This window comes from Ptiloglossa arizonensis, chromosome 9, assembly GCF_051014685.1.
Source record: "Ptiloglossa arizonensis isolate GNS036 chromosome 9, iyPtiAriz1_principal, whole genome shotgun sequence".
NCBI lineage: Eukaryota > Metazoa > Arthropoda > Insecta > Hymenoptera > Colletidae > Ptiloglossa > Ptiloglossa arizonensis.
In genome coordinates, this window is record NC_135056.1 from 6,294,084 (window position 1) to 6,365,551 (window position 71,468).

A 71,468-nucleotide genomic window follows, 5' to 3' on the forward strand; every position below is an offset into this window, starting at 1 on the left:
CTAGCTTTTCCTAACTGGGGGAGGGCGCGACCTCTGAGAATGGAAAGCGTCTTACAATCGAAACGAGGCGCGAAAGAAAATGTTTGAACGTAGAAAAATGTGGATAATACAACAATAAATCTACCAGAGTGTCATTTGACCCATTTTGAATTTCTTTTTCAAGTTACTCAATTATTAACAGCGTTTTTACCTGCAATATTCGATGACAATTATTGAAAAAGAAAACTAATTATATTCGTAAATTAATTCGTCTTTTCCTCTTCTACTTTCTAGAAGATAGGAATACGTTCATCGTTGGTAGTTTCAGTGTTAAATATTTTTTGTAATTAACGCATCGATCATCGTGATTTAAAATTCAAGGTTTTCTTGGGTCACTTGAAATTTACCATTCACCTCGGGTACGAAGATTTTCTTTATTTTGTAAAGGGCGTATTGGAATCCAGAAACGTTTCGGATCCAATGGATTACATTATAAACTGGATCACTGAACGAATTTTATGGTGCATGAAATCATACATACGAGATTCAGCCTTGATTTCAGATATAAAATGCAGATTTTATGCATTTATTGGGTATATAGAATATATTTCTTAAACGAATAATATTAATACTTGATTTTTTACAACCCATACTGCACGGAACACTACAGGAATATTAGAATGTTATTATGTTGCAATCGAATTTGTAATATTATTTTACAAAGATTCCAGCAATATTGTAAAGCAATTATACCTTGGAAATATGTATTAATAATATATATTATAGACGTTATGTGTATATACGGTTTTTCTTATCAGCCTGTTCATATTTAATATATTTTTAATATAATAATCATATATAAATATAATGAGTACAAAAGTATGTATAAGTAAAATATAAATTCTGTTAAAGTGCTTGAATCGATTTGTACATCAAACAATTTTTAAATTAATAAATGCTTCAAATACAAATAGATCGATGAAAAGCAAGGGAGATATATAACTTAAAAAAGGTATTCTCAATAGAAAGAATATACTGAGGTGTACATAACATTTTATTGTATGGAAGATACATAATTAACGTCGTAACGTAGAATTGATTATTATTGTTTTTATTCTCATACTCCATAACTTGAGCAATCTTATAGAAAGTAGTCAAAAACCTACCTGTGTATCTTTGAAAACAAGAAAAATGTATAAAATTACAGATGGACAATATCTTTTATATAAATACTTTACATTTTTATTCTATATTACATTTTTGCTGTAACTACATTTAAAATACAAATAATAATTTTGTTTTTTAAATTAAAAGAATTATTTTTAGTATCCTTGTAATTAAAATGAAATGCTTCCGTTTGTAACATTTCACACTATTTTACTTTTTCACGTAAAGAAGCACATAAAAGATGTCCATTATTTAATATACTTTTATTAATCAACAATTTTAATATTTATTGAACAACAAGAGGAAGTAATATGTTTACGAATACAAAAGTGTTGCTAACAACACGGTATAAGAAAAATAAATAATCAATATAAACAGGAATATATTTTTTGAATATTTTAGAAATTTTCCTGCAACATTTCTCGATTTTCTCGATAATATTGGCGAAGTGATGCAAAAATATTTCTAATTTATATAAAAACGGACATGGACACGTTACAGCGACATCTCAGAAATATTCCATTAAATATTTTGAATCTTCCACAAAAATGTTACTGCAATATACATGTAATTTTCCATGGAAAGTTAAATATTTTTATCATTATTAACTATATTTATTCATTATAAATCTTTGTTCCCAAGAGTTCACCATTAATGTTTTGCGGTTTGTACGCTTCTATTCTGAACCGTTTCGATATATTAATATTCAGAATAATTTAATCTTTCTTTTTAAAATTATTAATGGTCTTATCTTCAGCGTTCATATTTCGAGTTCAATTCATTGAAGCATTATCTCTTTATTCTCTTAAATGTTGTTACACCGTTTTCTCTTTCTTTTGTCTTAACTTTTCCTTAGATTTATCATTTTCATCGATACTTTGTAATATTCGTTGCGTGAACACGAAAAATATTCCTATAAATAAGTCTATGAAAATTAAATCGAATAAAATTATTACTGTATCATCTCTATTACGCATATTAAGAAATAAGTGTACAAGTGTTGTTAAAAAATCGTGACAAACCAATTGCCTGAATGTCTCTAAATATGTCCACGATGTAAAGGGAATCTATCGTTTCGTTCATAAAATGCATTTTCATGGTAGTAATGAATTGTTACTCTACGCGATACGAAATGGAATGCTTTTAAACATAACCTCGCAGTTAAGACAGGAAGCGAAACAAAACCGAATGGCAGACTAGAAAAAGTTAGACGAGTGCCGATGGATAAAAGATCCGATGCCGCATTTAAATGTAGAGTAGGTCAAAGAGTATACATTTCGGTAGGAAAAGGATTGCGATAGTGAGAGAATACGTAAGGAAGCGAAGCCTCGAACGTAACCTTACGACGATAAGAAATAAAAAGAGACAATACGAGAGATCAGTATGGATCAGCCTGATAGGATAAAGAGACCGAACGCAAAGTATCTGAACAACAACGAATGTAAAAAAGATATTTTCACTTTCTATCGAGCAAAGCTGATCTTAGAGGATAAGAGATCTTGAGAAAAAAAGAAAACGAAAGAAATCGCTACCTTCCCCGTATAACTGAACAGCCCACGTGCCCGATTCTATATCAGTTATCTGAGCGATATCTCCTCTGAAACAAACTATCATCGATACGAGATAGTCGATCAGTTCGTGATCGGTTCTCGTTCGCTGTTCGAAAGATGAAATCACTTAAACTGCGAATCGTCCTTAATCTCGACGCATAATTTCCATCTATCGACGCTCCGACGAGGTCTCCGCTCCAAATCGGGCACGGTAAACTTGAAACTCCACCCGGCCGAAAACTTTCACGACCTCCCCCCACATCTTGCGTCATCTCGCTTTCACTGGCTCCATAAGTTGCCCGATGCCCCGAACGGAAGAACAAAGAATTACCGAAAGAAAGGGTCATATAGAAAAAAAAAAAAAGAAGAAGAAGAAGTGTAGGGAAACAAGGAGGGTCAGAAAGCTTTGCATACATTCCAGGAAAGAAATCCACAATTTGGTCTTGAGCCGGTGTCCCCGGCCCGTTCGAGCCGGCTCGGTTGTAATTCCGCCGCGTAACTTCATCGGCTTGGAATACTTCGGCCCTCGCGGGTGATAGATAATCAAAAATAAATAAGAAACGAAATCCCGTGGAACTCGTGTCCGAAAACGTGAGACGAAAAGAGTACGAGGTAAGGGGCCAACGAGACGAGTGAAAAAGGAAGGACGAAGAAAGAGAAAGGGAAGAGGGTAACGAACTACAAAACGGGGGTGAATGGGTCGGTGGGGTTTCGAGGGGAATAAAGAGAGGGAGGGACAGACACGTAAGCGGGATGATTCTTAGAAAGGGAAAGGGTTACGGAGACCTTAAGTGTAAAAGATTATCGGGAGGCAGAGGAGCAGCGGTATCAGCAGCAGCAACTACGACAACGACGAGTAGGACGACGACGTCGGCAGCCCACTTTTTCCTCAAAAGGGGGACGTCGAGCTGTAGAGAGGAGGGGGAGGGGGGGGCGAGAAAGAGGGAGGAGGGGGTGGATGGTTGGTGGAAGCTCGCTGGGTAAGAGTCGGGGGTACGGAGCACGAAATGAGGGTTCCTGAGTTTTTGCCAGGCGATCAATAAAAGTCTCTGTGCTCTCCTCTTATACTTGTCGTATAACGAAGTAGGCTGGCTGCCTGTAAGGGGTTTGGGTGCGTGGCCCGGTGCGTGCATTAATTCCACCTCCGCCACCTCCGTCTCTAACTCATTCCACTCTCCCGGCTCCGTTCCTTTTCTGCTCGCTGTCCCTGAGAACCACCCTCTCGCTCGCGCTCATTCTCTTCATGGTCGTTCCAACTCCTCCACATCTCCCCTAGCCCCCCTTATCCTACACGCCCTCGTTTCCTCTCCACGTCTTCCTGCCTCGACTCATCAACGCTCGGTGCCTATGAGAGCACGCAGCCGGATACGAAGGGTACGACGAAGAGAGTTCGGCGATCTGCTACCCTCTTGGTCTGAGGATGATTCGCCGGAGCTGGCGCGGGACGCGTTTTAAGAAAAGGTGACGCTCCTTCCACCGTCCTGTTTGTCCTTCCCTCGCGACGTCTTCGAGGCCGTCTTTGGTCCTGCTTCGTAACCTTTTGATTCTGGATCCTCTTCTTTGTGCCGAGGTTTCGCAGGAGATCCGTCTCTCCCTTGGTACGTCCTGGTCGCATCGAGAAGACACTGCCAGCAGCTGACAACCGGTTGAAATTTCAAAACATTGCGAAACGATCGGACGTAGAATTTGTTCACCTATCTCGATACTCACCCTGCTCGTGACGATTCGTCCGCCTTCGTATGCTTAAAGACTAATTCCTCGCGATACGTTATCGTTCGATTCAAATGATCGTGAACACTCGTCGTGTTTCCCGGTCGCGAAACGACTGTCCCTCGATATCGATTCCTTGTTGTGCGCGCTGTCGAGATTACCGATCGATCGGTCACGTGGGGATAAATCACTCGACCGTGGAAAAGAATTACATTGATATTGACGTTAATCCGTTTCCTCGATCGGCAATACGCACAAGTGAATACACGATTGAAGATACGAAATCAATTTGAACGATTCACTTTTCGATCGCGTGATCTTTTACTCTAATCGTGATACTTGAGTAATCATTTATGTGGATCGAAATGTACCCGATACGCCGCTGGAGGTCCATAGATAGAGTGTCCTATTTTAATCATTCCACACGATCGCTCCCCAAACTATTGATTGTTCGAACAAATGATTCGGATGAAATTTAGTCTCTTTCAAGGGGAACGTCTTGTTTTCCGCAGGATTTTGCGCAGATTTCAAGGTCGTCCTAGTTGTTTTAAACAAAATCACATATTATTTTGCGATTAAACATTCCATTCGTCTAACAAGAAGATCGTTTAATGTTAAGAAGCGTTAAATGGTCGAAAGACATCAAACTGTCTTTCACGTGGAAATTCTAAAGTGCGATCTTAAACGTTACTGTATTAATTAAATCAATTCCTGAATGATTTTTTCAGTGTACACCCAGTGTAGCGAACTCTTCTGTATAAATTTCATTCTTTCGGCATCCCATAAATAAAATCCGAGTCAGATTCAGTGACCTCGGTGAAGATGATGCATCGCTTTCTCTCCTCATCCAGCATCTATTTCTCCCTAAACAGCACATTTAACGTAGCTCGGACCCTATCGTTACGATCTTGATCCTAAATGATTTTGAACGATTGACATATTATAGGTTGTTCAATTTGTCGTTGTATAAACTGCGCGTCTAAAAGAAAATGACATATAGTTTCATTAAAAAAAAAAACTGACTTTGAAATCTCGAGAATCCCCTCATCCAGAACAAGATCATGCTACCATAAAAGAAATACTTGTTGTTTCTTTCTTTCTTTTAAAGATCAGAAGGAGATGCTCTGTACATGCATTCAAAATTTATAGTAACTTTTATACCGTGTAGTGCTTTTAAAAAATGTTTTCTTTTCTCACAATAATCTTTCGTTGTCGGTAAATTAAACATAATTGAAATGAAGATTAAGGACAAAATCGATACCGTGTTTTATCAGAGCGGTTTTTGATTTTGTTTAAACACACTACTCTTATGTTCGTTAATTCTATATTTGAATTCCCTTTGAGTTTGTCTCGTATAAAATTATTAACACCCTTTACAATTTAATCTATACTTTCCAGAAACAAGAACGTAATCGCTAATTTTAAACATGTCTGTAAGTTTTTTTCTATCTTCAAATACTATTATAATATTAAACTTTTGGAGAAGTCTACATTTTCTCCCGGAGTTATCGCTTTCCGATCTCCTCTCGTTTTTAATTAACATTCAAGGTGCGTAAGATCGACTTATTTGTTTGCTACGGTTAACTTTCAGGTATCTCATTGCTATATAAAACTTGACTCTAGGATGTAGGTTGATAGAAGTAAACGATGTTCGAATAAAACACTCTATCTTCCTCCTTTTACTGTTCCCAGTGATTTCTCGTTCACCTCGCTTCTCTTACAACCGCTTAGTAGTTTCTATTTTCCTGTTTACCCTCCGATTTTTCCCTTCTTACGCGTTCACACACCCCCTTTCTTTGAACGCTTCCCTCTCTACGTCTGTATATTTGTGTCACACAGCAAGTAATCCATGTGGACGTGGATTCCCTTTATCTAAACACGTCCCTCGCGAAAGGACGTACTATCAACAACCACACACGCAGCGTCAACAGCGAGCTACAATTATCCCCGACTACCGTATAGTCGTTTCCAGCGACTTTCCACGAGAGAAGTCACTCGATTGCACAACGGTTCTTCGGTTCTACTCGCTACCTCATCTTCCAACTTACAATTAGTCTGGTTCGCGCACCATTTCAACGTGACACAATAGTTAGTTTCACATGTGAAAGGTATGGATTCATATACGCGCACAGAGAAGGTAAGGTGACGAAAAGTATTCTTAGCGTTCAACCTTATCGATACTATTGGTCGTCTGGATGTGTTGCTACTGTATTAACATTGTACTAAAATTATTAATAATAAAGTCAATCGAATCAGCGAAATTATTGCGAAGATGTTCATAAATCGAAAAGATCTTCGAAACACTCGTAACATCGATTTAAAAATATTGCCAAGAGCGCTTCGATTAATGCTAAGATAACGTAATATGAAAAATCTCGTTAATATATTTTCTTCTTCTATTTGAATAATGTACGTACACGTTTTAATATTTCTTTCATGAGAAGGCTATTATAAAATCTATGTTTCTAACCTATTATACCTATTAATTTTTTAATATTTGTACACCCACTTTGTCGGGCCACATTATAAAACACGTTTTGTTTCCTAACTTAAAAGACGGGCTACGTTGACCAATGTCTGTGTGTGTTTTTTTTTCTTTTTATAATAAAACGATCGTATCTTTTTGATACGATTAACAACTAATTACTCGTCGGTTTTAAACGAGCTACTTTTATTATCAACGTTTCAATACGTGCGATTGTATAACTTATCGATACAATATTAAAATTACAAACTTTTGAAAAAAGTGGTAGGAGTGAAAATAATAATATAAAAATTTTAAAGAAACGAAAAACAATAAAATATTTTATATTCACGATGAAATTCGAATACTTCGATTAATCAATATTCGAGAAGAAAAAGAAACAATTCTTTTACAAAATTCACATCATGTTTATTTTATTTTATTGGCCTATTAAATAGTACACTGATATGTAATAATGAAAAAGTAAAAAATAATAGATAGATAATTACCTTTTCTCTTTCTTTCCCTACTTCCCACCATTTCTCTTAAAAATGTTCATAATTTTAATTTTATACTTACAAACTATATTTATTCTTATCCATAATGCCTATAATTCTTTTTATTCCGCAGACGATTTACAAATTTTGTTTACATTTTCTGTAAGTGCGTAGTGTCTAAAATATCCGTGTTAAATGTTATAACGAAATTCAAAATACGAACGAAGTTACCAAAGTTCGAAGTAGGCTAGCCGCAGGTAGAAAATGACCTGCCTTTGAAGCACATAAGTTAAATATTTATATACGTATGGAGTTCTTCTAACCGTAATATACTCGTAGTGCTACCATATAAATGACATTCTATATTTTTATGTATCTATTTGTATGTTTCTGTCTCTTAATCAAGGTACATTCGGTTAATTATATCTGTCATAACGTAGTAATAATAAGGGTCGCGTCGCGAATTAGGAAAAGTGCCAATAAAAGTATTGACTGTAATTATTATGGTTGGGCGGTTAAAAATATTTAAATTTTGTAGAAAACTGGAGGAATAATATATTGGCTACGCATTACCACGAAATTTGGTGTAAATGTCGGACTCGACATTCGGTGAATCTAAATGGCGTAAAGCGGAAGCGGAAGCAACACTGGAATCATTTAAAAGTGAACAACCATTCGAGAAAAATGTTTGATCGATAATTGAACAAATTTACGTTGGCGTGACATCCGATGAATTATTAGAATAGTGCTTCGTAGTAAACATAAAATAATAATGAAAACTTATATTCTATGATATTGGTTTCGGTTTTCACGCTTTTTCATTGTGGAAAGACCATGCGTGTACATATTTGTAATGCAGGATTTAATTCAATTTTGAATATGTTCGAAACTGTGAGGGTAACTATAGGTCAAGCGATTACGACATTCGTAAATAATAAAGGTTATGAGCGTGCGATCAATCCGAGATGCGAATGTCTAACGCAGAAAAAAGGTCAAAAGCAAAAGCGATCGTAGAAGCAATCAATCAGCTCGGCAAGAGTTATTTGAGAAAGAAAAAGGACTCTTATGTGGCCTTGGTGTCGACGATTAAATATACAAGTAACGAGGTTTTGTAATTATTAACCTAGAAACTATATGAAAAACTTGAACGTATTTTTCACGAAACTATGTATGTTATAAAATAACTTCCACGATATCTGAAACAGTAATCGATCGATTAACTTGAAATTTTGTACACATATTTTTCAAACATCCCTGCCTAGTTTACACTAAAATTATAAACGTATCTTTCATAGCTTTTTTACAATAACAGATTAAATTTGGTAAATGTTTTGCAAAATCGATATTCATTGTATTATACGCAGCCGTTATGTTGTGTCTCGCTTTTTTGCAATGTTTCCAGTGCAGGTTATAAAGATAAGTTATAAATTAAAAATCATTTTGAATTATTTATTTTTAACCAACACAATGGATGTTATCATGACACCTGTGGAGTAACGCAAATGTAAACACAGTTTATTGTCTATCGTATAATCTCTTAATTATTCGTTTTTTGGTTGTATAATAATTTGTACATCGTTTTCAAATATGAATAAATATGTTAATATAATTGTAGATTAAAATACTGTGTAATTTCTTGATTAAAAAATTACAATTATTTCTTATCTTTGTTTCGGAAAAATCGAATACGTAGCTATTTTTAAACGCATGAGATGAAACGTCAATAATAAAAATAGCACTTTAATTTAGTTAATATAATTATATACGTTATACAATATTATTATACTCTACTTAACTTGATTTTTTCTTTTTTTTTTTTTTTGAGAGGGTACAAATATTAGGATAAGCAAAAAATTTGTCACAAAGTCATATTTTTTTTAACGATACTACATATTATTATTATCGTAGCGTGATAGTCGAGACCGAATCAATGATCTATGATTGTGTATAATCTTTACGTGACATTACGTTTCTAGATTTTTCGTACTCAAAGTCACCTAAAGGTTACGTACAATCATAAATCATTGAAAATAGTTTTAACTTCGACTATACCATGATGATAAAAATATGTAGTACCGTTAGAAAAAATATCAATGACTTTGAGAAATATGACGTTGAAAGAAATTTGTTGCTCGTCCTAACAATGTTTGCTCTTTCCAAACATATTGTTATCCTCGGACGTATTGTCCTATCGTAAGAAACGAGTGGAATGTTCAAAGCTAGGATTTCCTACAAGTGTGAAACATGTGCGTTCGCGTATTACCATAAGAAGAACAGAAGTGAGAGCACATGTTTATCCTATCTGAAAGCGATAAATTAATTGGTTGCTCGGAATTAATTTTAAACAAATATATTCTTTATTTCCTATCGTGAGATACATATATACAGATATCTCGTAAGATCGACTTATCGAGTGCTCCATCTTCCACGTGTCGCTTGAGCTTGAGTTACAAGATTGTTCGAGAAGTTTTGTCATTTCCTCCATTGGAAACCAAATACTATGACACTTCAAATTTAAACATCTGTAAATATGAGTCGACAGAACTACATGAAAGTTCACACATGTTCATCGAACAGTTGTACCACATCTAAAAAAATAAAACGACGAATCGAATAACACCATTTCTCGTCGAACGATGAAACTTCTCGAGCAACCTACTAAAGGGAAAAAATATCCCGTTCGCTATACCTGCCACCTTATTTCACCAAGATTTTCACCCTAGTTCCCCGCTCTCCGCGCTCGTGTCGAACGCGGTGAATCCTGTTCGGGCAGAGATAGCGATATTTGCAGAAAGTTTGAAACGCGACTGAAATATAGTTCAACGATGGTGGAGGGTTTCGGGGACCAATGGTGGCTGAAACACGCCCGGTCCGCGTTTCTTGACACTGCTTAGAAATTCGCTCGGACACGCGAAGTCCCACAGCGAGCTCTGTATAAGCCTCGGCGGATGCTGCGATTTGATTTCGTTTTGTTTCTTCGTGCACTTCTTCTCCGCCTCTTCTTATCCCTCGGTATCTCCTTCTACGAACCTCTACCTCCAAGCGACCTCACCTCCACCCACGGGCACACTTCCCGTTACTTTACCACATCACGCGACGAGTGCTTCTTTTTCCCCGCCGATGAGTTCTCTATCCTGTATCGGGGCAAGACCGAGCAAGAAAATAAAACGTTCGCTCGTAAGTGTAGCCGGTCGAATCAAGGGAAGACCCTTTGATTTCCTATCGCTCGACTTCTTCGAGCACGATAGATAAACTCTCAATCGGGCCGCGTATCGCGGGCTCTGCTAAAATGGGTTACACAAGAGATGTTAAGTGATTACTGGGAACGTCTCGGATATCTCGTACGGTGCGAATGACCGTGTCTACTGGTTTCTCCCGATCGATCATAATTCATCGATCTTCCACGGACGGTTGTCGAAACCTACTCGACAAGGTACTAGGTTGTTCGATAAGTTTTGTCGTTGCAACAGTACTAGATTGTTCGATAAGTTTTGTCGTTGCAACAGTACTAGACTCTTCAATAAATATTGTCGTTCAATACCTCATTGAACAACTGAGCTGAACGGGCCTCAAATAATCCCAATCGTTAGTTGTATTTGCCTATGGACTAATTCAGAACGTCTATAAACATACATCTATTTCCATAATTTACGCGTAATATAAATAAAATTTGTAGATAAACATAATTAAATAATAAAAACTTGTATATGAATTCGTAATATTTACTTGATATAATTAATTTAAAAAAAATAAAAACAATTAATTAGATATTTTTATTAAAAGTATCTAATTAATGCAATTGGAAGAATATGTATTTAATTTTATTTTTAATAAAAACTTAGGTTATTAATTAGATATTTTTTTATATAGTAAAAAAATTTGCTACATAAAAAAATATCTAATTAATGAAAAATGTTATGTGAAATTATGTAAGTTATTCTATATATATATAAATACTTATATAACGTAATTAAATAAATAATAATAATTAAATTAATTATTTATATATATAATATATATGATATTTATATATAATATATATATATATATATATATATATATATATATATAAATAATTTATATACTATAATTGAATAAGTAATGATAGTATATAAATTATTTACATAATTATTGTTTTGATTTCAAAACTTATCGAACAACTTATTACACAGTCCTAGACACGTGTCGGGAAATTCTTGACAAACTCGTTGCTACGAATCAACAGAAATTGGTATATAATAATGTATTGTTCGTTAAGATTAATTATCTTCGAGGATCATTGCTCTTGGTGAATAAATTGCACGTGAAAAAATTTTAGGAGAAAAAGAACGAATAAAAAGATCTTGAACAGGATTCGTTTTCTTTCAAAATTCTTTTTCGCTTTATTGTAGGATATCAAACACCATAAAACTTTGAACGAAGCTCTTTTTAAATACTTTTACAGTTTCGTAAATATTCGCGATACCTAATATAACAATTTGCAATTTCTTTCAGGGGTTTTTACCCCTAGGATCGTCACATTGCCTAAGGAGAAATTAATTACATCATTTAATCGTTTATGTTACATTTTTGCCAAATTCAACGTTTCTTTGAATTTTCGAGTTTGCCGAACCTTTCTCGTAGGACACGTGTGCGATTATGTTCGAATGCATGTATCACGAAATGCACCAACCATTAACTGACACAGTAACTATTCCTTGTCTTTAATTTTATACTATATATGACAAATATATATTACATAGGACTTATACAATGGCTTCATAATTCGACAATCAGAAATATTCAAGTTCTGCCAAATTGTGCACGATACTTGTATTATTTACTTTCAATATTTTCTTCATTTTTCTTTACTATCGAGATCAACTCTTCACGTACCAATTCCGTACCTTGTATGAACTACACTTTCTTCATTTACGATTGGGAAGCATACGTCGTATAGACTTATTAGCTAACTTCTCGTAACGCGTTTGCAACTGTACAAATCTGTGAAAGATCTCATATTAAGAGTAGGTCCGCTGTGGATAAATATGTGTGAGAATATACGGAAGTAACACGATACATTTGAAATATCCAAGTGTGAACAGAAAACTGTTTACTCGGGCTTTACTCGGTATAAAATTATTGACAACACATTCGAATAGAACCTCAATTAAATTTAAAAAGATAATAGTAATAATAATAATAATAATAATATAAAAGATAATAATGATAATAATAATAATAATAATATAACAGATAATAATGATGTAATTTCATTTTTATGTAAATTAAATTAAAAACCTGTATAAAATTAATTCATATCAAAGTTGCCCATAAAGGATTCATTCAAATACGTATATATTTGGTTTCATTGTTATCATTGTGACAGTGATCAAATATTTGTTAAATAATCGTCCAAAAGAAACGTATGGCTACAAAGCCATCGTATCCTTATATTTTACTGATGTTGTAGACCTAGAAATGTAACATTGTCCTCGTCAGAACACAAACACTTGCATCACTTTCATAATGGACACTTTTCTCGTTTCGTTCAGCAATTGAACTTCAGTTAACGTTACAATAAGACCATTTACCTCATTGGCACTGAAACTTCTCTATTACAGAAACAACTTACATTTAAAAATGAATTTACGTCGCATTTTAAACGAAGTTCTCCATAATAATTTTCTTTGACAATTTAGTATTTTACTGCGAACGTATTATTATATTAGTACATAAAATTGTCGACCTTGAGCTTCGAATCTTCCACGGTAGATTTAATAGTACCCGAAAGAAAAGAATTTCATATTGTTATCTTGAAAAGTTTTTATTAGATAAGTGAATTTGTCTCGTTCTCGACGACGTTACACTGCTTCGAGTATACGACAAGTCACGAAGTGTCATTAGGTACACACTTCGATAAAATGATCGGTACCTATGCATCCGTTAACACACGTACGGTGCAACACACGTTACAGAAGCGAGTTAGAATTAATAAAACCGTGACTCTGTATTGTCGCGAACCGTGGAGTATATAGGAACCACCCCCTACAACGATTCTGGGTAATTAATTCACAATGGGGTGCTGCCGTTCGACCACTCCATAGCTGGCTCGTATTCTCATGGTTCCTCCGCATACCTAGCATATGAATCTTCGTCTTCGCCCTACTATCGATCCTGCATATGTTTAACTACCTTCCATCGCCAATTCGCGTATTTACATAATAGGTTTTAGCGAATCGAAGGATCACTACCACGAATTTTATGCGAGATTTCATTCGAATCACGAAACGATCCAGCATTTTTTAATTCAATCGTCGGATCTGTGCGTATTGGCAGTCGCATCGGCCGAAGGATGACACTGACATTTTAAGAAAAAGAATTTCACTGGTTGCGAGTATTTTATTGCGAACGTAATATTGTACTAGTATGTAAAATTTTCGACTCTAGGCTTCGAATCTTCCACGGTAGATTTAATAGTACCCGAAAGAAAAGAATTTCATATTGTTATCTAGAAAAGTTTTTATTAGATAAGTGAAAAAGAGTATAACATATATAGGTACGTAATAAAAGTTTTTCACTATAAGCAAAACAGAGGAGTACAATATTGTACAGATGGAAAAAGTTTTTGTATGTATACGTATACATACATATGCGTTTGACTCCTCTTTTCTAAACACGGTAGAAAAACTTCCTAAAATAGTACTATGAAATTCCTTTCATTAAATATCATTAAATGTACCGAGTACGATTTTAATTCTAGAGTAGGAAACGTTATACACGAACAATAAAATGCTTGAGTAGACTAAAATAACCAACGAAAGTAATTGGAATAATATTATATTATACATACCTATATATATGTATATATGAAATACATTACAATCTGTATGACAGATTGTACATCGAATAAATTCTCATCGATAATAAACTTTGCAACTATTTTTTCGTTGAAATAAAGACTATCGTTTATTTGGTTCGTTTCAACGAACATAGTCGTTACTGATTTATGAGTAAGCTTTACTCGGTATAAAATTATTGACAACACATTCGAATAGAACCTCAATTAAATTTAAAAAGATAATAGTAATAATAATAATAATAATATAGAAGATAATAATGGTAATAATAATAATAATAATATAACAGATAATAATGATGTAATTTCATTTTTATGTAAATTAAATTAAAAACCTGAACCAAATATCAATCTTCCATATTTCAAATAATTAATTCATACTAAAGTTATCTATTTCACCTAACGTAGGAACGTATACCCTCATGATTTTCTAGAATCTCTGCAAACTTCTGCTTCCCATTCCAATTAACATTATCGATCGCGAGTATCGTTGCATACCTCTTTACGCCTAATGTCACACTTCTGTTAGAATACCACACCAATTCCGTTAACTTTGTTCTGCATATGAAGGCATTGAATTGATAAATTAAAAAATAATAATGCTAATCTTTTTAACACGAATATTCTTGAGAAAAAAATAAACATTGATACATATATATAATATTTTTTTATTATCAGAACAATATATAGTGGAGAATTATAATTAGAAATATATTTAATACACATTAACGTTTTTATCTACATTGGAGACCCTGTTCAGAACAATATTCTTTCATATATACATATCTTGGTGAGAAATTCATTAATATTTAATATCTTTCGATGAGAATTTGATGTTTTTGCAACAGTAACGTTATTATTATTCCTTTTCAACCGAACCTTGCGAATGCATAATAAAATAGAAGATTGGAAAATTTTGAAATTTAATTTAATAAATTAAATAAAGATTCATAACATACGTTACTTTTTGTTGCTCTTACGTAAGATATAATAAAATTGAATGCAATCTTTTCCAAATACGTGTAGGTATATGTAAGGTGTATCATTGTGCTCACCTTCCCTTTGAATTATGAGCTCATATGTAAATATATCATTTTTACTTCTCACTTTAAACAAGCGATATAAATTACAATTATTCATTTCATTATTTTTACTTTTCATTTTTTTTTTAAATTTCTCTTTTCTTTATTTTCTACTACGTTACAAAAATATAATGTGCTATTTGATACTCCCTTGTTTTATTTCCATGGAAACAGACAGGTGCTTCTTATCGACAATTGCGTTTGACGAAACAAAGATTAATCAGCTTAATGTTTAGATACACACATGAATTAAGTAACTAAAGTACCCGTACCTCGTACGGGATTATAATTAATAGACAGTCGCGGAAGATGTTGCTAAACAAAAACTTTCCTTGCAGAAATGAGCTTATTTCGCATTATTATAGATTACCGTAAAATTTATCACACTTGGATAACACAAACCGTTTCAAGATATGGCGAGTCAATTAAATAATTATTTGGAGTCAAACGGAGAATTCATTAAGTCATATATCTTTCCTCGGACATTTAATCAATTACTCGAAAAGCAATTAGAATTTCGAAATCGAATCTCTATTAGAATCCGATCAGATCCTTTTCAAAAGTAACAGTAAAGTTTTATCGTTTCGTCTAGAATTGTTTTCAATTACTTCCGTTGCAGACAAATACATCAATTTCACACGCAAGAACTAAATATACTATAATAAACTAAATATAAAAACATGTGTAGGTACGTACATACCTACATTATATAAAAGAAAAGAGTTAACGTTTCTTAAACAACCATTAATGCGTTCCAACACGTTGCTCTGCACATTAATTTATCCAAATTTAGTTTGGTATAAATAACAAGTAATAACAATAACAAAAATATTTCTACCGATATCTCGAACAACATTGAATACGATAAGTATACGATAAAGTCAACTATACTTGAAGTAGCACGTTAATTCAAATACATGTCATTCGAATACATCGTATGAAAAATAAAATACATTTTTATAGTATAATAAACTACGATGGCCATTGTACAGAAGGAACATCCATAACTGTAACAACCAACTATCCAATGTAGGTATACAAGGATGTGTGGTCGAGTTTAATTTCCTCTTAATTAATAAGAAATGTTTTATATCGCACTTAGGGAGAAAAATTGTTTCGTCCATTTTGTCTTTTCTATTCTTCATCAAAAAATGAATAATGAAAGAAGTGTCCCCGACGCGAGCAAAGGAATTAAAAGTATTATTCGTGTAATATCTAATCTACATAATGTTTCATTGATTGTCATTTCTACTTAGAAATGTAAATCATTGAAGTACAGTCTCAGCTCACGAACACGGTGTTTATGCATTAACCTACTATTTTCGTTGGAGTTAGGAAACTGGAACGACGAACGATTCGAAACGTACACCGACGCCAGATATGATTATTCGCATTATTGTTATTTTACGTTCAGGCACATATTCGACCGCATTTCATTACTTCCTTACGAACCCGCACCCCGGTGTTACGGTACACAAAAACACAGGAAAACGCGCATGCGATCGTAAAATGCATTCTTTACACCGGAAGGTGTGAAATGAAGTTTCACCGGTGGTGTTTCACCGGTTTGTCCGATCAAAGAAACAATCGATGGAATTGAACATCGCAACGAGACAGGTATCGATTACCTGGTTTTGCACGAGGCCGTTCAATTGGCATCGTTCGGTACCGTTCTCGAAATAGCCCCACCTATGGTTACCGTGATGATTAGTTACCGGGGGAAATAACACGAATTTTCCAAAGATAAATTTATGGCTCGCAGAAGCGTCCGAGCCGATCGAAAATACCTTTTCAATAGCCGTTCCGGGAAAACGATAGTATATGTTGCACACGAGGACGTTGTGTGGTCAGGTGCACACGCAGGTAGAGACCATACCTGTATCGGGGTGCCCGCGCTAACATAAAGAATTACCGCAATTTAAGGAAGTAACTGGCAACACTCGTTTCCAGAAAAATATTCCAATGCGAACCATTGTCCAAGCGTCATTTTTATTGAGGTCTCTGAGTCATACATTTCTTACGGTACAATAACGCGCGAGCCAGAGGTCTGCCTGGATTCATTACAAAAACACACAAATACCTGAACTTTGACTATCTCGTTGTTACACAATTACTAGGAGTTGCAGTATCTACGTATTGAAATGCTGACAGTGGAGTTAGAAAGAAACTGTTGGATTTTATTTTTTTTTTTTTTTTAATGTTCATCGAGAAACTTATCGATAATTTTTTTCAACGGAATATCTGGTCTTGCGATAGTTTTACGAGAACTTTTTCAACAACTGTTCTCGTGGAACAGATATTTGAAAATTCGTATGGTAAAACTTTCATGGAAACATTTATTACGGAACTTTTATTGACAAAAGTTTCATTAAATAAATCAAACTACCGTATCATAGCTATCCATAGTAAGTAAATAATAATTTTGTTTAACAATATATTATCATATTGCACGCAATGTAAGGACGTATTATTAATATGTTTCTTTTGAACAATGTACATAGGTACAAATAATTAATAGTTTCATAAAATGATATAAATATAACAACTAAATCAATTTTTATGTTAAGTATAATATTAGACATATCATATAGCTACATATTCAGCTATGTTATAAAATATATACATTGAGTTAAAACAAATGATTCGTTAGATGTTATTTTTGTAGTATTTTATGAAATATACGTTGTGTACTATTTACACTGTGCTCTGAATGTTCATTAACGTAATATGTCACTGAATAGTATTCGGTATTTGTTATAATATAATGTAAAATTGTACGGATTAAAAACTATTTTAGTATCGATGAAGAAAAATCTGAATCTATTACACAAGAATTTCTATGTTTATTTTTCACGAATTCTATTGAAAATGAAATCTGTATTTTCAAATACTTTTGTTTATTCGTTCTCATCAAAATTTATAATGCGAGCACTTCTTTTTGGAGAAGTTAAACTGTTTAAACAGAATCTATTGAAAAACTTCTGTAATTATTTGGATCCCTGATTCAATTGTAAACATCGCTTTCATTGAAACGAAAATTATAAGTGCTTTCTAAAATTATAAGTGCAACTGAATCAGTAGTATAAAGGTTATAGCAATTTAGAATATTATTGGAGTGTTTCGTCTGGAAGTCGATACAAAATAATTTTTATCGCGAGTGACGTTCAATAACCTTTCATGACCTTATGTTAAACCATTATATTCGTGTTAAACTGCCGATATTGAAAAATAAATATTAAAATTTAACATTCCATCGAAAAAGAAGAAAGACGATCAACGTATCCCAGATATAACTTCACCTACATCAAAATTATTATCACTATGCAATGACACCTTCTCTACCGTTCAACTTTTGTTCAACATATGTTTCTTTATCTATTTTTTAAAATTTCGGAAATAAGTCAGACGCTTATAGCTACACACACATCGTATATAATATTATAGATTCACATGTACCATTGATTTTAGATACGAATTTATTTCCTGGATCTGTCACTAACGTATGTAATTTCCTCTGTATAAGACACTCGATTTTATTATCTATCTTGTCATTTGTGTAAATGCTTTACAATCGACATCGATTCTCAATTATTTTATTCCAGATCGCATCTTTTCTTCTTTTCCTTAATTCTTTTCTTTGCGATAACATCCGTTATCAGATATTATAACAACTTTCGAAATATATCGTTTATGTTCTTGTAAGTAACAGGATCAGTTTTCATAAACTGATTGTACTGCATTGAACATTAAGATGCGACTCCGTGTAACGGTTTTCCGGCCAGTTATATTTTTGTCTTGCTGTGAAGAGGAAAAACTGCGATGCTGAATTTTACGAAGTTAATATGAATCCGAAGTTCGATAAGAAGAGAAGACGGAATACGAATGAGAAATATTGTTTTCCTTTATGGGAATTTCATTTACAAACTTTTACATTTACAACACCAAAGCCCAACTATTAAACACTGCGAAAAGAACGTAATTATATACAGATATTGTAAGGAATATACTAAATTTCTCTTGGTCTGGTCGTTTATATAAAGTATAACGTATAACATTTTTAAATGAAATATCATGAGAATGTGTAGTTGTAGTAAACAATGTATTTAAAATCTTTGACTATCATGTTTTAGTCGTCTTTGAAATAGTAAAATTTAATCTAGAATAAAAATTATGTTAACATGGCGATAAATTATTTGGTTACAATTAAAATTTTAATTCATCATCACACTTAAAGTATTATCATATATGCAACGGTGAATCTAAAATTACAGGAACCCGAAACTAATTATTTCGAGTGACTTTTCCTTCTTTTAAAATTTTGAAAACAATAATAGAAAAGAGAAAATTGTATATAAATTGTATAAAGTGCAATGTATTTGGCAAATATTCCACTTTCTCTTTTTTGGCAAATCTATCTATACTATTAATAATAAATTGACAGATTTAAGTTTCAAGTAAAATTACAGAAGAAATAGGAAGTTGTTTGAACGAATCGCATCATTCTTCAAGAACCAAAACAAATTTACTTTTTTCGCAATTAACGAGTCAATAAATAAGGAGCTCTCGAGGGCCTGAAGCTTCGTATGTTTCAACGTAGATGCGTCCCTGAGTGTATACGATGCGAGTACTTTACTCAGGATAATATGTTTAGCGTCTTTAATCCTTTCGCACATAGGAAGAAAAACATGTGATTCAAGTGCACGTAACAATTTCGAGGTAAGCTTATCGATAATGTGGCTTGCCCTCACCACGTGCTAGGCTCGATTTTCAGGCGTCGTATGCACGTGCACCGAACGTGCACGCTAGGCTGCAGCGATGCACCCACGTGCAGTTCAAGAATGTAATTTAAGAGTTCCGTCTTAAACACCAACGCGTTTCAAATAGAGCTTCTTCGAACATTCTCAATTACTTTAAAAATACATTTCCCGTACCAGTGAGCTTTAATATCTTGAACGTCCATAATGGTAATGGTATTGTTGCATAATTTGTGAAATTATCAGTTCGAACGGAATGTTTTTACGTTTTCTGCGAGATAATGTTGGTGCAAATCAATTTGGAAATTAACGACGACATTCTTATTAATGAATTCTGTTCCACTGTCGTCGGTAGATTATTCTTTTTTTTTTTTTTTAATTAAGGAAAATATCGATCAATATATTGACAAGGAAAAAATGTTATTAATTTGATATAGATAATATTCTTATTCAAATTATCCTCGCGTGAGCCATGTTAATCGCGTTCTCGCTTTTCTATTGACAACCTAGTAATTGAACGAAAATACTTTAAACGCATTTTTCTAACATGATACTCTTCGAACCAGTGACACAGTTATCTTAAAAGCTACTGGGTCGATTGAGGTGTATTGTAGTTTCATACCTTCACGAAATAATTGTCTCGCTATATTCTACAGTCACGCTGAAAATCGAAAATCCTCGAACATTATGTTACGTTCTTTATTTCAGTGCGATCTATAAACACAATATTTTGAATAAATACGAACTCGAATCTTTTAGTTCGAATAACTAGAAAGGGTTCAGTCAATATCCTCGTTTGGGCAAAGGTTTCTTCACACGTCGTGCGTTGGGGTCTCCAGCTCGTAGAATATTGAAAATAATTGCATGAAATTTTCTTTAAAATAAAACACGAACATCCGAATGAAATCTAAACTTTTGAAATAGCTCGTTAAAAGAGATGAAGTGTACTTTCGTATATTCAAAATTTATAATTTCATAACAAAGACTCGACTAGAATATATGTTACACGTATTTTTTGTTGTTTATTGCCTTTTGTTTAATCAAGTATGCAGTTCTTATAGTTTAAAAAAGAGAGTTTTAGACAGTCTACGCCCATATCGCCACGAGCGTCTCCAGACTTATTAAACTGTTAATGGAGTTAATGGTTTTCTTTCAAATTTGCAAACATTACCTTGAAAATGATCTTCAAAATCTGAAAACTCCCTTAACGCACACATTATGAACTTATATCGCGTGTAGTGATGCGTCCGAAATGTCACATTTGTTTTTAGAACTCACTCTTAATGTACACTTTTATCGCACTCGATACTCGATCCTAAACACTAGTTTTATATTCACTATGTCGGATCAGAAATCCATATGCTCTGAACATTTGTTTCGAATCCTTTTTCGTATTAAGTAACGGTATGTATTAATATCAATCACTATTACGTTTTATAGCTACGTGCCATAACAGTTCATCTCGGGCATAAATGAACAAAATTTGTATCTGCATATAAATTTCAAACAACGAATAAAAAAGAAATAACTTTTTCTCCTTTATTCGTTGAACAATTATTCAAATTTGAATGATAAAATGAAATATTTCACAAAATAAAATATACAAAGAAATAAAATTGAACAGTATGTTAGGTTTATTCATCATTTCTTATTCGAATCAAATTTGATCTATCTTTGTATTTAATTAATTCTGCAACACATTTTTAGCCGAATTTTATTCAAAAGATTTAATTGTTCAAGTATTTCTCAATGATAAATTTAATTTTACAAGTACTTTAATATTTCATATTTCGTTGTCGTAACGTGATAGATTTGCAAGGGTAGTGAATATTTCATTAATTGGAACACAGTATCTTAATTGTATATTTATTACTCGTAACTTTATTACTATTATGACTAATTTCTAAACTGACAATTTTTAAATAGTATTTAGAAGCAATTGACTATTGAAAGGCAATTTGAAATATCTAACATTCTATACAATATCTGTCATTTGGCATTCGTATCTCCATAATTTATTTACAATTTAATTATTTCGCATTTTAAAGATTCTAAAGAATGCATTTTAATATAAATTTTTTATTACAAAAATACACCATCTCTCGTGGAATTGATTACACGCGATAACCCTTTAATTTATTTTACTTCCAAGTGCCCAATTACATCTGAATTAATTTATATATACGGTCAAAAAGAGTTAAAAAGAAATCCATGCGACGACCAATTGATCCTGATGGTTCGTCGATTATCTAAACTTCCACAGGTGAGGCACGCTTCGATCTTGGAAGCAAATTCCAGTACAGTAAATTTTGTCAAAATTATACAAAGCTGTCCATCCAAATACAAGTTAACGTCTTTTCAGAGACTCTTGAACTCTTGAACGATGCTTTAATATGCATTTTTCCTTCTGCGTTTAGTCTGTGCGTCAAATTCAATGAATATACATGCATATTATTAAAATAGACAGTAAATTGTTAACTGATTCGTGTGAGTCACCTTTTGCTCCAACGAGGACAGATGTCAATTTTTTATACATTTATTATATATTCATAAAGAAAAGTCAGAAAATGGGAATAATATAACTTTACATTTTCGTTTCTATTAATTCACATTGCTGAATAGATACGAACAGTTTCAGGATTGACGCGTTAGCTCGGTGTTTCGAAAAGAGGGGGACGCGACTCTTGCGAAGATAGGCATTTTAATAATCGAAGAGAGAAAGGAAGAGCAAGAAAGAAAATTTTCGATACAGAAAAACGAGTTTAACTTAAACATCTGTTTCTAGTAGTACATCGATCATTGGAGTTTATCAATTGTAGAAGTATATTTGTCTCGTGCGAAAGTCGTGATTGATTCTTTCATAAATGTTTTCGAACAAACACATCTTAGTTCTCACCGACAAGAACTGTTACACGATACGATAAATCTGTATACATTTCTCGCTCGAGACTGAACAGAAACATATATGCATATTTATATCGTGTACAACGATAACATGAATATTTTTGTAAACGTTGCACGAAGCTTGTACGTTTCGTGCACGTGATACTCTTATTCGCGAGAACTCCGATTAATTTATTTCAAATGTTATTTTAATCGTTCGCTCTTTATTTCATGTACAACGTACGTTTACCCCGTTCCGTTGCAATATCTTCTTCGATCGTTACAAATGGTAGATATTTTTGAAAAATTTAACATTTCTCGTGTACAATAATTAACACTGCACCGTCTCTTCGGAGCACGAGACGATCCCTTCGGCGATCGTTAGGACCGCGAGCTCCGCGGAGTTAAAACCTACCGATTATCTTGGACGCGCACGGTTTACAATTTACCACGTACGTGATTTACAACTTACCGCGTACGTGATCGACGATTTGCCACGTAAACGACCGACAACGTGTACAAAAAAGGCTCCCGGTCTCCGAACCGAACGATCGTTGACCCAAAACCGTGAGAAAAGGTATCGAAGTTCGCGCAACGATTTTCGCGACCGCGAGGAACCACTGGTCCCACGTTACGCGCAGGAAGTCGCCGAAGAGAAGCGGAAAAAAGAAAGGAGAAAAAAAAAAAAGAAAGGGAAAGAAGGAATTAGGAGGAAAATCAAGCGTGGAGGGAAAAAAATAGAGTGACGGTGAGGACCGGACGCGGACGGAGGAGGCGTAGGAAAATCGAGAAGAAAGCTCGACGGCCAGTGGAGGGGGTACAGCGCGACGAGGGGGGCATCGGGGAACGGTGTAGAGGGGGTAGAGCGTCGCGGCGTTGTCCTCACACGTAGCGGCGCTTTCTTAATCATCATCTGTCTATCTCTCGGCATTAGTCGAGAAGAAAAGGAGGAGGGCAGCGTCGCGGGGGTAACCTGCGAAGGATCCGCGAAGGCGTAGGGAATGGTAGGGGTTGGTGGGAGGGAGGGAGGGGGGACCGGGAGGGAGTGGAGCGTTCGGGTGGTACAAAGAGCGAGGAAACGGTAGAAAAGAGGTGAAAGAAAGAGGCAGAGGAAGAGAAAACGAAGGGGGAGAAGGAGAGAGGGAAAGGATGAAAAGACAGAAGGAAGGGGTGAGCGCGAGCGAACGCGTGCAGAAGCGAAAGAACAAGAGAGGAAAGAGTCCACGCAGGGAGCGCCGGACGAACGCTGAATAAAGACGGAAAGAGTACCCGGCGAAGAAGGATGAGGAGGACGAGGGTCGCGGAGGGAGGGGGAGAGACGCTTCTTACTCCGCCCAGCATCCAAGATGGCGTTGGCAGCGGCTCCCCTCGTCATTAAAATCAATAATTAAAAAATACATCCGTGGGCACCTTTGCTTTTCTAGCGCCTCGTGACGCGTGCTCAGCACCACCCGCCCCACCAGCCCTGTCCTCTATATATCTGTACAGGCTATATAGGTGGTATGCACGCCAACAGACCGGCTGAGAACCGCTGGGGCCGCTTCTTCCGCGGGTGGTGGGGCGACACGGGGGGTTGGCTCGGGAGTTGGAAGGACGCGGCAGTGGTAGTGGCAGCAACGATGCCGGCAGGGGGTGACTGAGCTTGGCTCGCTGGGGGGAGAGGGTGTAGTGGTACCAGGCTGCACTGGCGAGACCCTTAAACAGGGACACAAGGACGGGTGAATGGGTACGGGAAGTGGGTACTTCCTCCGACCACCTCAACCCCCTTCTCACCGTATTGCCCCACCTACGCCCGGTGGCCCCATGCGGAACAACCCCCCGCGGCCACCTGACTCCCCATACGACGTTCCAAACTCGCGGACCAACTCGATTTTCGGAGTCTTTTAATTAGGCCGATCATTAACGCGGTATGGGATACCAATTAATTTCAACGCGGATCGACCACTCTAGGCTGACAGAGGACACATCGGCTACTCGGGTTAGCGGGAATGGTTCGACCTAGGTGCGGGATCGGATTCGATCGGGGTTCGCTTTATCTTCGGATACACTTTCCTCGACGTGCAAACGCTCGTGAGAACGTCTACGATTATTTGCAACGCGATCTTTCGATGCGGGGTAAACGCCATAGCGTTGGCCGGTTTTTTCGATTATAAGTGGAGAACTTCCGGTGCCTCGAACACGAATCTCTACGATCGTTCGTAGCTCGTTTCGATGCTTTTTCTTCTTTTAGAAGCCTTCTCCTCTTGATTCGAGCGTAACGATCTTACTCGTGTCTATGATACATTATTACGAAAACGAGAAACGGAAATATTATATTTGCAAATAATAATCCGTTGAAGCGAATATCGTGTACTACTATATACCGCGTCAACAGTCACGCTCGACGATAGGTAACCCTAAGAGGATTTCTGGGAACTCGACCCCCTCTGCGAATTTCTTGATTATTTATTGTCCGTTTCGTTTCCTTCGATTATTACTCTTTATTTAACTCAATATCTTAACTCATAATTAACTCATAATCAAAACCATCTTCTCGGTGGACATTCTTTTACGCGTTGGTTTACAATATTATGTCACCAATTAGGAAATCGAGAGACGGAAATATTATAACGTATTGCTCGACGAATTGACGTTTGCAAATGATAATCCGTTACGATAAATATTTACTGTTCTGAAACGATGCTACGCAAAAGCAAATTTTTAATTAATTATATCGTTCGATGATATTTATTGTCCGTTTGTAAATATCATAAATTCGAATCTAATAGAATTAAACTTCGAGAAGGATCTCGAATGATCTCAGAAGTCGAACTTGGACGAAAATCGAGCCAGAGTCAATGTTTTCCCATAATTCCATAGGAAAATGATATTCATTTCTAAGCAAACAATATTTTCCGTAGATACATTTTACGAACAAATTTTTATCCCAACGTCGGATAAGGACTATCGTTTAAGTTTTAAATAAATTTACGCATATTCATCGATCTTTTCTTCGATCTCTCTCATTTCTACCCGATCTAAATCATTCCATTCCCGTTCATTGATACTGAAATCCGGATTTCGCGATAGTTGTCTTTCTGCGGATCAAATTGCGCCAAATTACCATGCGTCCTATAATTATCGAAGAACCGTTTCGTCGAACGAATCCGTAATACTTTCTTCGCAAGAACATATTTAATTCGTTACTAAAATCACTCCAAACTTTTATTAAATTCGATGTTATTTAGACTCGATCGAACTACGACGTTGCCGCTACGACGATTCCAAGAAATGGATTTAGTTTCGCTCGTACAAACTCTGTCATTCCTACAAAGGCTGTTATTCGTTTAACATGTACCCCGATCGAACGAAAATCGAAAAGTTTAATTTTAATGTTAAAACATCCACGTCTTGAACTCGAGTCGATACTTTTCAGTCTTTGACGCACAGTTGTGGGTAATGAATTGCACTCCGAGCGGATGTAAATTATTCAGAATAGTTTCGCATTAATTTATACATTTATACGCTCGTTTGCGTAACTCATGTAATTCGTGGTATACCAGGGAAACGTAAATATTCAATTTAACAATCAGCAACGTCATTGACTTATGGCGACTGTATGTTGTTCGGCATCTGGGTCTTTGGCTGCACGATTAAACAATTTCCAGTCTTACAATATGCACATTTTCGTCAGGTTTCGCGTTGTTCCCTCGTGTAATATGTAAATTGCGTTTAACGAGAAATCGACATTAACATTTTGCTAAATGAATGCATTATCCAAAAATAATAGGCAAACGATTGTCAGTCACCGAGCTGTCGCGTTAATCTCGGTGGAAAATAAAACCGGTAAGAACCAACATAAGGATTTTATCAATTTTGTTCCTTGAATGTAGTCCTCGTCTAATCGTCGACAAGTATAAAGTAAACGTTTTAAATTACGAAACGAAGCTGTTACATTGGGTTTCAATCGCAAGTATTGTATTTTGTAACGAATTCGATGTAATCTACAAATCGAGAAGAGTTTTAAAAAAATACTACGTATAAAATTTAAAGGACGATTGTAAAATTCTTTCGGCAAATTTTGTGATTTGAACGCCTCGCATGAATCAAGACGGAATGCTGTCGAATATATAAGTACGCGTATACGCGAGTGAGTATATTAAAATTTAATTTATCTCGTAATGCGAAACCACGATCTATGGTTTCGTTTCCTTCCTGCAAACTTAAACTGAACATAATTAATTATCATCGAACGAAGAAACGATCCGTAAACGTTATATCGGACTAGTCCTGGAATAATAATAAAATAGAAATAAAAAGTTCACTTTACTTAATGGAAGAAAGTGCACGATAGTAATGTATACATATATCTTTGTTTAAAAGTCATGGAACAACTACCCGTTTTAACAAATTCTGATTATTCAACGCAAATTACTGAAATTATTTTGCTTTACTCTTGCATACGTTTACAAATATATGTTTACTATTGGTTAAGTGCACAAAAGAATACTTAGTCGTTAAAATGTTTTAAATAACGAGAAACGTATTTTAACCGTTGAAAAAAAAATATTTTAAGTCACCAACGGACTGGTAAATCATTATACGGTATAAATGGAACGGTATTAAATTAAAAAATCATAAACAAACTAATCACTAAGACATCGAAATTAATGAAAGCTAGTATTTATAGCTCATGAAGGATATATAAACGAAACAACGATTTAATTATCATTAACGATGTTGGTGAGATTCTGTGCAAATTATTGCACATATTTTTCATTTCACACGTAGCTAATAGTGTAAACTATAAGAAGAGATCGTTCTTTGTTGCGACCATTTCAACCATTTCCATGATTTTTTTAGATTTTCTTAACATTTTAGTAGGTGTCCTATGACTTTTGAGCGCAAGTTTATGTATATTGAAAATTGTTATTAGTATCGTAAACGTTACTATGCTTTCAAACCATTCGCGTAGAATAATAGCGAACGAAGAAGATGCAATAATTAATTGATAAAATATACATCTGCGAAAACAATTCTACGGAAAGTAAACGATTCGATGTTTAAAATTTTCCGCTCTTACGTTCTCGAATGTGTTAGAAGTTTTAAACACGATTTTAATAGGAAAATAAATTGTATCTTGTCGTTCCGTGAACTACAAAATTATAGATCTGCAATTAAATTTTGACAAAGTATTATAAGTTAAGAATTCATTCGATAATTAGACCGCGATTTAGATTTTTAAATCCATTTCCTATAATATTTTTACGACATCGCGTAAATTTGACTGTGAATAAGATTAATGCGATTAGAAACTCGCTCGGCGGTCGACTTGTTAATCGATACGTCTATTGATAATAATTGGAAAAATACATTGCGTTAAAATTGCGAGAAATGTCACCGTTACAATTTCCATTCTTTTTTAATTCGAAATATTTCCGCGTATTTGAGCATTCCGTGTTTAAATTTATGAAATATTTCGTTCTCTTGTTCAGTGTTTCGCTACAATATTTAAAATAACTTTTAAATAAATAGCGTGGTAGCAATTTCAATGTTCCGTCATTTTACAATACTTATCGACGTTTCCAACAGTTTCAGGAAACAATAAATAGTGTACGATAAAAGTGTAATTTAGATGCCATATGGTTATTATCGCGCGACATTTTCCTTTGTTCGTGCATCGATGTTACATCGGTGCCTCGATGTCGACCATTTCAAGCGGAATAATTGTAGTTTAACACGCGATAACAATTGTTTAATTACTCCTATTTTATCGAGTAAGATTCTTATTATCGCTCGTAGTATATTCGCGTTGTCGCGCGACCGAGCAGCGTGTACGAAAAGATCCATTGCTTCCAAACATCGAAACAAGTTGCTCAATGCACATCAGCGATTATCGATATCAATTCCACGACGCAACGAGAAAATTATAGACCAAAGATACAAACGTTGATCCACAAAGTACGGTGTAGTCGTAACGAACTATTTATCGTCGTTCAATCTACTCGACCGTGTGTTTACAATCATCGGAACGCGAAAAAACACCATTACGATAAAAGATCAAACACTTCGATATCCATTAAAGAAACCAGCGAACGAAAATGTACAAACTAAGGGTAATAAAAAATATAAAAGAAAAGGAATTAGCCACTTGCAATACGATGAGAATAAACCTATCTTAAACGCAATACGTAAACACCGATTGGTCACGATTGCGTGGTTGCAGGTTTCGTCGTCGTAACTAACGAGAAATTTGAATTTTATTTCCGACTCGAGTTCAAAATACCCGCGGAACGTTCATTCCGAGAACTCCGAGCCGGAACGACAGTCTTCCCGACGAAGACTCGGTGAACGTTTACGCATACCTCGCGTTAGTTGCTATACCCTGGACGAAGAAAGATTCAACGTCGAGGGAAATCCTAAGGATAGAACCACCGCCTCGATTACAAATCCTCCGAGGGTGGGGGATGGTGACGCTGAGAGAAAACTCCCCCGCGTGCAAGCTGGCCAGTCGTTTCACGAAAGGTACGGGGCACAGGTTGGAGAGCAGGTGCAGCTCGTTCTCGAAGGCAGCGATATTTGGGGCACACGGGTCGAATCCATCCGTAGTAACCCGGTAGGACCCCCAGGTACGCGAGTGTCCCCTGCGAGAGATTGGTAAGCGGCGTCTAATCGGTCGCGACGACGGTAAACATTCCGACGACGAGCGTGGGTGCATGTAGAATCGGCGAAACGCGTTCGACGTGCCGCCGGAAGGACGGCGTGTGGCGGAGAGGCGAAAGATTGAACAGGACAAGAGAGGAGAAGGAGGGTCCGATGGGCTGGTACCCACCCAGTTGGAGGTGGCACAAGGAGGTGGGACTCTTCGCCTCGTTCTCCACTTTCAGTGGCAAGTCCGAAGAGGCAGTCACAACGCGACTGCTCTAAGAGCCGGGCCGCCCGCCGCCACTCGACCGCACACCTGTGCACAGGACCGTGCACCTACGGCCGCGCACACCTGTACGACCTGCACACAACGGAGCGGTGGTTGACAGTCGACGCGGCGCGTCCACCACCTGCGGAATTCCACGCGTGTCGCCGCGATATCGGCGCGCGTGTACGCCTCGGCTGTGATACGGAAACACGAAGGGAGAAAACAAACGAAAGAAACGAACGGTCAATGATCGGTCAAGCCTACGAGGGTCCACTTGTCGCGCGTTACGGAAGCGGTGGATCCGCACGCGGGACGCGGAACCTGTGCTGTGATACGTGTACCTCCTGCAACAGCTGTCGAGTTCCACGTGTTCCCGCAGAGAGGATGTGATCTGACAACGGACCGACCGAATCGAGGAACCACCACGGGATATTTTTACGTACGTTTCAAGGTACAAACGATTATCGATGCGTTTCCAACGGAAGTAAAACCTCGATCGGACGTGTCGTTTACTATTGGAACCGGTGACCGTATGATGTAACGGTGGTGTTTTCTGGTGCGGAAGTAGAATTTTCGGGATCGTGTCGCGTCGCCGTTAGACGCGCGAGAACACGCGTCACGAGAACGTATTCGTGGAGGTTAGTCGTCCTTAGGGGTAGGTTTCGATACTTGGACTCGGATTTACGGTTGTTCGTGTTGTTTCTTGTATATTAAGAGCGTGGATGAAGTTTCGATCGATTCACGTACGGTGAACGGTGCGTACTTCCCGATCCACGTTCTGCTTCACTTTCACGTGCGCGAGATCATCTTTGTATCGTTACACGGCGATAGCTAATTGGAACTCGCGCGAAATTATTGCGACGCGTTCGACTATTTATAGTTGGACGAAATAGAGAGCGACGCCGCGAGGTGCCAGCGTAATCGCGCGTTACGATAAATATAGTTTTCCTCGTTCCCGAAACTTTGTACAACCGGAAGTGTTCCAACGAATCCGCGACCTGAAGAAATTTCTAGATAGGATAAATGTCCCGTTTATGGACATATTTCTCCACGATCGCCGTTTTCGAATATCAATGAAAATTCTCGGTATTCTGTGTGTGTGTGTGTGTGTGTTTTTTTTTTCTTTTTTTTATTTTTGGCTACGTTACAACGCGAGTGAAGATTTTACCGGGTACGAGAGACATCGTTCGCTTTTTCCGTAAGAGTAGTCGGTTCTTCTATATTTAAATTCTCGAGAATCGAGGCAGAAACGTCCGAGTATTCGACCATAGATGACGCAGTCATTCCCGTATCGATATACCTGCGAGTGGTGTAACGAAAAGCATACTGATTTATTTCTAACATTTAGCTGTCGAATCGGGGCGAACAATTGTTTATAATTTACGTTGAATTCGTGTGCAAACTGTTCACTATGGTTGTGATTTTGCCGCGTCGTTTGTTTCAAATAATGAACACGGTGTTACCGGTATCGGTAAACTGAACTTATAGTTTATCAAAAATAGAGAACGTAATACTTTTACCGAACTGTTGGCAACTGAATCGACGAAACGAGTTGAAAGTGTCGACGACTAGATCAACGTTGAAATTACGCTCGTTTACGGTTAAATAACAAAATATCTATTCGTTTGGATATCTATCGATCTCCTTTAAATATCTACTCTCAAAGAATTAAGAAACGCGTGTGTTCTTGTGACACACTAGTACAGTTCGTTCGTCGACGATTTTAGTTATTACGATCTTATTAACGTTCGAAAAAAACCAGACGCGCAGTTTATCCGAAAAGTTCTTCATTACAATAGCGCGAATATATTAGAGTTTTCCATACAGAATGGTGAATTTCATGGACGCGTAAAATTGTTTACAATTTCATAATCGGTAATTCACGTATGACAATTTAAAAACCGATCGCGACAGGATAGATATTTGCTCGATTATTTTCTAGACAAAGTGGTAGATCACGCGCAACGGATCGAAGTGAAATTCGAGCACGTAAGTAAGTTTCTCGCGCGAATTTCAATTAATATTACGACTGCTGTTCGTAATGTTACGATACGTACTTCCGGTGAATAAATACGTGGCAAGGGATCGTCCCGGCGCGCCGTTGATTTTGAAAATTTCAGAGGACACGAATCTCCGATGTGAACCCCATAATCGACTCCAAAGAAACAAACGATCCGTAAACTATAGATTTGTTCGGTGAACGTACGAACGCGCTTACTTCGCGATCGGTGTACATCGTATCCACAAGATCGTATTTGGATCAATCTTTTCGAAATTGGCGATAATTTCACAATATACACCGTGGACCAAAGTTCGTGGTACGAATGGAGTCAGGGTAATTCCATGGCTCGAAATAAGACGAAAATATCGAATAATACAATTGCATGGAAAGCTTCGTATTCGAGCAAAATGTATTTGAAAATCGATCCAGTACGCGTACATCCGATCGATGACTAGTGTTACGGATTGCTGCAATTGTTTTTGTATAAGATACAATGTCGAGCACTGTTCAATATCAATACTATCGTTTGTGCTACCGAGAGTAACCGTTAGTTTCTACCGAACCAGCGACACGAAACGATACCCTAATGATTCTCGCATCGGGAATATTACATTCATTGTTTTCATTCGTGAACGTTAACAACGATTTAGTAGAGTCGAGTATCGGTAGTAAACAATACCAGACATTCTACCCTGTACAAAAACAATCACTATAGCCGTCTGTAGTGAAATCCGTAACGGTAATCATCGATCGAGTGCACGCGCACTAAATCGATTTCCAAATGCACTTTTCTCGAAAACGAAGCCTCCGATGCAATTTTCTTACTCTTTCTCTTCGTCTTGTCTCGAACCTTAGAGTCTCACCGTGACTCCGTTCGTAACACGAATTTTGGCTCACGATAAATAACGTACAAACCTGTACGAACGTAACGCTGTCTCGAAGCTTCGAATACTCGAGTAGTCGATCGAACAGTCGCTTATTCGTCGATGGAAATATAAACATTGATCGTCTTTCAATATAAACGGATATCAATAACGAAATAAAATAATATTGTACCGCGAACATGTACAAAATTAAATTCCATTACACGTATGATTTACGTATTCTAATATTTACGTTACATATTATACATAAACGTATGCTACCGAATGTATATATATATATATATATATATATATATATATATATATACACACACACACACACACACACACACACACCGCGTATTTACAATTTGTCTACAATCGTTTCGAAACTGTTAGTTAGCGAAACTCGACGAAAGCTACAGACGGCTATTGTGATTGTTTGTAGATTATTTAAAATCGATGATCGATACTTTCGATGATACAGCAACCGTTGAAAGTTTCGTTAAGAATTGGAACGTTTCGTAATAATTAGCCGGGCACGGTGTTCGATGGTAGCGGAAATCTCGTTCGCGGGTAAAGACCGCGCGAGACTTTCAGCCGGCGCTCGCAGTTTATCGCGTTGCGAAGTCGACAAGACGCAAGGGTATTCGGTGGCACTGTATAAACGCACACGAACACGGACACGGAAGCATAAGGGGCGCGCACGGATGCGAGCGGAGGAGGGAAACTATCTACAGTTCCTACCTTCCTATGGTGCCCCGTCGCGATCCGACATCCTTCGAACGGTCCTGAACTTGGAATTTCACCCTCTCGGTGCCACCTCCGTCGGCGGCCTTGACTCCTCGTCGTCCTCGAAATCTTTGCAACACCCGCTTTGTATTTATCTTCCCCGTTCCGCGATCGACCGACCGAGTTCGTCTTTTCGATTCGATCGTTCTCTTCGATCGTCACTCGCCCGCGAACGTTCGCCGCACGCTGCTCGGACGACCTAACCTCGAAAACGAAATGCACACGCGAGTCGAACGCGTAAATAAAAATAGAAACCGCCCGGAGTGTCTACGCGGTTCGGTAGACAATCGATACGAGGGTGGATTTGTTACGCGCGTGTATGTTATATATTCTCTCGTAACCGAACGAGATACAAGTCGGAACGTTAACGCGACACTTTTCATCGAAGTTTCCACGATATTTAAACATCGAAACGCTCGAATCGATTCGAGCGACAAGGAATTTTCCCCCCTCCGCGAGTACGAAATAATCGAGTAATGTACAATGGAAACGAACAAACGCGCACATTTTCGATCGAGATTTGCACATTGTTCGAAAATTGAAACGCTGGAATCGATTCGCGCGCCAAGGAATTCTTTTCCCTTCGAGTACAAGTAATGTACAATGGAAAAGAACAAACGCGCGCATTTTCGATCGAGATTTGCACATTGTTCGAAAATTGAAACGCTCGAATCGATTCGCGCGCCAAAGAGTTCTTTTCCCTTCGCGAGTACAAGTAATGTACAATGGAAACGAACAAACGCGCGCATTTTCGATCGAGATTTGTAGATTATTTGAAAATTGAAACGCTCGAATCGATTCGCGCGCCAAGGGACTTTTTCCCCTCCTCGAGTACGAAATAATCGAGTCGAAATAATTCGATCGAGATTTGTACATTATTTAAAAATTGAAACGCTCGAATCGACATTCTCCCCTCCGCGAGTACGAAATAGTGACGTCGAGTAAGATTACACGGAAAAGGATAAACTAGCAGGAAACGCGTCCACGCGCCCCCGAATCATCGCCGATGGGATCGAAAATCACGCGTACGAAACGCAGGAACTCCTTCCCGACAGAAAACAAAGAAAAGATGGATCCCGTTCGGCGCGTATTCGGCGGTGGTTTCCCGGTGAGAAGTCGCGCGATCGTTCTGGAACTGGAAAGAAAATATATCTCGGTCGTGGTTACGTTTCCAACGGTTCGAAAAGGAAACGGTCGACGATATCGGTGTAATCTTCGCGTGGAATCCCTCGTGTGCATGTCGAAGTTTTCTTATCGGTTGCATCGAGCCGCGGATGAGCGCGTGGATTCGTGGTGGCCGCGAGCGGCGCAAGCTGGGCACCCAAGGAAAATTCACCGAGCGAAAGGGGTGGGGGGTAGGGTAGGGTATACCGGGGGGAGTAGGAAACGCGAGTCAGGGCAACAAGAAGGAACGCGTCTCTCGCGGTACAGTAGGTTTCCCCGAAGTAGAAAGGAAGGAAAGGGGTAGTTGGCGGTCCGCGAATGTTGGTTGGAGCGGCAGGACACACGCCAGAGGTGGCGAGAGGTGGCGGTGGGTCTGCGCGCGGGGCGGTAAAGTGACGAAGAGGAGAAAGCACCGGCGGAGGGATAGGTGGAAGAAAGGGGGAGGCGGCCGAGTGCCGAGAGAGAGGGAGGCCGGTTAGTTAGCGCGCGAGCAAGCGAGCGGTGTGTATCGCGCTGGAAAAGAGACGAGCGTCGCCCGCGCGAGGGAGGGAGAGGTTTAAGGAGCGAGAGGGGCGGGGATCTTAGGAGGGGCGCCTAACGTCACGGCGCATTCACTCACCGGCCGTCGCCGACGCCGCTGTGCCGCACACGTAATCCACACGATACGGTCAGTTTTCTCGAAACATTTCCCATGGTGACGCACGACCTCACGTTGCTTTTCCTTTCCGTTCGTTTTCTTTGTTTCGCTGCGTTTCCTGATCGCCGTTCGCGCACCACGCGCCGCAATTCGATGCCAAAAGTGTCTGCGAGACGAAACGGGGCAATTATTGCGCGCGAGAAACCGAACCACCGAAGTGATCGAGAGTGCGATATACCGAGTACACGCGGGTGTCGGTTCGATCTGTGACCGCGTTTGTGCTTTTAACGAGAAGACGGTGGGTGACAGTGAGGAATCAGCTGATCGTTAGGGGCGCCACTCTCTCTCTCTCTCTCCTCTCTCCTCTCTTTCTCCTCTCTACCTCTTCCCCTACATACGTACAGCAACCACGCGGTCCGCTGTGTTTAGCTTTCCCGCCAACGAAACGTCTGCGCTCGTAGCACGCGTTTCCCTCGTCGAAGCAGTGTGTACGTTACCTTTCGTCACCATCGGATCTTCCCGTGTCGAGAGCGTTCCAACTACCGCGCGAGACAGTGCGAGGGAAAATTCGCCTCGAACCCAACAACCAGTGGAAAAAAACACCTTGTACGAAAACTTGCCGCGCGATGGTTCGTTCGACGATCTAGTGACACGTGTGTTTCCTATGGTTATCGTTCTTGTTACTTGTGAAAATGGACTGTGTTTATCCTTAGGTGAGATCTTCTTGAGAAGCATCGGGGAGCCCGATGCGATCGGTTATCGTTCGATCGGCGTATCATCGTTGTCGATTGGCAGGACATCGGTTCGACGAAACTCTCGAGCGTTTTCCTCGAGCCACGAGCGAAATAAACGCGCGAAGCAACGAATCTGCGATCGTTGGTGCGCTCGTCGGCAGGGTTGGTTCGTATTTTCGACGTTAAGAGGAAACGACCTCGCGTATCGGTAACGTTCATCGACGATCGCGTTTTCCCGTATCGTAGCCCAATCCGATGAATGAGTTCCTCGTTCGATCGATGCACGATAATTACCGCATAGTTGCGTTCGAACTCACCCCCGGTGTCTATCGCGATTCAACCCGAACGGTGGATCCGTACGAAAGGACGAGGGAAAAAAGTTCCAGTCAAGGGTACCCGGCTTCCCGTAAATTTGTACTTTCTTTTTTCCGTTCTTTATTTTTTTTCTTCTTCTTCTTCTTCTTCTTTTTTTCTCGGAACACGTGCGAGTTTGACAACAAACTTGCGGCGAGTTTTCGACAGGCGCACAGTGACGTAGCGCGGCTCCGCGAAACCTGAGAATCCAATTGACTACGGGCGAATTAAGCTCGGACGATTTTCTACTTTTCCACGTCGGGTACACGATTTGTTTTTTTCTTCTTCTTCGAAACTAGCGCTCGCCACGCACGAATAACCCACCGATCGAAATTTCGAGGAGGTTCGAGGTTTCGGGAGTGTTTGTACGCTCTTCGTGTTCACCGATGCCGCGACGCCAGTGATACGATCGGTGTGTCTTCCTCGTGTTCCTCCCCGCGCGACGATCGAGCGTGTTCGGGAACTTTGTACTCGATGGCCCGCGCCGCGAATCACGGAAATTTGTACCCCCTATTGGTTGATTAATTTTCCCTCGATGTGTTCGCGGTGGTGCACGACGGCCCTCGAATTCGACAAGGAATTTGTCGTGTTACAGGTCGCGTCGTATCGACGAATCGATGGAGAAAGAGGAGGAGGAGGAGGAGGAGGGGCGACGTGTACGCTTATTGTTTCGAAAGACAGTTGGCTCGAATTGTAAACATTCGGTACGACACACGCTGTTCCGGGGAAGTTTGCGGCGTTCGGAGGATCTCGTCGAAAAGTGTCACCGTATTCTTGCCGATCTGTGCGAAATTTACACGCGATATTTCAACCAAGACGAAACGCGTTTTTCCAAAAAAAAAAAAAAAAAGAAAGAAACCGTGTACCACTTTGTTCTATTGTACTCGCAGAAACTTCCGGTCGATGATCGAAATCGTAACACTTCGTGTTCGAGCGACCGTTGGATCGGAATTATTTCGTCCAATGGTGAAGTATTTTATTTCGTCGTCTATAAACAGTCTCTGTTTCGGTAAACGATGTAAACGCGAAAGTTAAACACAGTTTACCGAATTGCTTTAAAAAACATCTTTATCGATGCAACGCGATTTTCTTACACGCGAGTACGAACAACGTTCCCCGCGCCCGGACGTCTCTAAAATTGTAAACATCGATCGTTTTTATCCACGATCGATACAAATTGATCCAACCGTGTGAACGAATCACGAGTAATTGGAACAGATTTCTTGTTTCTTTCTTAAGGTAACAACGTTCGCGATACCGTGGAAGTAAAACTACGCGAACCTTCATGGAAAATTATACGCATCGCGGGTAAATCACCGTTCGACTCGACTTAATTCCTCGATAAATTAACGTTCCCTTTTCACGTTGCCCTGAAAATCTTTATTATTAGACGCAATTAACTCCGTATGCGGTGAACACTATCGATAACGTACGAGAACAATTTGCTGCACGATTCATGATTATTACGACGATGTAAATAGAGACCGATGGAGTCGTGCGGAAACTTTTCACCGTTTCTTAAGGTTTAATTTCTTTGAAAACTTCCTGGCAATTCGCGGGAACATCTTGACGAGATAATGTTTCGATAGGGTTCACGATAAAGCTCGTGCACGCGTTGTCGAATGTGCATTCCTTTTGTTTTTATTCGACCTCGAAACGTGATTTCGCGCGATAAGTATCGTAAGTGCGAAATAATTCCAGTACAATTGATCCGTGGTGTTTACGTTGCGTCGTTGACATTTTCAATATTTAAAAATCACGAATTCTTCGTGCAAAACGTGTGTAAATTGCTCGAAATTCGATATACGTCGATTCGTCGTCGAAAACGAAACTGTCTTTGAAAATCGAATGGAAAAAGAAGACGATCGAAGGAAACGTTTCGTCCGTAAATGCGCTAGATTTTCATTCTAGGTACGAAATTAAATATAATTTGCCTTATCGATTCGCTCGCGTATTGCGAACGTTAAGATTCAAATAAATTCTAAGTGCATCGATTATCAATAGATTTCTAATTAACAGTTATTAATATTATCGTTTCACGAAACCGCGAAATCGCGCAAACGGTGAGATATTCGGTGATATATTGCATAAATTTTACTTTATCTTTAAAAAAGTAAATCATTTTCTGATTAATTGCGCGTTCGTGCGTTAATTAATACTCGAATTGAACGATAAATGGCTAAACTAAAATATCGTCGAGAAATCTAACATTTTTTCAGAGTATTTTACCGGTAATTGATTTCGTTATATTCCAAACAAGACGTATTGTGCGATAGAAGGTTAATATTCTTTGCAAAATCGACGATGACGAACACGACGGTGTTTGAAACCATCGTACATCGTAAAATTTTTCGAATATTATTCATTATTTTCTTCTCTTTGCAATTGTCCACCGTGGATATTTAACCCTTCCGTAATAACCAATTTATATCTCGATGCAATGTGTGTAGGTATTAGATCGTTTCATCGTAGAAAGAAATGGTAGCGAATGTTTCGTATATAAACATGCATATTCCATGGATATTCGTTGGACATATTTCGTGTCTTACATAAATGAAAAAGTGAAATATTAAAATAAAAAATACTGGAAAGATTTTGAACCGACGTTAACTCGACACTGTTTTGTCTTTCAATGTTTGCGACAGCTTCCATGGTTCTCCAATGTTTTACAATTGTAAGTTTCGTCCTCTACACGCGCACTTTTCGAACGAACAGGTTTCCTCATTTTCTCGTAAAATCACTTGTCGCGATAGCCTTCCGATTCCCGTGTATACCAAAATTGTTTCTTATCGGTTTACGCGTGCCAGTTGCGCTCCTTCGTTTCGTTGGCATCCCTTCCTTTGGTTTGGACGAGATTCTCGAAACTCGACCGCTTCTGAACCTAATCGACCGTCTTCGTACATTTGAACAGAGATCCTAGAGGGACCGTAGACTAGTAACTATAATATTTAGCGTACGATGAGTTGTACGTCGAGTTGCAACGATAATCTAACGCCAGAGCAGTACTTATTACCATTCGATACAATCTCGTGCAGTTTACAATTATTATCAAAAGATACGAGACAAAAAGGTAAAACCGATAAATTGACAACAATAGTCCACGACAGACAACCACACCAATGTAGATTATTTGCAAGTTTCTGTCTCGGTCTTGGTTCCAAGATAAACGATATTAATCCGTATAAACGAATACAGTAAAGCATGCAAATAATTAATTTGTGCAGGATACAAAGATTCTAAAAATCTAAGAATTATAACGTTACAATGTACAGAGAATTTAAAATTGCTGTTCTCGTGTAATAATAAACTACTGTGAAAATTCCAAATGGAGGTGCAATTATTATTTGATAATATCCTATTAAGTTGAAATTATTATTCTACTTCGTTTCCATTTTGGAATTCCCACATTATACATTTTCGATATTTTTATCATACAAAGACTAGAATTTTAAGTTTAATACACATATATAAATCGAAATGTTCTAATTCTTAGAGCTCGTTGAATTTTGTATAAGTCAACTCGTTAATATTTCAATCTTTAGAATTTCCTTACCTGCCATAAATAAATTTTTTCCTATACTTTTTTCTATTTTTTATACCAATTGATATTATTCGTCGAAGAAGACTCGAAACCAAGATCGAATCGCATAAATAATCTACACGAAATATAGTTAAACAGTCGTTCAATATCGAACAATCGTTACGTCTATAACCCGTAATAGAGGTAACGTTTTATCGTACGATAACTTGTACAACAATATTTGATACGACTGTTCGTATAATAATTGTAAACTGTACGATGTTGCTATACAACCTGTCGTAGGGTGCGGTCGTGTTGAACGACAGTACGGCTGCCATAAGCCTGTCATAGCACAGATTTAACGAACGACAGGTTAGAACCTGTATGATCGTTCAACGACGAGTTGAAAAGATTCTCTGTACTATTTCAACCTCGAAAGAGGAACGTTGAAGGGTAAGTATGTCTTTTTAAAAGTGTTCTAATTAGAAATGTACCACTTCTCGGTAAGATTTTCTCCAACAACAGGTTGATACGTCTGTTCAACAAACGGCGGATCAAAGAATAGTTGCACTTTCTCGTATCTACACATCGTACGATCATTTGTACAACTTTGGTCGATACAACTATTGAACCATAATGTTTGTAATAATCGTATCGATTCAGTTTGTCGTATCGACACATCGTACGAAAATTTGTACAACTTTGGTCGATACAACTGTTGAACCATAATGTTTGTAATAATCGAGGTTGTAGAAGCGAAAGTGAATTAACTTAAAAATTGTCCATATACAAATTAATAAAACGAAATCGGCATATTTTCAAAACTTTCATATTCTTACACCTATTCTCGTTATATTCGAATTAATTTTTAGTATAAAGTTTACAATTGATCGATGCACAGGTTCGTGATGTTAGTTCGTTTCAAGTATCATGGTCGCCATTGCGGAGCGTACGGTGTTGTATACCTTGTTGCATGCCGCTACCATACGACTATCGTTGCAACTCAACGTGCACTAGGTTTAAACGATTCTATTTACACTAACACGGATGCAAGCAAGACGCGAGATGCCCGATTGGTGCAACGAGATTGGTGACATGCGTTCTACCAATCGGGAGTTGGATCACGTGCGATAATATACTTTTGCGATAATACGAAAATAATCGTTCGAACCGAGTGTATGTGAAACGAAACTGAGACTATTTCTCGAATTCTTCTGTATTCGAATACTGAAACGCTGCAGTGATTCAAATATTCGAGGAAAATAATTCGAATATTTTGCCCATTGATCGAGTGTCTCGGTATTCGTGATATGTATTCGAATAGAGCAATGTAGACTGTGAAATCAAGCTGGTTAAATTCATTGTTTCGTTTATTTCTCGAAGAACCAAGAATGCTCGAACCTTTGAATAACGAGTATTATTTAATAGTGAAATACTTGAACGTTTGAATAACGATATTCTAATCCTCGAACATTCGAACAATGATATATCATTCTAATACTCAAACACTCGGATAATGATACACGAACACACGAGTATTCGAACAACGATGCTCAAATATTTCAAGTTTATTAATAATCTATCAAGCATTCGAAAATAAAATCGTCCGAATAGTCTCATAGTCACCGTACAATTCATCGTACCATAAATCATGTTACTAGGTTATTCAATAAGTTTCGTCGTTCGATAAAACTTATTAAAGAGTATAGTAGCAGGTTGCTCGATAAGTTTCGTCGTTCGATAAAATTGATCGAACAGTGCTACATTGAACTGTTAAAAAAGTTTGACGATAAAAAAACGACAAAAGTTATCGAACAATCTATTAATTGTGTGGGCTTTGGTAGGAGAGAGCGGACGGACGGTTCGAGCGCCGCCGATCGTTTCGGTCGCGCATCACGATTGACGGTCTGGTTTGTTCGTATTTTAGGAGGACAACGCCGTTCAAGATAGTGTCGACGGGGAGGCATCGTTCACAGTACGTGCGTGGCCGCGTGCGTGCGTGCATGGAAAAAAAACACGACCGCGGGAGCTCGAGGTACGAAGGAGAACGAGGCGGAGCAAGGTGGCTCCGCTAACGGCACGAGCGGCGGTGAAAAAATGTCGAGCGCCGCGGACAGTCCTGATGGGATGGCTTTGCAGTCGCATTACTCTCTACGATGGAACAATCACCAGACGCACATACTCCAGGCCTTCGAGGCGCTACTGCACGCCGAGATACTCGTCGACGTGACCCTGGTCTGCGCCGAGACCAGCCTCAGGGCGCACAAGGTCGTCCTTAGTGCCTGCAGGTACGAAACGTTTATACTGTTTTCATATTTCGAAGGCTATCGGGGGTAATCGCGGTGAAGTAAACGATTCATTTCGGCGATCTTTACAAATATGCAAGAAATCACGCGATTCGCTTGTAAACGGACAAACGGAGAGAACTAAACTATGCTTGTCACGAGAGTTCTTCGCGTTTTTAAATCGCCCGCTCGAATGTCACACTTTCTGGACCAGTAGGTAACACGCAGGTTACACGGGACGCATTTTTACAGCAGACGACAGGGAATCCTTGGGTATACGAAAATTCATTTATTCGATGTATGCATTTCGTATTAACTCGGTTGATTGTTGGATTCTTCGTACCAAGGGGGATAACCACCGTGCACGATCAAAGAAATTGAACATATTTTTTTGTACTCTCTTGATAGATTTAATCATCGAAAGATGTTAACTTTAAAATTCGTAAAAGTAACGAGGTTGAAGAATATTCTCAAGTGCGTGTTAGGTAGTTGAAGCGCAGCGTTTGACAGATCGAAAAGGAATAACCACGGTAGGTATCTAGTCGAAAGAATTGGAAACTTCTTTTTATATTCTGCGAAATGAAGTCAGTTTCACTCGGTTAAAAGTATATTTTTAAAGTGTTATTTTTAAATTTGGAAAATCGATCGATTTATAGAATACTTTCAGGAGCGTGTCAAATTTTTATTTAAAACACCTATATTTCAAACTGATCGTTAAGAAATCTTAAATTGCAACGAACCTATTGACTTTAAGCTTCTACAGTAACCACATTTACAAGTACACTGATTACCGTTCGATCATGGATTTTCCTCATTTTTCAATTGGGTTTTATTTTATTTACAAAAAAAAACAAGAATTTTAGATGAAATATGCTACCTCCAACGGTTTCGAATCCTTTGAACACTACAAACTTGACAATCACGGAACAATATTTCTTTCGGTCAATTTCGACGACAAATAAAAGAATTAAAAGTACAAAAAATTGCCAAGCTCAAGTATCTACGACATTAATTTTCGATCCAACGCTCTGATTATTTCTTCATTAAGGGATTTACTCGTGCCTAGGGTCAAAGAATGACCAATATGTAGCATTTTTTAAGAACAAAGTACGCAACGAGTTACACTAAAAGTTTTTGTGCTTATTAATACATTTATGAAAATATTTCCTAAACAGGTGTACATTTACATTTTGAACAAACGTTTTGGGTTTATCTTCGAAACTAAACTAAAATCCACTCTCAAGTTTAAAACAAAGAAAACAAGTGAAAATCATTCTCTCGCGTATGACATAAAAACCGTATAATTAAATATATGTATGTATACACAAACATCATTAAACCACAGCTATTAATATTGAATTAGCATTAAATTGTTCGTTTTTGCTATGACAGTACTACACGTAACAGAAATTAGAAGCAAAAGATGTATAATTAACATCGATGATAAAACAATCTTGTTTTTATTACTATAAAAGATTAGTTTCAGAAATAATAACCTCAAAACATTTTCACCTCTTTTCAAATTTCCCGCTACAAGTAATACGAAATAGAAAATCTGAAGAACTTTACGGAACCTAATTTTTTCTAAGATGAAATCGAAAACAAAAGATTGGGAATGGCCAAAGTCACTATATTATATGTGCACATGGTACACGTCTCGCGTTTGTTACACTTGAACCATAAATCACGTCGCAAATGTAGTAACGTGTTACCGTTCGTGTTCTCCAATATGGCGATGATCTGTCGACGCGCTGCTGACACGTTTCACCTAACTCTTGATACTTTATCAATTTCATTGTCCTTATGGCAGAATGGGATACATTATAAATGCTTCACCTAAACAATCACGCGAGCTTCGATTTTCATATTTAGTGATATTTCTAGGAATTTAAAATTCGAAGGATTTATTCACCGACATTTCAATTTGAACGTGTATTTATCTGCTTAAAAGAGAAACATCAAATACAAAGTAAAATACAACTCTCATATTTGCTACGTTTATTGTGTTTAAATAAATTTCTCGTATACCCTTAACGAATTTTCCAAAGAATCTTTTGATAACGAAAAATCAGCAAGAAATTTATAAGTATGGCAATTTTAAAAAATGGAAAAATAATATCTGGTCCATTTTCTCCAGAAAATATTATTCAATTAAAACTTGAAGCCATAAGATATTCATTTGTCGATAATCACAAATGTGAAGTCTATTTTATGAATATAATTTTTCAAAAATTCTAAGGAAAAAGTTTGGTAAAATCTTTCGAAGAATATCGATTACGGAGGTAGAAGCCTATTGGGTCTACTTATCTTGGCTGATATTTATGAATCGTACGAAGAAGCGATAGAAAGCTTACGGGGTAAGAATGGAGGGAAGCAATCATGTATCAGAACCACACTGTCTCTTCAAACGCTTCGAGAAGTTTCTAAAAGAATCAGGTTCGATGATAAAACATTGCGATTTACTAAACTCCAAACTGGTAAATTAGTAGTTTGTCTGCTTAACCTATTTTGTTTTTGTCTTTTTCGTATTTTTTATTCATTTGTGTATGTTCAATTTAATTATTACATTCGTACACATTGCAATCATAAAATCATTTTATTCTAATTCATCTTACAGAAGTATATATCTATTCTTCTGCTCCAAATATAACTAGACAGTATTTATGAACACAATAGAAAGGTTAATAAAAATAAAAATGTTCATATTTTATATTATATTTTCAATCAATAGATTGGGGAGATTTTCCCCAATAAAAATGAGTCCAAGCATAACCTCATTTAGACTGCTTTAAATGAAATGGGTGTAGGACACAGTGCTGTCGATATCGTCGCTAAAAGAGTACGAATTAGATCGAATGAGGTTATGTTTGAACTCAATCTAATAGAAAAAAAACTTCACCAATCCATTAGTAATACTCTAGTGAAAATATAATGAAAAATATAACAATTTCAATTTCCACTAGTGATATAATTCGCTCAGCCTCGTTCAGCCTGGGATAAAAAATGTCGTTTCTCGCAGAAAAATTGTACCTTTCCCAAGTAACTAAAAAGGCGCGGTTTCGATTCGATTTCAGTGAAGCGGGAGTGCTGTGTTTACTTAAACTAGTTGACATTTTCAGTGCCAAGATTTTCAGCAACTCGTTATTAAATATGCCCGCTTCTTCAAAATTAATCCTACATACATAGTGTTTTCACAGTTGCGTATTACATTTTACGTTAATCTAAGATTTACAGAGTTCGAAATGGACTTTTAAAGTCTCCGACAACTCGTTCAATTGAACACGGTACATGGAAAAATGGAAAAAATCGCGATACAAGACACGGGAATCGCCATGAACCTGGATTCTCGCTTAAAATTAAACCTTCGCTTTCAAAATAAAATTACTTCTGTCCTTTTATAATTTATAGAATGAATCGCCTATATATATATGAAACTTCACTCGCTTAAAACAGTTCTTAAATCAACCATTGCACATCAAATATTTTCATCTCATCAATCTTAACATAGTATGTATGAATCGCTTTTTCGCTACAGAGACATATGTCCAACTTTTGATTCCACGATTAGAAAGCAAATTGAATTACGAACAGAAATGTATTAGAGTACAAGTTGCTTATAGCTAACATTTACCGAGACAGTAATAAACAAAGTTTGTAATGTTGTAAACATTTCAAGAAGTAATAACTAGGTTGGGATATAATCAACGACGAGCGGATTTATCTTCTATTGTTAGTTCTCGATATAAATTTATTATTGTTCGTAATAAGTACTCGAAGTATTAACCATTTTAGTAACATTTTATAAATCAATATTTATAACGAATGTCGTACTGTTTCTAGTAGATAGTGAAAGATACTCGATTACTTTTTAATTAAAGATACTTATTTAGTTGTCTACAAACTTCTTTTGATTTTTACCATAGAAACAAAATTCAACGAAGTTAACCCATTTCCCTCCATAGTCCCTGTTTAGGAACTTCAGCTATTTTTGGAGTTTTTGGATTATCACGTAGTTTTAATGGCTGTACAAAACATCGAATGTACTCGATCATTTTTATTTTACAGTTCTTGAGCAAACTTTCGATTATATTTTCCACTTGAGATAAAAAATCTAACGGAATAACCAAAAAGTAATAGAATCGAGACAAGGGGAATGAGGAGGGGACAAATTAAATCTAGTGAGCCAGTTTACAACACCATTCCATCGTGCAGTTTACAACACCATAATACGTGCAGAAAAATCGTCATGTTGACAGAAAATAATCGGTTGAGATTCTAATTGTACATTTATGAATGTCAGTATACTTTTGTATAGTTAATGATTCCTCTATGAGAAAGAATCTAATAAAATATTCACTGATAATGCCACGCCATACATTATGCTGTACGATCACTGACATTCTACTTGACGAAACCAATGAGGATTATCTGCAGCCCAGAAATGTATGTTTCGTGAATTCACTCGTGGACGTAGCTTTATCGTTAAACACACATAGTTTGTTTCACATAGTTTTACCCAAAACAATTGTTCTATTAGAGTTCCCATTTTAAACACTCCGCACAATTACGATAGTCTTCTCCATGGATTTTCTGATAGTTGTACACAGGATAAGAAGTAGAAGTAGAATTTATAACGATGGAGGATCCGAAGTACACTTGATTAACCGATACCATTAACTCGTGAAATGTTATGTTTACTAATATACGAATTTACAGCTTAACACTTTCTTTGCAGATTATACCAATTGGCGTCGTGTCTACATTGTTGTAGGTGTGATGCCACCATCTGGCGGCTGTGTTCTATTTAAATGTTACGAATTATTATTTGCGTTTTAAGTATATGCACCAATTGGCATTTGTTACGCGACAACTGGCACCGGGTTATAAACCGTATATAATACATATCAGGGGAGAGGTTACCTAAATCGTAACTCCTCAAAAATATCTTCATATTTTTTATTAAACGCAATGTATAGATCTTTAAGTCAGTACTGATTCGTAATCTACGTATCGAAACAACATCTTATACGCGGTATGTTTAAATGTACATAATGTTACATAGGAGTATATATTGTAATTATTACAACATTCCGTTGTACCAATTAGAACAGAATTTGTAACAATTATAATAATTATAACAGCCTTTCACATGTGATTTCTTTCTGTAAAGTAAGCTATTCCTGATAACTGGCTACACTACAAGAAGAAGATCGGCAAATAGTTCTTCTGTCTGTAGACATCTATTTTCAATCGCTTCCATTTTTTTTTTCCCGACTGTGACAGTGAATCGATCGTTGCTTAACCATTTCATACTAGAGGTGACTATAGGACAACGTTCGCTGCATACTAAACGCGACTACAGTCACCCATACAAATTTCGCGTGTATTATTTTCAATTCTTTATCGATCATTCTAACATCTATTTGTCTATAATTCGGTATATATTAGTTCAACGTAACTTGAATAAGAAACGGAACGATTTGTACGACGTGACAAAATATTAGGGTCTTGATTGCCTTCTACGGTGACAGCGCGACCAACTTCGCCATAGCGAAAGGATTAATAGACTTTTCGAAACAGTATGTATATTTTAACAGTATGTACTTTTTAATGTACGCTTCAACATTCGGCAAGTCATAGTGATGTGTCCGTGTCGCAGTAAAGGAAAAAGGAATCGTAACTTTTGAGTAGCTCTATACATATGTATACGCGTACCTTGCACGACGTTCAAAACTCTTTTAGGCATCGTAAAGATTATGTATACTCGGTTCTTGCTTTAAGCGAGGGTTGCGTGTTTGATAATGGTAGAGTAAATCAAGCATAATTATCTTATAAAAAGTAAAAGAACTAGCCAGGTTTGCAAAGAACGATACTACTGCTGCTTTAGGTTTCATCGCACGGGGTGTAACAGTTACCGTAATAAAGATATCGCAATAACCTGAGCAAACAGTATTGTCATACTTGAAAGCAGGTGTAAACGCAAAGGTAGAGAGTAAAATATACAGGATGTAACATAACATGCGGGTTGGAATTTCAGCGGCCGATTGGAGATGGAAAAATGCTACGATAAAAAAATATTCTTACGAGCATGTGCCCTACTTAACCTTGTTACCGAGTTACAGCCATTTTTGTAGTCCGGTAATGTGTAGTTGCTTACCTTCGCAGGAAATACTTAAAATGGCCACTATCGGCCCGAATGGATGCCTGTAGACGTCCAGTCGTTGAGTTTATCAATTTTTCAAGTATTCCGGGAATTCGTTGGTAACCTTCTCGTATATGTAGTATTTCAATATTGACAATGCTTGTAGAATAAACAAATGTTTTTCAGTGCTCCCAAAAATAGAAATATTAGACTCAAACCTAGGAAACATCCTATCCATCTGTTATAGGATCGTTCCAAAACTGTCTGGCTACATATTCGATACGAATATGGCAATGCACAATTATACATAAGTCATGTGCGTAAAAATATTGACCGAAGAGTGACTTATTAATAACCTAACGACGAGTATTATGAAAATTGACTGTACCGTCTCTGGTGAATCCACCATCTTCGTCGGCAAATAAAACATAGGATAGAAAATATTGATGAAAGGTAGACATATGCAGAGACCTAGTACAAAGGTTAACTACACGAGGTAGATCGTTTTTGTTAAGTATCTCTGTACTCTGCCTCTGTACTTATTGAACATGGTACGAGTTGGTCTCGTAAATCTTTTCACACTGTCGTGTGTCTGACATTCTCCATTCCTGCTACTCTTTGGATACTGTTGCTATTGTTTTCTTCGATAACAGGACTCGTTCTTCGAGATTTCCGATACTGATCGATCTACCGTTCCCTGATACTCGTTTTCTGATGAAATTTGTACTTGAAAAACGTTTCTGTAATCTCTGGAATGTTTTCTCATTTAACGGATGTTTATTAAAACAACGATCTGCATGGAGACATCTTGTTTCGTTTGAATTATATTCAGCAAGAATATATATTCTTTAGAATATGCTGGACTGACTTACACAACAGAAAAGTTAACGAGGTTGAAGGATAACAAAGAGTGTACAAGGATGATTCAAATATGAACGAGACTTTTCGTACTGTAGCGATAAATATCGATGCACGTTCATGTATCAGTACTGTCTGTTCGGCGTGTCTAACATTGTTCAGCGGTGTGCATACACGTTCGTAAACTTTCGTTTATCATTCACCGTTATGAACGAGCAACAAGTAACAAGTTTAAACAGACAGCGCATCATTAAATTCTTGCGTAAAGAAGGCGTTATTTTGCTGAAATTGCAGGAACGATTTGATAATGAGACATTATCAAAGTCTCGAGTATGCACATTATGTAACTTTTTCAAAATTCAACTCAGGATGGTTGATCACAAAGCAACGTAACTCGACTCTCGGTAAACAAAATTCTCGCTATGGTTTCTCAGGATTCAAAAGGATTAATGTTCGTTGATTTTCTCCATGAACAAAGTACGACTAATAATGTTTATTATTGTGCGAATATTTAAAAAGGGTTGGAACGAAATATTGTTGCTTCGTGACAATATCACGCTGGCACAATATATGTTAGAGAACTAAAATTTAAAATACGAGCGTGCTGTATATTTGGATTAATTTGAAAAAAATCGCTCGAGAAACTGTGAAATATTTTCGCTACAACTCGGATCTTGAAGGAATTATCGTTTGTTTTGAGTACTTGAAGAATCCATTAGAAGAAGATATATTTGAGAACAATATAAAGAAACAAGGATTCGTGATCAATTGGCTTAACCGTCAGACCACGAGAAGTTCGATAGTTAGGTAGAAGGTTGAATCGGGTCGTTCTTGATCCATGGAAAAATTGTTTATGCACGCATCTAAGAATAAACTTTTTTACCAAATTCTTCTCTTTACGCTTTAGATTGCATTTTTAAATAATAATATTTATTTGAAAATAATAATAATTATTTGTTCAAAAAGAAAGGACATATATGTTTGGAATATAGATATCTGATTCCTTTGTACGTACACAGAGTTTTTTAATAAAATATAAATATTATCGATACAAATAAAGTTCTTAAATTCTTAGTACTTAGTATTCTTCTTTACAATTTTTGTATACGTAGTTAATATAATTTCTGCGTGTAAATTACAGATATATTGCAAACATTCGTTACATTTTATATTATACGTCATTATTGTCAATACATATATAATGCTGATTAAAAAAGCATGGAATAGCCACTTTCTCGTCCATTTTTAGTTTTCCTTTTTAGTTTCGATTTTATTTTCGACGTGCTTATGGAACGCAACTTTTAGATTTTTAAATGCCTCAAGCACGTCTATTTATATTTCGGGAGAATAGTTAATCTCTAAAATTCTCTCAAAATATGTTTCTTTTCTTCTTCGCCAATGGTTTTCCCAGGCAAAACTTTTAAAAAACCATACGACGAATGCATTATACGCTGCATTATCAAAATTATTAGAAAAATACGATGGCGACAAAAATCTTGCACATTTTTCACACGAATACGTTCAAAATAAACGAATACAACATATTTGGGTAACTTTCAGTTGAATTATAATATATCGTTTCTGGTTTGTAACAATGACAAGAGATAACACGAAACTAAACTAGCTAGGCTTCGCCGACGGACGGTTAATACCTACCCTAGAAAATTCTTATTACGATATCGGCATTAAAAACTACTAATTCGATGGTAGAAGTGCGTACAAATTAACAGATAATAACTAGAAGAACAATCCTCGTTCAGCTTTCTAAAATATTCGTTCGATAAATTTATCAAAAAAGGTCTTTTTTATGTTAAAACTACTCTCGGATATAAATAATCTAGTGGAATAAATTATACCACCTGAGTTTGCAATTAAGAATTACTTTGATTACAAAAATGGCTATAATTGTTCATTTTACTTGCGCCCCCAATTCTTAACTGAAACGAGCTTCATATGTTATGGATAAATTGATCAAAAAAGGTCTTTTTTATATTAAAACTACTCTCAAATATAAATAATCTAGTGGAATGAATTATACCACCTGAGTTTGCAATTAAGAATTTACACTTTGATTACAAAAATGGCTATAATTGTTCATTTTACTTGCGTCCCCAATTCTTAACTTAAACGAGCTACATATGTTATGGATAAATTGATCACAAAAGGTCTTTTTTATATTAAAACTACTCTCAAATATAAATAATCTAATGGAATAAATTATACCACCTGAGTTTGCAATTAAGAATTACTTTGATTACAAAAATGGCTATAATTGTTCATTTTACTTGCGTCCCCAATTCTTAACTGAAACGAGCTTCATATGTTATGGATAAATTGATCAAAAAAGGTCTTTTTTATATTAAAACTACTCTCAAATATAAATAATCTAATGGAATGAATTATACCACCTGAGTTTGCAATTAAGAATTTACACTTTGATTACAAAAATGGCTATAATTGTTCATTTTACTTGCGTCCCCAATTCTTAACTGAAACGAGCTCCATATGTTATGAATACCCACTAATATAATGAAACTAACGGAAACTATTTTCAGTCACTAAAGAAGAAGTTGACTTCTTTTTCGTTGCATTTTTTTGTTTAAGTTTTAGGTGTTAGAAGTAAGTTTCTAAATTATTAGTTTCACAATTGTTGATATTATAGAAGCTATCAGATAGCCGCGTGCAAGTAAAAATCGAAACGTTCGGTGCACGCAAAGCGGTTGCCGAAAGGTTTAACAGAAACATGACTCGGTTTTCTTTTTTGATATCCTTATTCGCATTTAGCGAAGGACGTAATGCGATTAAACTAATCAGTGAATTTCAGTAGCGAACTTTGTTGCAGTATGCACAGTTGCTTGCACGGATGGAACCGTCGCGTGACGCGGTTCGCAACTTTAATGCTGTTTTTCTCGAAACTACTTTCCTTTAGCTCTGGCATCTTTAAAAACTCCGATAGCAAAAAAACTAATACTCGCAAAATTTGGTGTCCATGTAAAGTGAGCGTATGCCAGTAACCGGGATTATAAATAACTGTAACATCTATTTCTATTTAAAAGTATATTTTATTTTGTTTCTGTAAAATTCCACCACGTTTCTTCAATGCATCATCGTCTCAACAGATTATAATATTTTTTTCTCTTTGTAGTCCTCGTAATTGCGATATTTGGAGTACAATATGTTAGAAGAAACACGATATCAAATATGAAATATATCATACAACACAGAAATATATTTGTTTCTTCCGAATCGATAAAACTTAAAAAGTGAAGGACATCGTAATAATGTTCTTTTTTCATTGTTACATTTCGGACAACCAATTTATTCGATAAATTAATACCTATTTATGAAAATTTACGATTTCTTAAAATATGGATAAATTAATAAGGAATGTTTGAAGAAGTCATATAATAAAAGTCTATATAATAGATCATTTTTTTCGGATCAAAAATAGTGTTAATACTTTTAACACTTTTTTCTTTTTGAAAAATTTACTCAGCACTTTAATCGATAATTTTGTTCGTACCTTTATACATTTTCGAAGAAGATGTACAAATTTCAGTGTAACATTCTGTTGCTCAGAAGTTAATAATGCAAAATGATTTTTAATTTATAAAATTGTCTTCATAGTATGTATCATAATCGTTAAAGAACCAAATGAGATGCAAGAAAAAGGCAGGGGATAACAGTACGGATAATTTATCTATTAGATTTCGTCTATTACCATGAAAAAAGAAGTACGATACATACCTACGTTTATAATTCCAATACCTGCTATACAGGGATATTTGTAGAATATATGTATAAAATTTCGTGTCGATCGTTCGTACACTTTTTCAGATACCGCAAAGACCGTTTCCTAAAACGTACAATAGTTTCGAGAAAAACGCTCATTAAAGATTTTCCTAGGGTCTCAACGGATAATACTTATAAAACCGTATTATTCAATCTAATCTATTAATACGCTAAGACTACAAGTATAAAAAAGAATTAACCCAAAAAACGACCGAAGAAACATTAAAAGGTGATCCAAAGGAGCTGTAACTTTGTTCGTATTTCAAGTTTCGGTACAATACTCCACGCGCATAATCCAGATGTATCGTATAACAAAAAAAGAAAAAAAAAAAAAATACGAATAAACAAAATCGATTTTTGACTAAAAAAAGAAAACGAATGTCCCTTGAATTGCGTCGCGCGAACGATCGCAAAAATTCTGTCGCTAAAACGTAACGTTTGCGTTCCAGTCCATTCTTCGAGAGGATATTCGCGGAGCACCCCTGCAAGCATCCTGTGATCGTGTTGAAGGATTTCCCCGGTCACGAAGTTGCAGCGCTGATCGATTTTATGTATCGTGGCGAGGTACGGGTCGGTCGCGAGGAACTTCCAGGACTGATGAGAGCCGCGGAGAGTCTGCAGGTGCGTGGATTAGCGTCGTCGGAGCCTAGGCCGGCGTCACCGCCGGAAACACCGACCGGCGATCTTCTTCTGGGCGAGCCATCGACGCCGGAGGGCGCCAGACACGGTACCCCGGAGGAGGACGACAACGCGTCGGAGAGCACCGCGCCACCGTCCACGCGGGAGCCAGCGGCGATAACGACACCCACTATTTTTCACCCGGCGAGGGACCACCGCGACAGGTTACCGCATATGGGTCACTTGAACTTCGGGATGCGGGAGTTACGCGAGAGCTGCGGATCGCCGCTGTTACCTCGACGAAAACAGGCCCGGCCGCGAAGAAGATCCGGGGAACTTGTGCCGCAGGACCTCAGTCGGCCCCATCCGCCGCCAAGTCTCAGCCCACCGGTCAGTGGATTGAACCTGAGCGGCAGCCAACAACAATCCCAGCAACAGCATCATCAGCAATCGATGGGCCCGCAGAATCAACAACAAGAGGACATGGCGGAGAATCTCTCGATGAAGAGATCCCTGTCGCCGAGCGGAACCGAACAGCATCACGTGAAAGCGGAGAGCAGCGAGGCGGCGAGCAGTCCAAGAGGATCGCCGTTGACCGGCACGAGTCTGCTGCACCCGGACGGTTCCCTCCAAGATATTCCGTCTGCGGCAGCAGCAGCGGCGGCGGCGGCGGCTGCGGCGGGCTTACCAGCGATGTCGGCCTTGTCGTTGACGCCGCCGCATCACCACAGCGAGTACCTGACGAGTCTGGGCCAGCTGGCGGCCCAGTGGTTGCCAAATCATCCGCAGAGCCAACTGCCACCACCACCTCAGGGCCATCATCCGCGGGAAGGTAGCCCCCACGGGCCGAACAGAACCCATCCGTACCAACAGCAACAGCAACAACAACAACAACAACAGGAATCTCCGTTGACACCGCGACGTAGCTCCGTCACCGCGATGTTCCCGTTGGACGGTGTGGCGTCGTTGGGCGGTGGACTGTTCCCTCACGCGGGTGCTCTCGACAGGGGATCCCTTCTGGCGGATCTTCACGATAGCTTTAAGCCCGAAACGCTGCACGGTCTGTTCGGCGCGGCGGGCCTCGGCGGGCATCATCCCGGGAAAAAGCCGAAAAAGCACAGAGGCGACGGTGATACGCCGCGCAGATGGGGTGATCACGGTAGCCGAGGTTTGCCGGTTGGCAGACCGAAAGGTCAACACAGCGCGCCGAGAGGCGGACCCCCGAGATCGTGGACGAACGCGGAGCTAACCGAGGCCCTCCAACACGTGTGGAACAAGAAGATGACGACGTCGCAGGCAAGCAGGATCTTCGGTATACCATACAACAGCCTTCTGATGTACGTGAGGGGAAAGTACGGGAAGAGTTTGAAACTCGAGCAGCTCAGGAGGGATTGCACGGGTGCGACGACGGGCGAGGTCGTGATGAACTCGTTGAACAACAACGTCAAGACCATACAACCGCCCACGCAAATGACCCATCCTCTCGCGGGTCTACCACCGCATCCAGGCGACGACAGTGGATTTCCTCATCATTCGTTGCTCGGTGGTAACCTACCCCAGGGCTTCTTTCCCGACTTTGCCGCCGCGGCTTTCCCCGTACCGGTTAGCATGGTGCATCTCTTACCACCGAGCGAACAAAAGGCCTTCGAACCGGCCTCGAATCCCGGTAGCGGTGGAGGCGGTGGTAGCGGCGGTGACCTGTCCACCGCGCGAAGCAGTCGAACACCATCGCCGATCGAACATCATCACCACCATCATCACGACTCGCTGCAACCGCAACCGCCTCAGTCGGCGCCCGCGCTACTTCAGCAAAATGGTTCGGATTAGAAGAAAATCGTTTTACTCGTGGTCATAGGTATGCGCGGTGACACTTATTATCCTCGTCGAAGGACCACGGACCATAGCTGGTCCGATCAACCATCTCGTTTAACGAACCCTCGACACTCACGCGAGACACGTACACGCACACGAACAGTCACATACGGACACACATACGTACACACGTAAACACGCGCGCACACACACACTCGCGCACGCATACAGGTACACACAGAGAGAGAGAAAGAGAGAGAGAGAGAGAAACAAAACACACATGCCCCCGATTCTTTCCGCGAGATTGTTCTCTTTTTCACAAGACTGACTATCACCAATTACAGCTCCCGGGGTAAGTTCGACGGACGTTCAGCCCTGCTCAATCCACGCTTAAGCCACACTGTCGCCACGTTTCGCTTCTATATTTCCTATGTTCCTTTCGACTTTCTTTGTCTGTCTTTCTCCGTCGGCAAAAATATTGACGTCGCCCCATTGTCCGTCGATCACGAAACGCCAGACTCGGTCGAGCGTGCCGGCGAAATTCTCTCGAGAGATCGTCTCGTTCTTTCCTTTTTTTTTTCTTTCCTTCGACTCGTGTCTACTTGGTTGAAATTAGTAGCTCGCTCGGAGACTGACTCGAAAGAAGAGAGAGAGAGAGAGAGAGAGAGAGAGAGAGAGAGAGAGAGAGAGAGAGAGAAAGGGAGGGAGTCATCATCCACCGGTGTCTTTTCTGGTGCTCGTTCCCCTGTACGCGTTAAAAGTCGACGGAAAAGTGATCCACTAGGACTAATAAGGATGCAACGAGGCGCTTCGAGGCGGAGACTTTCGCTGGCGGGCGAGACCACTCGTATCATCACTATAAATAGTTCCTGCTACAAGAGCGATTATACCAAATAGTACTGTAAACGGCTGACTAAATACGATGGCTGCTGTATGGAATAACAATTGTTGGAAACGCTCACACTCCGTTGCTTGGATCGCAGACTCCTCGGCGAGAAAGTGACGTACGATAGGGAGACGCGCTTTCTACTTTGAACATCCTCGTGGCCTGCGTTGCGCATGAGGTAAGATCGCAAGACTTGAACAATAGTTTAATACGCGGATTGTTACGATACCTGTTCTAACACGCGCTGGGAGGCAGCAAGGTACACTACACGCTTCGCGACCCGATCGTTACTCGTTTTGACAATCGTACGCGTGCAATTTATCAGCATTTCGGTTTCTTCTTGTCGCAACGTCTCTGTCCACCGGATCGACACACCTGCCAATTATTGTTATTCTATTTGTACGTTATCGGAGGGGTACCATTTCGAGCGAACGTTGATTCAATAGCTCGAGTCTCTGTCCCTGCTGCCTCCAAAATGCACGTCGAAACGAGCTTCCAGTTGAATATTATTTTACACGTTCAGCATATTGACCGGGGAGGAGGGAGACGGGAGGGGAGGGGTTTCGGTAGGGGCGGGTGTATGGGGAGGGGAGGGGTGTTTATCGAGCTTGACCAATGCAATACGTCACTTTCGCGCGAGCCGTTTGCGTTGTTCCCTGATTGGATTCCGGATAGTGATAAAACGCCCGCAAAACTCTGAACTTAATCGCGCCGATTCGTAGAATGACGTTACGATCGGGGGGTCGCATAATAATCACACGCAGGGTGTCGCGAGCTTGCCAAGATTTCCCCTGATTCCTCTTGCTTCGGAAGTAACGGTACAAGTTGATCTGGTACGCGTTACTTCCGGTGATCGGTGCAATATCCAATATAGCGGATACGTTGATCTGTAAATAATGTTTTTGAATCGTTAACGCTTCGTCCTGTTCGCTGACACTTGCTCCGTTTGTTCTTCTTTTGTATACGATATTTTTCTAAAGCGACTCGACAGCTCGAGCAGAACGGCGTCGTTGTTACGTTTACGGAAAATCGACCCGGTTGAATCGCTGGTAAGCTCGAACTGGAAGCCGAAGCCAGTGAATTAATCGGGCTGGAAGGGAGGGGGAAGACGAAAACTGTGCGCTCGCGCGCGCAACAGCGTGTCTCTCCCGACCGATATCCGTTCGATCGTAAATCTTGGCGAGCTCCGGGACGCGAACCTTGAACGACGAACGAAACGAATGTCGTTGAAAATGTGAGAGAAAAACAAACAAAATTCGTATAATACGGAACAAATGATGAAATTTTTATCGTAGACCACAATTTTCGCAAAACAATATTTCGACAACCAGACGGAAGCGCAGGGTAACTAACACATCAGGGATAGCCACAGACAAATCTACGATAGATAAAGAGAAAAAAAAAAAAAGCTACATATTAAACTTGTAAAAGTAAAGATAAAAGAAGAAAAAAGTAACGTAAAGTTATAATACATTTACGATGATTATTTCGTTAAAGAACTTAAGAAAATGATACAAAAAAAAGAAACGAAAAAACGAAAAAAAAAACAAAGAGCGGTGAGAAAACGGCAGGAAAATGTGGTTAATTTCGTTATGTCACACCTTGCTACACCTAGCGAAAGCGAGATTAAATATATTATTAAAGAATAACTTAAGTAGAATGTAATGACGAGAGAAAGCGTATGGGTACGACGAGGGGGTTAAGTAAATATGTATTAGAGAGACCACAGGCTTTCGGCCCAAAAATAGCCTGTACAATACAAACTGATATTATTATTGATTATTATTATATATATATATACATGTATATATGTATATATGTATATGTGTATGTATATATATATATATATATATATATATATGTATGTATATATATATATATGTATATATGTATATATATATGTATATGTATATATATATGTGTGTATATTTATATTTATATATACACACACACATGTGTATAATATATACAGGGTGTTTCAAAAGAGTTTATAACTGCTTCGACGGGTTATACCGCGCGTTCTGCCTCGTATAACTTGAGCAATTGTATCATAGTTTCTTTTCGTATTCTATTTATTTCGTTCGTTCAATTCCTAAATAATTTCGTACGGCAATAGCTTTCCCGGGACTAGCTTGAAGGATAATTCTTAGTTTCGTGTGTGCGTGTATATGTATATGTATGTTTCCGCGTTGATCGTCCTTTCGTTGCGTAAATATTCGTTTTAATTATTAACGTTCGACGAACTGGCTCGTTGTTAACACTTGCGCGAATCTGCGCACGCGTAACTCGAACCGCGCCATTTTCACGAAAGCGGGGACAAATCCCGTTGTTACACGGATTTCGAACACGTTTCGAACACGGGAGACACTCGAGGCGGTACGACCACGTCGAAAATGGTTTTAACAATTTTTTACCCGCTCTGTTGACGAGGAGAGACTAAGCGAGAACAAGCTGCGGCGCGCTTGCGAGAAACGGTAGAGAAAATGCTGCGTGTGAGAAGACGAGGTGGGGACGGAGAGATTTAAAACGCGAAAGAGACGATTCTTTTCGTCGGTAATTGTAATCGTATGTAACGATACAAATGCGGATAGTGATTGTACGCGTGAGTGCGGGAGTGACTGCCAGAAAGAGACTACGTAATAGACATATGTGATAGGCACCATGTGCAGACTTCAGTATTATTTTACAGTTAACGGGGGAAAAACAAGAGAGAACGATCGGTACGTTAGTTAGATACACTTTAATGGAAAATACCCCTGTACGCGGCGCGGACTACGAGCGTGTCACGTGACACCCGAGTAGGAGGAGGGAGGATCCGCGAACGGTTCCGGGGAGGGGGTAGGTGAGAAGCTGTAAACGATCGAGCGAATCGAAGACGAGAGAGATACGTGAAAGATAATCAGACGACAGGAAGAGTACGATTGCGCGCGCGAAACAGTGAGAAAGAGAGGACTCGGAAGCTGCCGTGAGAGAAACACACGCACGCACGTATACACATATACACACACAGTGACACACACACACGTACGTACACGCGCGCTCACGCTCGCCGTAAACACACATAACACGCGCGCGAACGCGATCGAGACTGTCATTGTCGCGTAGGGTGTAGATAGAGATAAAGAGGGAAGATGGGCGTATCGATTGGTTACTTTTTATTACTGCGAAGCGTACGCATAATTATCGCGCGTAGTACAAGTTAGTTGAAGTTTTGAAGGGTCGCGAAACCGATTGATAAGGGTTGGCCGATAATAATTATTGATTCGTTGTTAGAAATCATTGGATACGCATACGCACGAGAAATATGAGGGAAATGAGGGCGATGTTGAGGGGAGGGGGGTTGTTGATGGTAGAAAGGTTGTATTCGAACGGTGAGAAAAGCACAATTTCCATCAGACGTTATTGATGGTCGTTGTTACGCACACACCGACGCAGTTACTAATTTTCACGTGGATCGCTATTACTATTACTATTATTATTATCATTATTATTATTATTATTAATTATTATTAATTATTTCGTATTATTATTAACATTCCTTACGTTACGATTATTATTAACATTACGTATTAGTTGACGGATCGATCGAGCGCGATCGATCGCACTCGCGCCGCTTACGGTCGCTCCTAACCAGATGCGATCGCGACATATCATTAGCTATATACCGTGGTGTCGTTGATTTTGTTAGTTCGTCGACGCGTTCGTCTCGTGAAGCTTACACGCCCGACGCGTCGGTTGATTTTCTTTACGGGAACCCGAGAGAATCGATCTTCCTCGATAGAAACGGTATTTCGAGGAGCACGGCTCGTTCGGTAACGTAAATGTTACAAGGAAACGCTGTTCAAGACCAACATCGCTCGCGAATTCTTTAACCGCTACTTTCTTCCGACGGCAGGGAGTTGAATCGCGCTGTTTACTTATACATTCCGAATATACACGCAGCGATTCGGCAAACGTTGAATCGACCCATTCGCGTCAAATCGTTAAGACGTTAAACTTCATCGATTTCGACTGAATTTCTTTTCGTCAAATATTCTGTCTTTTAGATGCGATCGTAATACGACAATTAGCTTCACGTGTTTCTCACGACGTGGGTGTGTATATATATATATTCGGAAAAGTATATATACGCGCGAGTTCTTACAGATACAGTGCAGCGAATTCGTACGTACCGGTACGTCACTCATGATGTCCAAAAGTTAGGTTATGACAGCTTCGGTACGCGAAATGACGCAAATGGGTTAAACGTGAAAATACTCGATCGTACGCGCAACCAAACGTTATTTATTAGTTTATCCTGTTACGTCAATTGGTACCGATATATATTTTCCCACGACGCGTGTAACAGGGACGAAACCGATTTTCTAGACTACTTTTCGCTCTTCGAAATACCATTTCGCTCTCCGCGGGTAATTTTTGATCGCGAGACTACTTCGCGCAACGTTGCCCGTTGTTTCCCTTATACGTTAGTCTTTAAGTAGGGATTATCGTCATTAGTACTGTTATCAGCGACATAATTATCGCGATCATTCTCATTTATATTGTCGTCGTCGTCGTTATCATTGTCGGACATTGTCATTATCGCGATCGTGATCATCACACCGCCTTTGCGTCTCATAGTTTTACCATCGCCGCCGCTGCGACCGCCACTATATTGTATACACTGTTACATTGATAATACTACCGCTGTGGGCACAGTTATACATATACCGAAAGGCACAAATACGACAAACGAAATACTTTGATTTTTCTGGGACTCCGATGCCGAAGTCACCATCTTAAGTTCCTACAGTACGAGGATGAGATAGTACGATTTTATCCGAACATTGAGAAGAAAAAACCGAAACGTTGAAAAACACGAGCAGGAAGAAGAATGAAAAGTATTATTTACTCGTTGAGAGAGAGGGAGGAAGAGAGAGAGAGAGAGAGAGAGAGAGAGAGAGAGAGAGAGAGAGAGAGAGAGAAAGAAAGCGAGTACGCGGGTGTACATGCATGCGTGTGCGTGTGAGATTGGACGCGTATTTGGCGTGGGTGCATGCATGCGTGCGTGTGTGTGTGTGTGTATGCGCGCGCGTGTGTACTTGGGTGCGTGAGAGAAAGAGAGAAAGCGCGTGCGCAAGAGAACGATATGCCTCCGAAAAATAATTATTTTTAATTTACGTGAAGCAGCACTTGTACATAGGATCAAAGAGCGCGCAGTCGATTATTTATGCGTAATATATACATACATATATACATATATATATATATTTATCGATAATTGTGCAACGCGAGCATTGTTCTTCGGATACAACCTTTAATCGAACGATAGGAAGATGGATCAAGACAAAATTGTGAGTACGAGAGAAAGAGAATATGCGAGTGTATGTATGCATGTGCGAAAAACAGAGTGAAGAATAAGAAGATGAAAAGAGGAAGAAAGAAAGAGATAGGGGGAGTGAGAGAGAGAGAGAGAGAGAGAGAGAGAGAGAGAGAGAGAGAGAGAGAGAGAGAGAAAGAGTACATTAGACGCGCGATTTCTGTGTCGTCGTGCAATATATAATACGAGAAGTATGAGAAAGTTTCGGAAGTTCCGTGCATCGAGTGGAAAGTGAATCAGTGTATCGGGGATACGCGTCGTCGTTGAAAGATGGCACTCCGTGCGTTTCGATCGTTTACTCTGTCGCGGTGTTATCGGCCGTCGGTATTCGTCTCGCATCATCGATAAAACAGGTGTTCGCCGCGGCGCAAAATTTCTTCGGTTCGTTCGTTTAGCGGCAAGTCTGAATTACTCTTCCCGATTCGTCCGAAATTTCGCGACTTTTCACTCGACACGGACAAGGGACGTTCCGTTCGATCACTTTTGATCGGGTTTCAATGGTCGTGACATAGAAACCGTCAAATCGAATTTCACCGAGACTTCATTGTATAAAGCGACAGGAAAAACCAGGAAACAGATGAAATAGTTACTTGCATCGGTTGTGCTGTCACGTAGTTCCTAAATCGCCCTAGCCTCGCCCCGAGCGCACGAAGAAAATAACAAATGACTAACGCTGTTCATTCGTGGTACGGTAAACGCTGCGCCTTCGATTCTCTCGGTTGAAGGAATAATTGTTACCTTTATTGCTATTATTATAAATACCGATATTATACCTCCAACGATTACGAGTTTCACATAAATATATACTGTATATCTAGTTGGAACAATAGCTCCGCGAACGCTGCGCCGAACAAGATCGAATTCTTACTCCTACTGGAATACGTTGGGTTGTTGTTTGTTTCGCGTTGATTGTATCGATCGTTTAATTTGCTACGCGTGGAAACCCTTTTTTCCTGTAAATTCTCGAAACGAAGAAAAAACGAAACACAAGATACTTTTATTCTCAACGACTGTACAGAACAAGTGATATATATTTCCGTGACGCGGCAGATATACATAAAAATGGTGCTGAGCTGTATTTACCGTACAACGAACGAAGCGCTTAATAAAATATAGCAGAAATAAATAATAGAACGCGATCGGCGGCTGCCACGCCGCCGATATGTACGATACACGGTGAAAGATTGAAAGCGAGATAAAGGAAGAAAAGAAGATAGGAAGCGCACATTGCAGAAATATAATATAACGATATATTTATACTAATTACAATTGTACCATAACGATTATAATACTACTTATTATATTATACAGAGCCGTCGCCACCCAGTATATTTTTTACAGGTTTACATTGTATTACAGTTTATAAAGTTTGATATACAATAACAATTACCTAAGCGCAGGAGGCCGTGGTGTAACGTGTTTGCCGTGATTCACCTATTTATAGGTGGCGTCGCGGAACCGGTAAACACCACGGCACTGCGCCACGTTATAACTACAATACTTCCGAGTGTTCAGGGATCGACGTTTTCGTATCGAACCGGACGTGATCGGGCCAACAGCGATCAGAGTAATCGCCAGCCACGCGACAGGAAAGGACGAGATCCTTTCCTCGTCGAACCTAAACCGCGTATAAGAATATAAATATATATAAAAATATAAATACGCATATACGAAATGTGCATATCGATAAATTGACAGGTATACAGGGTGTGCGAAAAGTCGTTGCCAAACTTCGGTGCATGCGGTACTTGTCGAAAGAAACATTAAAGTCTCGATAAACATGGGTCCGAGAATCCATTGGATTGTAATTTATGGGGCCATTTAAACAGTATCTGGGGTGCACAGTAACGCATCGATCGATGCGTTAGAAGAATCGCGAAAAACAATGAAGTCGACGTTCTTTCCGTAAATTTAGAGAAAGGAAGGGTCGTTTCTACGTAGATACGACGAATCGAGTACACGTCTCGCGACTTGGACACGAACGATCTAAGCAACCGTGTTCGTTAAATCTTTTTCAGTCGGTGGGACGAGTATCGCTTGTAAATCCAGTTTGGCAACTGCTATGCGCACCGTGTGATTCGTACGAATACGAGAGAGTGGTCATACGTAGGTGAATTGGGAAAAGATGTTTGCTCGCGATCGGATGGTAAAATTCAATCGAGCGAATCGGTTCGCGCTCGCGTCGAAGTCACGAAGGATAAAGATAGAAGTCTGGTAAACGGGGAGGGTGTAGATTCACAATCGATGTATCTTCTTTCTTCTTTCTTGACATTTAAACGGGGTAAACGAAGGAAACATTCGTTGCTGGTCGCGTTCGGTGAACCGCTAAGAATAGTTTTCGAACGAATCGGCCTCGATCCGCGAACACTCGTGCCGATAATGCATAAATGAATGCTACATGACTTGTGATACGTTTACCGCTGGTTACTACAGAGACTTCCTAGCCGGCCCTACGACAGGGTCGGCACCACTAGTTCACTCACGCACACGATTCAACGTTTATACGGATTTATTACGGATTTATTGATTAATCGAATTATTACGTACGTAATTAAATTAGATGAAGTATTTACAAGAGAAATTAACGACGAACGAACAAACAAAAGGTAATTAATAATTACGAAACACGTAAAACGCTGCAGACTAATTAACGGTGTGATGAATGCGCACACGAGGCTAGGACGAGGCTAGCTACCTAAACCCCACGTTCACTCTTCGGACTAAAACACATTGTACACACACACACGCGCGCGTGCGCGCGCGTACACACACACATACACACGACCCAATCGTATTCACCCGCCCTGATAATGAGAATTACTATATTAACCCCAATAAAAACTGTACATACAATTGCAACGTTCACGGTGTTGTTTCTTCTCCATTTTCCAACTCAACTGTCTACTTTTCCCTTCTTTTTTTTTTTTCTTTTCTTTTTTTTTTTGTACCAGTATTGGATCAATTTTGCACCCATTTATCAAACGCGGTACGTATTATGCAGGAAAAAGTAACGAGGACGTTTTTATATCGATTATTTATACTATTAACGCTAGAACGCTATTTGCATCAAACTAGATACGTGTATTCGAAGTTAAATAGGGAAAAGGCAAATTAATTCACGAGTACCATTAATTGTCTATTTTGATAATTGCCCGTGTATATTGTAGGCAAAGACGTCGTTAACAGTTGAGTAATTTTGAAAAAAAGTTTGGACAAGTCAAATCGACCACTTTGGTTGTTCTAGTGTTAATCCGCGATTTGGTGCGCGTAGTACGAATTAAGATGCAAATGTTTAAGATACAATTTTCAATCGGTAATATTTTATGATTTTTCATAGATTCGTGAGAACAGAACCGAGGATCGATCGTCCAACTAACGAAGCTTCGATTTCAGACCCCCAAGAACTTTATTTCTCTTGGTTTTTAATTTAATTACCATTGTTTAAAAGGACGGATGAAGTATTTGTTTTATTCTTGAAATATATCGTGGTTTGTGTATATAACCTTCTAATTTTGTTTAATACTTATTGTCAATGATATATAGGTGCATTTGCTGGATAAAAAGAAGCGGAGTTCTTTTATGCAATAATTTTTATATTCTCATAGACTTTCAGACTCAAAGTAATTAGGTTCCGGTTCCGATAAGTTTAGATCAGCTACTATGTGGAGATAATGTAGTAAAACTTGAAATTGCTAATGTATAAATATATTCCGAAACCTTTTCCGTTAAAAAGAAATTACACGATAATTAATAAAGATTTACATAGTTATATGAAAAGAACAAATAATACTTAGAGATTTGAAAATACATGTAAAAGGAATATTTCTATCGACTACATTGATTATTTCTACATTTCGTTACTGAAGTCAAACTTACAATATGTTAATGCTAAATATTTTAATCTAGGATATTTTTTGTTAGAGTTAACCGTTGAAATTATTTAATACCCTCGCGAACTTGGATTTTGTTAAATTCCTATTGAGTAAATTTTATGTATCTATAAGTGCGATAATTAAACAGCAAATCTCTTTGTGTTCGATATAAAACAATGTATTATATAAGCTGTGGTAATGGACACAGAGCAAAATTGGAAAAATGTAGTAACGATTATGATCGATGGTTATTAACAATCGTGTTTATCGAGCAACAAAAATAATGGAAATGAATATAGTCATCGAATACGATTAAATTATTAATCATTATTTATGAAATGATTAAATCTCTACTTTGTTCTAATCGGTTTAATAAGTTAGTGGACTGCTAACGAAGATGCTGAACATATTTTTAAAAATGTATACTCTTTAATTGAACGAATTAAATGAATTATTAATTATTGAATTAATCATTCTAAATTGATATCATTTGTTTTATCAAATCTTGGAATAATTTGTCATTTTACAACTGCTAAAACTCTGCGATCAGTAATCGATTAATGATTATTTTACTGATAATTATAAAAGTAATAAGAGAATAATTAATTATGTAGAGTACAATAGTCGACATAAAATACGACAACGCAATAGGCGTTATTGATTATTTTACCTAACTCGTCCAAACAATATCCAAACAATAAAATTAATTCCTTGTATCGCAATATTTTTTAATAACATTTATCGCAATCGAATAGTAGGGAATAGAATTAACATTTTTATTTTTCCAGTTTGAAAGGCAACGCAACAATTTAGAAACTAGTTAAGCGGACAACAATCGAAGAGAAAAGTATCTAAATAAAATAATTCTACACAAAGTAAGTATAAGTAATAATAATGAATTTAACTGTTTTGAAATCTCATAAAATCATCTAGGGTTAATATAATTTACATCGCAAAGGATTCAGACGATAGTATTTAAAATCATAAAATATTTCAGATAAATTACCGATGTATCGCAACCCTTAAATAATATAAAAATTAGATACATAAAAATGAGTAAAGAATGATTCAAATAGATATTTTAATGTTGGAAATCAATAATCAACCAATCGTAATGTATACGTTACATTGTTTAATTAAAGTGTTAAAAATCTTTAATCGAGCGGATGAAATCGTTTATTCACTCGTTATTCAACATTATTATGTAGATAAATATTTGTTCCTTATTTCTGAAGCTGTACCGTCGGAACGAATCTGTCTTCTTCCATTGAGACATTTATTTATATGTTATTCAAAGTAATTATAATTATTACAGTTTAATACAAGAAATATAATTGTTACAATGTAACGTAAGAAAACTATTTTTTACATTACATTTTCATTTGTGTTATTGTCATCGTTATTGTAAGATTACAGCCACTTTAAATCGAAGAAATGTTTTACAAATTTTTTTGTATCTTTTCAATTAAAATTATATACGAAAAGTAAAACATGCGTTGAATCATGATACAAATAGAAACACTAACTGCTAGGCATTACTTCTCGCATTCAAAGTTCCGATAACACTAAATAAATAAAAGTTCTAGTTTGGATAAAATTAATGAAAAATAGACGTGAAAAATCATACGTAACAGGAACAGATATTTCCTTAGTCGATAGTAAAAAAGTTAATTATATGTTACTTTCGACAAGTTCGCTACACACTCGTACACTTTCCTATAAAACTATTAGATTATTATTGTTTCTTCTCTTTTCTTTGAAATGAACATAACAACATATTCCAATATTGTGCGTAATATAGCACTATTGTGTATTGTTTGAAAGAATATTACCTAGAATATACTATAAATTTGAAGTTTTATTTATTCGATGAAACCAGTCCCAATAGAAGTTGTGCAATAACTGCTTTCATATAACTTTCATTATAACAGTTCAAACAGAAACAATGTCTAAACGAATCTTTAAGCTGAGTTCTTTCCCAAAAGACTTTTAATACTTTGACAAAATAATGTGCCGTACACATTACGACTGGTTGATTATTAATTTCCAACATTAAAATATCCATTCAAAACATTCTTTACTCATTTTTGTGCACGTAATCTTTACGTTACTTAAAAATTGTTCTTCCTTGTCGAGTATCAACACGGCCAGATGTTTTTAATAAATCCGAATAAAATGCACAAAAGGAAGCAAAACAAACGATCCTTTTCGATTCTCAGAGACTGCTCGTATCCCCGTTGATACGTTCGATTCGGTAAGTTCCGATTGTGCTCGTTTCTACAATTGGAAAGTAACAGATCACGATACGTACCGATCGATGTCATCGCGATCGAGAAGCGAGGGTGCACACGACGTGCCATTCACATGGGTCCCACTCGCCGTGGAAAAAAATATGTCCATCCGTGGCTCGGCGGTGTATCGACGTAATAATTTCCTCCGCGGGCACTCAGGACTCGTTTGATCCTCTATGTACTCTCCTGGAACGAGAGGAGGCCATAACTCGCGAGAAAACCATTCCCAATATCTCCTCCTCCGAGCCGGTCCTGCCGATAAAGCTCGCAAAGGCGGAGATAATTCGGCGCTCACCCAAGCCTACCGCCCTCCGATCCTTATCCACGGATCGCTAAATGAGCGATGCCTACACGTAGCCGCGGGCAACCGGCTGTCACACGGATTGATGAGCAGTCGAAAGTTCCGAAACAATTATTGTTATTCTGATTACATAATAAGCCGAACGTTAACGTCCGGAGGATCTCGTCGACGTTGAGAAGGGGGGAACGTGGTATTCGACGCCACGATAGAGGAAGAGACAACGAACGTGGACGAGAAAGAGGAACCGTGTACGGTATACATGCTCGAAAAAGGGTAGAGGGGAGCCACCGTAGGAAAGAAGAGACAGAGCGAGACGGAGAAACGAAAGGGTCTAAAAGGAGGTGGAGGTAGAGAAGAGGGCCGAATCCGAAGGAGTGGAAGCATAATTCCGAAGGGACTCGGGCCAGGAAGACCAGTTCCGCGAATTCGCGTAATCGATTCCGTCATGTCGCGGACCACCCGGGCACGGTCCTAATAAATAAGTAATACGTCGGTTCAACCGAAAGATCAGGATTCCGGGAGGGGCGCGGGCCAAGGAGATGCATTGTATGCCAGGAGCGGTACGCGTATACACTTTTAGGCCCGAGGGGTGTCCCTCACCCCCCCCCTCTCTCTTTCTTTCTCTTTCTTTCTCTTTCTTTCTCTTTCTTTCTCTTTCTCTTCGAGTCTCCAACTCTTTGACTCTCCCCTCGCTCATTGGCGTCCCCACTGCGCGTTATAAGCCGCGACGTCACCGCGACAGTAATTATCATTTCAGCGCCAGGTTCTTAGGATTTCTAGTCCGCCACTTGGTAATTAATCACCTGGATATTTCGTTACGTTCGAGATACGGTTATTTTTAACACGAACACGCGGACCGTGCCCGTGGAAATGATTTATTCGCGATTTATTTGCTGCTGAAAACGGCCAAGCGATCGCGTTATTGATATCGCTACCGAACACTGGACACTTTACCGACGAACGAGCTTTTCCCTATGTATTATATTTTCGTCCACGGTGCATTCTTCGCGCATCGAATCGCTGATATTTTCTCAACGAGTAAAACTCGATCGAGGAAAATTTTGATACATCGAAGCATTTCTTTTCCAATTGTTTTTCTCGTTTCGAAACACGAGACTCGTGCAGTATCGAGAACTAGAGACCACTGTGCGGGACGATAACTTCCTGCCGTTTATTTTTGTTCCAATGTATCCACGATACAAAAATAAATAGATGCGCGAATAGTTCATAGGCATGGCGTAAAATTTATACGAAGGAAAGTCGAAGTGATGGAAAATTGTTCGAAACAAATCACTTGCGTTTAAATGTAAACTTTAGCACGGTACAAGTACCGATTTAAGCATAAATTATGGTATTAACTGTAAAGTATTGCTAACATCTGTGAGTAAAATTATGTAAAACGTATTAAGCAATTGTGATAATATCGATAAATGGTAAATGAAACTATCTAAGTAATTTTTTGTTAATTTGTAATTTTTACTTACAAATTCGTGCAAATTTTGTTCGATGCCTGTATCGTAGAATATTACGCATATTGTGTCTCGAAAATGATCATATACATATGATCGAAAACTTTCGACATAAATGAATGGCTTGTTGCGACTACACCATATTTTGTACATTTTGTAAAATATCAGTAATGAAGAATAATTCGTTGGTAATTAGAGCAAGTAAGCAGGAAAATTTATTTGCGTAAGTACATTATGATAGGGCGATGTTTCGACCAGCTTATTTATGATCCTCCTCGGGTCAGAAACGAGGAGAAAAAAACTTAAAATGTGTAGACACCGTGCAACAAAGGGTAGGCCGTACGTTTGCTTCGTAAACGACTAAACGTAAGGATAACCAGTGCCATATCGTAAATTCCGATGGGTGGATTTCTTTTCTCGCTAATTGGCCATCGTTGCGCCTCGTCATTCCACTGTGTATGTTGCAGTGTTAAACCCGCTTAATCCCTAACGTTCGTAGATCATCGAATTTCAATTTTGTAAATAAATATCTGACGCACAACGTTTATATATTTCCAATTATTTTCTCTCTGTTTTTTTACGCGAGGAGAACCATATATAACATCTCGTTGACCTCTTTTTCCTTTAATTGTCAACGAATGATTGTTCATTGTTTGAAATTGAACATGAATGAATCTAATCGCAACCTTTGATATTCATTTTATGAAATGTCATTTAATGATAGGTTATTCGATAAGTTTTGTCAGTAAATAAAACTGTATGTAGTACTGTTCAATAAGTTTTTGAACTGTACTGTTTAATGTTATCTAAAGACAAAACTTATTGAGCAATCTTGTATTATACTGTTCAATAAGTTTTATCAAACGACGAAACTTATTAAACAACCTAGTACATGCGTTGATATTGAAGAGAAATATTTCGTATTAAATGTCTTTGTGATACAACATTCAGGAATTTCTTTAACCGCACAGTGTCAATTTTTTTTCAGCCATTATAGTTTTCTCTTTTTAAATACATTAATTACATTCCCTCAATTAGAGAATCGCCTATTTGTGAAATAAGTAATATTTTGAAAGCTAGTCAAGAAATTATTCACACGTATTTACAAGATAAATAGTCGATGGAGCTTGATCGTAAATACTCGGTAATATTTTATGATAAAAATGAATTTTCTAACAGACAGTTTAAAAAAACATCACCGTCTTAGATGCGACTATTCCTGATAGTCGTGATAAATATGTATTTACACCCTGTATAAGTGAAATATTGTTCAAAATATTGTATAAAAATTTTTAAGTTGAAAATTTCAATTTTGCGCAGAGACGAACTTTAAAATTGTTGATTGTTAAACAAATATTTCGAAGATAAATAAGGTTTCAACAATTGATGCTACTTCTTATGATTTCACTCTATAGCATTATGATAAAATTCATAATGAATGAAATCATTTTAATTCTGTTGGGACCTTCGCTTTATTTGCATTCAAAAAGAAATAACAGCCACAAACTTGTAATTATTCCGTTACGGTTAAAAAGTCCTTTCGAGCAATCTATTTAATACGTATTTAAATATATATTTATATTCGTAATCGTATTCGAAATTGACTAACAATTTTCTCAAGTATAATAGATATTCTCGACTCGTTTCAAACGATCGATTCTACTTTCGTACAACTATATTCTACTGTTAATAAAATGACAAATTATTGACTTTCATAAACATTGATCTTACGTCTTAGGTTACTAATGAATTGATGTTGAATGACAACCTTATTGAATAAATTCATCGACAACACACTAAGATAAAACACCAATTTTTGAGAACGAAATATTTGGAATATTTATAAACAATAAATTCACAATTTCGTAAACGACCAAATAAAGTAAAACTGATCTTTTAAA

General features: G+C 38.0%; 1 protein-coding gene across 3 annotated transcripts; it reads left to right on the forward strand.

Moving 5' to 3' along the window:
- Positions 1 to 30,147: 30,147 nt before the first annotated feature.
- On the forward strand, positions 30,148 to 55,404 carry Lov (BTB/POZ domain-containing jim lovell protein). Of its 3 annotated transcripts, none has more exons than XM_076319805.1 (3): positions 30,148 to 30,267; positions 41,810 to 42,170; positions 53,409 to 55,404. In XM_076319805.1, the coding sequence occupies exons 2-3, from the start codon at positions 41,980 to 41,982 to the stop codon at positions 55,402 to 55,404; spliced, it is 2,187 nt and encodes a 728-aa protein (XP_076175920.1). In that variant the 5' UTR covers positions 30,148 to 30,267; positions 41,810 to 41,979. The 3 variants fall into 3 exon arrangements, with proteins under 3 accessions (XP_076175920.1, XP_076175921.1, XP_076175922.1); XM_076319806.1 differs by lacking the exon at positions 30,148 to 30,267 and adding an exon at positions 35,166 to 35,304; XM_076319807.1 differs by lacking the exon at positions 30,148 to 30,267 and adding an exon at positions 35,545 to 35,572.
- The last annotated feature ends 16,064 nt before the right edge of the window (positions 55,405 to 71,468 follow it).

Excerpts from the sequence above, each read along its gene's own strand:
- Lov (XM_076319805.1), top strand. The coding sequence starts at position 41,980 with ATGTCGAGCGCCGCGGACAGTCCTGATGGGATGGCTTTGCAGTCGCAT. Across the intron at positions 42,171-53,408 it reads GTCGTCCTTAGTGCCTGCAG|TCCATTCTTCGAGAGGATAT; the intron begins GTACGAAACGTT and ends TTTGCGTTCCAG.